Source organism: Dendrobates tinctorius, unplaced genomic scaffold (assembly GCF_039654945.1).
Source record: "Dendrobates tinctorius isolate UK_male_01 unplaced genomic scaffold, ASM3965494v1 ptg000049l, whole genome shotgun sequence".
Classification (NCBI taxonomy): Eukaryota; Metazoa; Chordata; class Amphibia; order Anura; family Dendrobatidae; genus Dendrobates; species Dendrobates tinctorius.
Window position 1 is genome coordinate 4565195 of NW_027361717.1, and position 72089 is coordinate 4637283.

Below are 72089 nucleotides of genomic sequence, written 5' to 3' on the forward strand. Positions count from 1 at the left end.
GGCAGCGGCTGGTTACTGCACATTCGCCACCTATTGATTTGAATAGGAGGCAGATGTACACGGCCACGGCCAATATCAGCAGATGAAGCAGCTCCGCAAATAAGCATTTCCATCTGGCGGCCATCGCCACCGACACCTAGAACTGTTGATCGACGGAGGTGCCGGCTGTCAGACCCCAACTGATCAGACATTAATGACCTATCCTGAAGAGAGGTCATCATCATCAATGATAAAGTAGTGGACAACCTCTTTAAGTCTCTATCTTTGAAAATACAAGTATGAAATTGTGAAAGTCTTATTCTTAACATCTCAAGTCCCTCATGCCTATGATGCTTTTGCTTTTGACAATAGTTTTACACGACTGCATTGTAGTATGGAAAGAGTTAGTAAAAAGGCTATTACTTGTGAACAATAACCGTATAAGCCAAAAAATTCCTATACTATAAAACTTGACAAGTCCTAGAATTGACAAGTGAAATAGTTAAACGCAGTATTCATTGATGTCCATTAAGACCATGTAATATTAAGACATCTCAAATTTACCAGTCTTACATTTCATCTCATAGAGGGGCCTCCCTTCTAAGATGTCCATATGGCCTTCGCAAGATAACCATTTTTTGTAGATAGTAAAATGCAGAAATCAACTCTATCTCCCGGATTGATTAAGACTGGCAACGTTTTGTACGATTAGATGCGTCAAATTCGTTTTGAGATGTGCGCGTCTTTGTCTCTTCCTTCAGCTGCCATGCGCCACTGCTACAACATTTGGGCTGGCATACATGTTTGTCTTTTTTTACAACAAAAGTTGCAACATTTTTGAACAACTTCAATTTGCTCACAAACGTTGAGCGATTTCATTCCATTTTGGCCCGTCTTTTCAGCTGCCATGTGGCCACAAAAGTGGTGTAAATTATGATGGAAATGTACATCAGCCCCCCAGCGGTGGCGCTACATTCATTAAAGAGTTGCCCGACTCTTTATGAACTAGGTGCAGCAGTTCTTCCAAGAATATTATCCCATAAACCCTGCCTCACTAATTAGTGTTTCCTTCCCAGAAGTTTGCAGCTCTCGCCTGCTCTGTGTGTGGTCAGCATATCAGTCAATTAATGAGAATAATAATATTTATCCTCTACAGCAATGTGAAGCATAACAGCCGGGATACACTAATGGGAAGGGGCACCAGCTAAGTAAACAGCTATGTCTACAAAGATACTATGGAAATCATAAAAATCCTCTCCCCAGTATTACATCTTATGTAACTGTCTTTGCTTCTCATAGCAGTCAATTGTTCTTTCCGCACATTTTATAAGGGAATTAGATCACTGAAAGCGGCATGCAGTTACTGCATATATAATAATAATTGTGGTTTGAACTGGGCTATGGTATCTGTGAAGGTACTAAGACATGAAGTGGAGCTGTCTGGATTGCCTAATATTTGTACATGTGGTTAGGCCTATTAAAGTATAGCATCATCACTCCGCTACATGGTCGTGCTAAAGAAAACATTATGAAATTATGGTGGTTGCAAGCAGGTTTAAACAGGTTTTTAACAAATATAAAGAGAGTAGACTGCTGTTACGTGTGTTATGTGGCAAGTGTTCATCCAGGAGTAAGCAAGATCTCTGAAGGATTGATACTTGCAGACACAGATTTTGACACAAATCCACAGAGAATCAGCAGAAAAATCCACCAATGTTGCATACAGATTTTGGCCCAGATTGAGCATAAAGGATTTTTTTACAGCCTAAATCCTCTGTATGTGTTCAGTGAGCTGAAGAGAAGATTTATTTCTTCTCCTGTCGCAGCACTTCTCTGTCATGTCACCGAATAAGTGCTTACTAGTGATAAGCGAATGTGCTCGGATAAGGTGTTTTTCAAACGTGCTCGGGTGCTAACCAAGTGACTTCAACGTGCTCGAATAATATGTTCGCATCTCTGCGCCTGCATATCTCGTGGCTGTTCGACAGCCTCAATACATGCAGGAATTGCCTAGCAAACGAGCCCTGACAAATTCCGTAATAAAGTTAGTTCCTCACCACCTCTGTTTTAATAAATGGGGTTAGACATTTTAGCCAGTTCACTCGTAACTCTATTGACCCCTCTCCTTGTCCCGGCCTGCTGCCTGCCAAATGTCTTAGGGTCCCGTTACACATAGCAACGCTCCAGCGATCCTGACAACGATACGACCTGGTAAGGATCGCTGGTACGTCGCTACATGGTCGCTATAGTAAGCTGTCAAACAGGCAGATCTATTCAATGACGTAGCAACGATCCGGCAATCTGTATAACAACCTCGGCGGTCGTTGGGTCCTTGTCACACAGCAGCTATTCTGGCGACTCAGACCTCGATAGCATGAGTTCTGAGTCGCCAACAAGATCGCTCGTTGGTGTTATGGCGTCAAACACAGCGATGCATGCTGGCCAGCGGGACACCAACGATCAAAAGTGGCCTAGGACATTCGAGGATGATCAGCGACATCGCAGCGGGGGGCCAGTCGCCGCTATGTGTCACACGTGACGAGGTTGCTGTTGTGTCACAAAACCTGTGATGTTTCAGTGATCTCGCTAACGATCTCGCTATGTGTGAAGCACCTCTTAGTGGACTGTAATTGAATCCTAATAAATGAAGATTTGTTTTAACCCTCCGTCAGGCGCAATATAGATTCTCCTCAGTTCATGCGCAATGTGCCTGACAAGCACAGGTCAGAAAACCACCTATAGTAGCTACATATTTCAATTTCAGGACTATAGAAGTAGTCAGTGACCTTCATAGGAATGTATTAAAAGAGATTACACCAAATCAGATGCAAAAAAAAACATTTATTAACCATAAACTTATTAAAACTAAAAGTACCACTTTTCGGTAGTACCGCCAAATAGGCTCCAGTTATCTTTACTTAACTATTGCTTAAATATAAAATTATGGAAAAAAACTTAAAGGATATTGCACTTAGATGTTACTTAATTATTTTCTACTCATTTTCAGTGGTTTCAATTGCAGCAGAAGCAGCACAGGTACACTTAGAAAAGCAAGGCTGGCAGACGAAAGTTGCATGGGAAAGGCAGATTGATTCTTTACATATTTTGCAGTCATATTTAGAAAGCCTTCTGAAACCAGATACAAATGAGCAGGTAGTACAACTGCGTCTTTTAGAAGGTGGTAGTCGGTGTTTGTTCTGGAACGTCCTTGGGACGTCCATTGTATTTTTATCTTTGCCCAAATAATAAGCTAGATCTGTGTCTGTTTCCTCTGTATCAGTGTCATCACCATCCTGCTCTGTTCCAGAATCAGTGTTACATTCTGCTACCTCATCTTCAGATGAAATGTCACTAGATTCCTCTAAATCCTCAGTTACTGCTGGTTCTTCCTCATCATCTTCTAACAAAAAAATCTTCATTTCTTCTAAATGAAGGGGTTTAGATGAATCATACTGTTTTCTGGCCATTGCAGCAGAAAATCTGAAGCAAGAGAGAAAGAGTATGTGTTAGGCCTCTTTCACACATCAGGTTTTCGCCGTCAGGCGCGATCCGGCGCTTTTGACAGAAACCGGATCCGGCGAAATGCAATGCCGGATCCGGTTTCCCCCCCATTGACCTGCATTTGCGCCGGATCGCGCCGGATGGCCATGCGTTTCATCCGGTTTTCGCCGGATCCGGCAATGTGTCGCGATCCGGCGTCTGGAAAAAACGGCTACTGTAACGTTTTTTGTCTCCGGCGAAAAAGCCGGACACGCCGGATCCGGCGCGTCCGGCTTTTTCACACAATGAAAGCCTATGAGCGCCGCAATGCGCCGGATCCGTTTTTTTGGTCTGAGCATGCTCAGTAGCTCTGCCCACAAGACATATATAAAAGCAAGCCAGTGGGACCCACAGCCACACCCAACATGCCACCCAAGAAAGCAACCAAGCGAAGCCGGAGAAGGCAGGAGACCACTGCAGCACCATCAGCACCACAACCACCCCAAATGGAGCAGCAAATGCAACATGCTGAGGAGGGGAGGCCAGCAGCAGATGAGAGACGGTAATTATCAAATCCCCCATTCCTCCAAACTAGGGCTATTGAATATCAAGATATTCATTGGCCCTTTGTTTCTCTTTATTCAACAGCCGCCCAATAGATGCAGCAGCAGCAGCAGCAATGGCAGCAGCTGGAACACCACCCACAGGCATGGAGTGTGGCCACCAGGAAGACAGCACATCATCTTCTGGGAGCCCTCCCTCGCATCGTCAGCATTTGACGGTAAGTTTTTATTTCCAAAATCCATCTTCTCTGTAATATACACTCACTGGCCACTTTATTAGGTACACCATGCTAGTAAGGGGTTGGACCCCCTTTTGCCTTCAGAACTGCCTCAATTCTTCGTGGCAGAGATTCAACAAGGTGCTGGAAGCATTCCTCAGAGATTTTGGACCATATTGACATGATGGCATCACACAGTTGGCGCAGATTTGTCGGCTGCACATCCCTGATGCGAATCTCCCGTTCCACCACATCCCAAAGATGCTCTATTGGATTGAGATCTGGTGACTGAGGAGGCCATTTGAGTACAGTAAACTCATTGTCATGTTCAAGAAACCAATCTGAGATGATTCGAGCTTTATGACATGGCGCATTATCCTGCTGAAAGTAGCCATCAGATGTTGGGTACATTGTGGTCATAAAGGGATGGACATGGTCAGCAACAATACTCAGGTAGGCTGTGGCGTTGCAACGATGCTCAATTGGTACCAAGGGGCCCAAAGAGTGCCCAGAAAAAATTCCCCACACCATGACACCACCACCACCAGCCTGAACCGTTGATACAAGGCAGGATGGATCCATGCTTTCATGTTGTTTACGCCAAATTCTGACCCTACCATCCGAATGTCGCAGCAGAAATCGAGACTCATCAGACCAGGCAACGTTTTTCCAATCTTCTACTGTCCAATTTCGATGAGCTTGTGCAAATTGTAGCCTCAGTTTCCTGTTCTTAGCTGAGAGGAGTGGTACCCAGTGTGGTCTTCTGCTGCTGTAGCCCATCTGCCTCAAAGTTCGACGCACTGTGCGTTCAGAGATGCTCTTCTGCCTACCTTGGTTGTAACGGGTGGCAATTTGAGTCACTGTTGCCTTTCTATCAGCTCGAACCAGTCTGCCCATTCTCCTCTGACCTCTGGCATCAACATGGCATTTCCGGCCACAGAACTGCCGCTCACTGGATTTTTTTTCTTTTTCGGACCATTCTCTGTAAACCCTAGAGATGGTTGTGCGTGAAAATCCCAGTAGATCAGCAGTTTCTGAAATTCTCAAACCAGCCCTTCTGGCACCAACAATCATGCCACGTTCAAAGGCACTCAAATCACCTTTCTTCCCCATACTGATGCTCGGTTTGAACTGCAGGAGATTGTCTTGACCATGTCTACATGCCTAAATGCACTGAGTTGCCGCCATGTGATTGGCTGATTAGAAATTAAGTCTTAACACACAGTTGGACAGGTGTACCTAATAAAGTGGCCAGTGAGTGTATGTCTATTCATTGCCTTTTATTTCAAAACAGGATTCACAAGATGAAGAGGAGCTCCCAGAAGAAGAAGGAAGGGGTGGACAGACACCTGGAGTGGGCTCACAATTGGTAAGTTTTTTGCATCAAACGCAGAAACACAACATCACACTACACACAACACATAGAAAACAATGTTCTGCAGACCACACACAGCAAACAAATGCCTACATCCAAAGACATAACATTTTTTGTTTTCTTCTCTAGTCTTCCCAATCTGGTGCTCGGCCAAGAGGTCCTCGCAGTGCCTCCCAGGGTCGTCGGCGACAGCAACGCGGCGGTCACCAGCGTGTAAGTATAAATATTTTTGCTTTGTTTTTTTGCACTTTTTATTTCATTTCTTATGTGGAGGCGTTATTTTTGTCTTTTTCTTTAACAGCCTTCACAGCGGGCTCCCGACTCTGACGGTGAGGATGGAGGACTCGATGTGGACCACCTCATCGATCTCGTCCGAGAAAGGGAGCCGCTCTGGAATATGGCTGACCGCCGCCACGCTGACCTTATCGTTACCCGACGACTCTGGGAGGAAATCTGTTCGCTCCTTGTGGGCCGCTGGGAGGACCTCGATGTTCGGGCCCAGATTACAGAGCGTAAGTATATACAGTACCGGTTGCTTGATGTAAGCCAGTGTTTCCCGAACTCCAGTCCTCGTGGTCCCCACGGATCATGTGTTCAGGATTTCTATTTACTATGGAAATCCTGAAAACATGACCCCTGGGGACCATGAGGACTGGAGTTTGGGAAACACTGATGTTGTATACTAACCACTCCTTTCTCGTTTCAGGGAACAGAATTGTGAATCGGTGGCGGTCTGTGAGGGATCGTTTCAAGAAGGAGTTCAATAAAGAGATGCGGGCCCCGAGTGGATCTGGAGGACGCAGGAGCAAGTACAAGTACGCAGAAGCCCTGTCGTTCCTCCGGGAAACAATGGTCACCAGAAGGTAAATATTACACACCACATGTGAAAACAAATGTTAGATGTAAAATTTTTTTTCAGCCAGGGCCATACCATGTCAGTATTTTCATTGTTTTTTTTTCTCTTTATTCCACAGCACGGTGAGCAGCACTCAGGAGCCTGCACGATTGGACCCTTCTGAGGCGATCCCTGAGGAGACCGGCACCGAGGGACACTTCGACCGCCCCGGTACATCTGCACCTTCCCAGCCTTCCCACACATTCGACCCATCTGTCCCATCCACCAGCACAGGAGCATCGTGGCCGCCTACATTACATGAAGCTGCTGGTGAGATCGCTTTCCCTTTACCCTAACCTTCTGCCCCTGCCACCTCTAGTACACCTGCGGGTACTGGGCGGCAGCGGCAGAGGGGTCAGGAAAAGACTTATGCGCCAGAGTTCTTGCATCTGAATGCATCTTTCCAGAACTGTCTAAAAGTCTTGTCAGAGCAAATCTCCGCAGGCTATCAGCAGATCAACTCCAGCATTCTGGAGGTGAAGACACTTCTGCAAACCATGCATTCAGAAGCAAGATCTTCGCCAAACCACACCTTTTTCAGGTCTGTTGTGGAGCGCATGGAAACGCTCTCTCCTGCCCAGCAGATGCATGTAATGCATTCATGCCACGCTGCTCTCCAGCAAGTTACCTCCCAACCTCCTCCTCCCACCACAGTAGTTCCTCCACCTGCACCCCCTCCAGCCACTTTCCATCCTCCCCCTCCTATTACATACCATCCACCTCCCCAGCACCATCCACCTCCCCAGCACCATCCACCTCCCCAGCACCATTCACCTCCCCAGCACCATCCACCTCCCCAGCACCAGCAACCTCCCCAGTACCAGCAACCTCCCCAGTACCAGCAACCTCCCCAGTACCAGCAACCTCCCCAGTACCAGCAAACTCCCCAGTACCAGACATCTCCCCACTTCCAGCAACCTGCCCCGTACCAGACATCTCCCCACTTCCAGCAACCTGCCCCGTACCAGACATCTCCCCACTTCCAGCAACCTGCCCCGTACCAGACATCTCCCCACTTCCAGCAACCTGCCCCGTACCAAACTCCTTCCCCATACAACTTGCCATCAACATCATCTGCTCCTACAGTCCCTGCCCAACCCTCCACTCCACCACCCACCACCTCTTCTGCTTCCCACATGTCCACCCATTCTGTAGTTTTTTCCACACCTTCACCTCTAACTGTTCCTTCCCCACCACGATCCCAGTCCTCTCTCCACACTCCCAGTGTCGAAGTGTCCCGCAGCCCCTACAGCAGTATTTCCACCACACACTACACAGATTTATAATGTGTGTATTTAAATAAAAATGACCAGTTTTATGGTTTCAGTTTTATAGTTTCAAAGTTTTATTAAACAAGTTTATTAAAATTTTAAAAAAGTTTACTAAAAAAAACATTTTTCAATAAAAGTGAAATTATTTTACACTGGTTGTCTGTCATTTCTTTCTGCGGCGAAAAAGGTTAAATACAGGGTATTTAAAAGGTGAAATGGTATTCAAAACTAGGTATATAACTGTGGGTAAATTTTAGCTTTTTGCCACAGTTGTGTTCCTGGTTGTGTTTGAAGCAAAGTATTTCACCTAAAAAGTTGTGTTTATTGTTGGTGATTTCCTAACAATGTACACAACTTTTGTTAAAAGGTGAAATACTTTGCATAAAACACAACCAGGTACACACCTGTGGCCTAAAGCTAAAAATAGAGACCATGACAAGATAGCCAACTTTGGTTGGCAAAGGTATATACTGTTGGTACAGAAGGTACACAAGTTTGGTTGGGCACAAATCTTTCACACTCTGTCATCCTGCCAGTGTACTCTGCCTTGAGGTGACATAAAGTATAGTGCAAAATTGTCCCTCATTACTGAAACCGTCACAGAACTTCTAGTGGTAATGTCACGGTAATCTTGCAAGGTGGTTTCTTCAGAGGTGTCCTCAATGGAAATGGGTTCCTTGCAGATAACAAAATTGTGGAGTACCACGCACGCTTTGATCACCTCGTCCACAGTTTCTGTCTTGAGGTTGATCGCAGTCAATAGGACCCGCCATTTGGCTGTCAGAATACCAAAGGTACATTCAACCATTCTTCTTGCTCTTGTGAGGCGGTAATTAAAAATGCGTTTTGGTCTTGTCAATCCTCTGCTAGAGTACGGTTTCAAAAGGTGTTCTGACAGCTGGAAGGCTTCATCCCCTACACAGACAAATGGCATAGGTGGACCAGATGTTTGCGGCAGCGGTCTAGGTGGTGGGAACTGGAAGGTGTTTCCATACAGTTTACGCCCCATGGCAGACAGTTTGAAAACTTCAGAGTCATTGGAGCGGCCATAGGCCCCAATATCATCCGCAATAAATTTGTATTCCGCGTCAGCGATGGCCATGAGGACAATTGAAAAATATTTCTTGTAATTGAAATATTCCGATCCCGATCCAGCTGGCTTTACAATGCGGATATGTTTCCCATCCACAGCGCCCAAGCAGTTTGGAAACTGACATATCTGTTGAAACTTGTCAGCAATTTCAATCCACCTCTCTGTTGTGGGCTCTGGTAAAAACTCTTCAGCTAAGGAGTCCCACAGTGCACGGCATGTGTACTTCACAATTCCAGATATGGTGGAAATCCCGAGTCTGTACTGGAAATGCAGTGACGAAAGGGATTCTCCAGTTGCAAGAAATCTGTGGGGAATTAAAAAACAATAAATTAGTTTTAAATCACAGCATTACATACCAAAACTGAGCTATAACACTTGGAGATACAAACTACCACCAACAAGATTGCAGTGAAAGTGTGCTCTGATGCGAGCATATCCAATAAATGTGGCTTACCTTAAAGTCACCATCAGACGCTCTGCGGGTGAAACAGAGAAGCGGCAATAGGTGTCCGCTTTTCTTATGAGGTGTGCAATGCGCTCCACCAAGTAATCAAAATTCTCCATTTTCATCCTAACATATCCAAAAATTTATCCGGGTTTCGTCGAAGGTCCATGCAGAGTGTAGAATAGACCCCACGCGTCATTCTCTTGGCTGTGATGGGGTGGATCCACAAACGTCGTCTACGATGCCTGATGCGCTGCTGTCTTGCTCTCTCCTTCTCCAGAACAATCACCCTCAAACGATTTGCCTCCGCTGTAAAATCCGCCAAATTCTTCAAAATATTTCCAATGACAACATCCATCTTCGCCAGTAACTTGCTCTTCTCTCCAACCTGCACTTTCTCCTCTACAACCTGTCAAAGAAGATCTGTAGGAACACGCTATATATAGTTTTCCAGTAGCCAATCCCGTTCGGAAGGCCACAAGGGTCAATTTTAAAAACCGGATCCGGCGTAATCCGTCGAAAAACGGATAGAAAAACGGATGAACCGGATGAGACGGATCCGGTTTTGTCTGTCAAGAAAAAGACGGATCCGGCAGAAAACCGGATCCGTCACATCCGGTTTTACGAAACAGTTGCCGGATCCGGCGTTCCGGCACGACGCCGGATCGCGCCTGACGCCGAAAACCTGATGTGTGAAAGTAGCCTTAGGGCGCAATGTGCCTTAGAAGCCACCCTCCTTTTGTCTAAGAAAACAGTACTTATGTACACTAACTTAGCATTAATCCTTCATAAAACAAGCTAAATACACAATCGTGATGAATAAAAAAAGAAAATACTAACCTTTCAATTTGTGTTGAAATCAGGCGCAATGTGCCTGAGAAGCCAAAGTGTTGATATCTGCTCACTAGAAGGTCTGCTGAGTCACTGTGATATCAGGTTTCACAGAGCCTGTAGAGTCAGGAGATAACTAGGAGGGGTGGGGTTTTCTGATAAGTGGGCAAGGAGAGAGAAGTGAAACTAATTACTGTGTGCCTGTCAGATCTATTGCGCCTGACGGAGGGTTGCAGATCTCTGTCCCTAGCGCTCCTGTTGACCGGGTACATCTAGTACTTCACTTCAATTGTTCCTCATCTGAGGCACCCGGCTGGAGCAGCAGTGGTATTCCACCCTCCTACCATTATCTACGTACAGCTGACGCTCCTATTGACCATCCCTTTGACGATTAATTTCTATCACTGACAGATGCAGAAATTTGTTGGCTTCGTATCAGTAGCAAACTTTTTTTTACCACACAAAAACAACAAACAGATAAATCAAATAGAACCATACGAAGCCGGGTAACTCTACTAGTACCCTATATACTGTATGTACCAGTACTATATACACACTCGTCACTAGGTGGCTCATCATTCTTTTGTACGAATACACAAGTGAGATCTTTCTAGGAAATACAGTGAGTGCGATATCCGTCTCGAGAATTGGAACGATGCCATCAAAAACACTTATAATTCCAACATATCGATGGGTCTTCACGAGTTATTTTAAATTGTTAAATAGGTGGTACTTTACCCCGACAAGGTTATCACATTTTAACACAGAACTATCTTCCTTGTGCTGGAGAGATTGTGGACACCAAGGGAACCTCTGCCATATTTTTTGGGGTTGTTCAAAAATTAAAAACCTCGGGTCTCAGGTCACACAGCACATTAACCTCATCGCTAAGGACTTCACAATTACACTCGAAAGAGCACTTCTTTCATTAGACATGGAACAATTTGATGATTCGGTAAGATACATTATCATACACATCTTCTTAGTGACTAAGACGATGTTAGCACAATGGTGGAAGAAAGCAGAGGTTCCCAAGTTTTCGAGTTTGTATGTTCTCCCCGTGTTTGCGTGGGTTTCCTCCGGGCACTCCGGTTTCCTCCCACATTCCAAAGACATACTGATAGGGAATTTAGATTGTGAGCCCCATCGGGGACAGTGATGATGATGTGTGCAAACTGTAAAGCGCTGCGGAATATGTTAGCGCTATATAAAAATAAAGATTATTATTATTATTATTCAGACATACTTGACAAGATAGGCCAACGTAGTGATTTAGAACGCAGATTTGCGATTAACAACAATCACATCCACAAATATACAAAAAAATGGAAGACCTGGAACAACAAATTTCATATCAAATAGACTTATCAGAGTCATTATATTTTGAGGCCTAAACATGGGCGTTGTAGTACCGGGATGCTGTATCTCCTTCCAAGAATGTTACCCCATAATAAGGATTGTCGATTTTCTTTTCCTTTCATGTTGTTATTCGATATATGCTATATTAATGCCTATTTGTGGGTTCTCTAGTTTTTAAATTTTTTTCCATACCTGTACAAGGTTGTTTACTCCCCACTCCCTTCCCTCCCTTCCTACCTTTCTTTCGCTACCCTGTTTATTACTAAAAACCAATAAAATTATTTGAAAAGGAAATACAGTGAGTGCAGTAAAATGAAGCAATGAACATTAGCTAACATGGGATGGAGTGAACAGTATGTAATAATGCACAGATCCAGTACTTGATATGAAAACAGCTTATCAGCTGAGAACAGATGAGCCGGTCGCACCAAGGTTTTTTCTTTATGATGAGATCATGAATTCAAAACAACTTATAATCTAAGTAAAATATAGACTTAAAAAAGTTATTCTCAAAATATTGGTCCAAACACTCTAAACAGTGACTAATAAATGTCCAAAACTGACTAACTCACTGATTACTTTCCAAACACTGACTGACCACTGTCCAACTACTGGGACCTCCATCCTTCTCCAACTCAAGATCTGGACTCAACAACATGAGAACTCTGTCTTGAATGTAACACGGGTTTTTTTGTTCAACCTCCGCTCATTGTCTATTGGATTCATTGTCTATTGAGTTGCTTGATGAAGTGTAGAAATTAGTAGGGATCTGACTCTCAGCATCCATAAAGATCACAGGTGGGTATTTAATTTTCCCGACTGGCCACATGAGAAGCTGTGACTGTTGTGGAGGGCCGAACCAATAGGCTGAAATTAATTCTGATTAATATAAGCATACTAATTATAATTATTTTTTAATAATGCTAATTGTATAAATTAATATAGTGTAGAATTAAGTATGCTGATATCCCCTTGTATGCTGTATGAGCACACACACAACTACCTATATACTGCAAGAGCCCCCACATAGCCTCTCTATATACAGTATGTGCCTCCACACAGCCTCCTATATACAGTATGATCCCACATAGCCTCTCTATATAGAGTAAGAGCCCCATGTAGGTTCTATATACAGCATGAGCCCCACATAACCTCCTATATATAGTATGAGCCCCCATATAGCCTCATATACAGGGTGGGCCATTTATATCGATACACCTGGGTGGGCTGACTTCAAAATGGCTGCCATGACCACCACCCTTCTTGGAAAGTTTTCGCCCTCCCATATACTAATGTGCCACAAACAGGAAGTTGATATCACCAACCACTCCCATTTAATTTATGTGCATCCATATAAATGGCCCACCCAGGTCTAACCTTATAAATGGCCCACCCTGTGCAATACGAGCCCCACATAGCCTCCTATTTACATTATGAGCCCAACATAGCCTCTTTATGTATAGAGTGTGAGCCCACAGATAGCCTTCTATATTCGAGTCCCCATATAACCTTCCATATATGGTGTGAGCCTCCACATAGCCTCCTAAAGACATGCAAAAATCCCATACACATTTGAAAAAAACAACACTTTGCTCCTGTTCCCTCAGTGCATTGACTCTCACACAGTAGACCCAAAGAAGTGATGTTATCGCATCTGCCGGCTTAAACTCTGATTGGTGGACGTAGCTGGAGGCTCGGTCCTCCACCAATGTATTTACTGTTGTCTGCATCCTGAGGATCAGCGGTGGGTGAGGGCATGGTGCCGTCCATGGGGCCACTGTTTCAGCCCTTCAGCTGTCTCGGTCTGCTGACTAGAACAGCCAACAGACCTGATGTGTCCTGCGCAGTGTTACCAGCTCTGACAGAGATGCTGTTTCGAGGGGCAGAAGCACAGGGTAGGGCCCCCTTCACTGTGTACCAGACACAGCTCTGTACTTTCCCTAGAGACACTATTTGATATTTCAGCTACATTCTATTCAAGTGAATGGGACTGAGTGGCAATACTAAGCACAGCCACCACTAAAATTACAAATTAGGAAAGGAGCACCAAGGCCTATTATATTACAAAACCAGAGATCAATCTGAAGGTTCAATGACACTGATACAACAGAGCCTTGAATTTGGATCAGAAGACAGCGGCCAAACTATCAAAAGTATAGAAAAATGCCAGTGCAAAATCTCTAAGTGGGACTCAAGCTATCACAGGCTATTTATGGATCCAACGACTTTGAGCTCCTGTCGGCACTTGCATGACTGATACCTCTGCACCCCCCTAAAGCTTCAACACCACTCCTCAGCCTCTGTTACGGAAATACAGTGCAAAAGTCTGGGGTACCCTTAGATGAAAATGGGCTAAAGAATGAATGGGTCTACAATTGTTTGTTGACAGCCCAAAATACATCTCAGACGGCATAAGCCGATATTGGATTTTTTCGGTCGATGAGGCAGATGATGCTTGTCATTGGGTGAAAGAATACAACTTGCCCTAGTAGGGTTTAGAACTATTATTAATGTTCTCCTGTTTTCATCAGTCAATAAGAACGATCACTCATTTCAGCAAAATAGCTGATAATCGTTCGTTATGGTTGAAATCAGACATTTTGATCAACTCTTATCTAATGTGTACTGATTTATAAACAATAGCAGCTGATGTCTTTTCTTTCTCAAACTGGTAAATGCCAATAAATGAAAAGGAACGCTAACCTCCAACTTTACTTTGTAAATGCTAAACTTTGTATAAACATACAAGGGAAATATTTCAACATATGTCCATGCATTTACAGTGCCGTGTCTGGATAAGCTTTATTTACTAATGTTACCGCTTGGACCACTGAGTATTGACCCAACTTGTCTAAATTACACAATATTGACCCCGACAGGTTTATAAACATCGAGTCATTATCCTGGACTGACCTTTGCTCAGTCCTATGACCTTGACTCTTCATCCAGCCCTAGCTTTCAGCTACCTACTCAATTCCACTGCAAGTTGCCATCTAGGCAGGATAACCTAAAAGTTAAAGTCCTGATGTTTAAGACTATACGTATTTTTTCTGAAAATGAAAGGTTTTCAACATCTATCTCTTGAAGATACAGAACCACCGGATTCACCATCTTTTTACAAACATGTTATCCAATATATCCTAATGAGTGTGGACACTTATGAATGTCATGTTCTTCTACCCAACCCTTGTTTCTGGTGGCTTTCAATGTCTACGTTTTGACCAAATAAATGGAGTAATATACACTGATATAAATACACCTGATGACATTTTAATGATGTGTCATCATGAGTGGACCATCATGAGTAGTCTTCCCTCCCGTGAAGTCACACACCCTTCTATTGTACAGGGACCAGACTACTGTCATTCTTTCAGCGCTTTCCTCCTGTTCAGTCTGTTACCTATTGTTAGATGGTCTGGGTGAGACAATGTGCAGGCGTGTGAGGTATGGACTAGGGAGGAACAATAATCAGCCCAGACAAGGTCTATAGGCTACGAGGAAATGCCATTAGTGCAACTCAAAACACTGCTATGTTTCTTTTCAGAAATGTCTATTAATGTTGAAGCCTAATTTGTTGCTTATTTATCAGACCATAATGTCTGTGATCCCCCCAAATTATCTCCATCTTGGTTATGTTAGTAATAATAACTTATTTATTGAATTTTGCAACATTATACAATGATGGGGAACATTTGCAAACCTCGCTATATTTACATGCTTGTGTAGGTAGGTGTGCCGACTGGGGGGTGGTCCTCTTACCGCCGTGAACAGACTGAGACAGAGACTTAAGTGCCTCCAACAGGTCCTCTTTATGGGCTGCCCTCTCGACGACCGCAGCACCACAAAGCTGCTGCACAACGAGCTCCGCACACAGGCCCGGGTACCTTTCCCTTTCTTCTGTCTTCCTGAATGATGTCCCTCGCGGCTCATTCACTGTGGCTGTCCTAGGCCTACCACCACAGCGCTTCACCCGTCCGAGTCCATCCGTCTCTGGTACCTTCCGGGCTCTCTCTGTCCTGCGGCTCTCCTGTCAGGGCCACCCCCCTGACTGTCTCTCTCACCAGTCCTTCCTGTAGCTTCTTCTTGTCCTGCCTCTCCCTCCAGTCTTCTTCACTCCTGAGCTCCTCTCCCTGGACTGACTGTTCTGGAACTCTCTATCTCCTCTTATATCACCTCTCTCTCTGGTAATTCCCCTCTAGAGTTCCTGTAACCCCGCCCCCCATGACTGTGCGGTTTCGTAGCCCTAAGCTGGTGTTCAGTCCTTTTCTCACAGCTCTCTACTCCCATCTTGTAGCCAAACTGCAGTACTACACCTTCCTCCATTTCTGCTGTCCTTAGTCTACCCCTGTTGGCATCGCTGCAGCATCTTGAAACGGCGGAAGAGTCTCTGGGGCAGAGAAGGCCTCAGCCGCCCCTGCGCATGGACTGGCACCTTCTCCGCAGGGCCCAGTGAGTAGGCCACAACTGGGGCCTGGAGCAGAATAGAGGCGGCCGCAGGCATCAGTGAGCAGGCCACAACCGGAGCCAAGGACTGGGCAGAGGCGGCCGCAGGTATCAATGAGTAGGCCACGGAGCCCGACCAGTAGGCCACAGCTGGCGTTGAGAATGGAACAGAGGCGGCCGCGGAGTAGGCCGCAGTCGGGACTAAGGCGGCCGCAGGTACCAGCAAGTAGGCCACAGCCGAGGATGGAGCAGCGGCATCCGTGGATGCCGGAGAGTAGGCCGTGGAGGCAGGTGGCTCGACCGCCGCGGTGATCTGGAGTGGGGCAGAAGTGGCGGCAGGCCTCGATAGATAGGCCGCCGCCAGGAGGTGGGGTGCAACAGGGACGGCCGCAGGTCGGTTCCGCGCCGGCGACGTGGGATGCGGCGCCGCCGGGCAGGGCGGCTCGGGTCGTTGGTGGGGACGGCAGTCGGCCCTGCGGGGGGCCGCGGAGTCATCAGGAGCCAGGGTTGCTGGAGAGCGATGAGGCCGAGCGATGAGGCCGAGGCCCAGTGTCGGGGCCCTGGGGCCTGTCTCATGCAAGGGGCGTGGGAGCGGGACCCGCCTGCGGTGCCGCTGGCTGGACCGGGGGAACTCTCACCTTCCCCGGCGCCGCGACTTCCGTCAGGCCATCCGGCATCTCCTCCAGCAGTTGATGTTCTTCACCCCGCCGTCCGGCAGGGCCAGCCTCCAGGTCCAATGGTTCCGCGGGGCGAGTCGGCAACAGTTCCTCCGGCAGCTGCTCCGACACAGCCTGGGCCGCGGGCGAGCGCTCCTTCGTTTTCTCCTCCCGCTCCGAGGGTCCTGCTATCGGGGACTGCATCTGCTGCAGATCTCCAGGACGGGTGAGTACTTGCTGCGTTGTCATCTGCTCCCAGCTCTCGCTGTAGTATTTTAACGTGGGAGGGTACCCAGCTTTCCCACAAAGTCCCTTTCCATTCCGGATCCAGTCCAATTTTTGTTATCCACAGGGGAAATCTTCAACCCGTTCTGCTCGGGTTCTTTGGATCTTCGGTTCAGGCTTACCGCTGACGTAAGTCGGCAGGATCATCACCACCAATACACCAACAGGGCAGAGAAAGTACGCCTGCGCCGGAGCCGCGGCAGAAGCAAGAAGGAGGACGGCATCGTATGAAGATAGGAGGTGCCGGATCGGACCGCGACACCCACCGCACCCGCCCCCGCCCCCTGGTGAGTATAATATAACTTGTTTTTCTTCTCTTTAATGTTACATAGGGGTTTATCTACAGCAATACAGAATGCTGTAGATAAGCCCCTGATGGCGGTGCCGGCAGCTGATAGGGCTAAAATGGGGTGACAGATTCCCTTTAACCACTCACCGCACTTAGTGTGCTGGAGGAAAAACTCTGGGTTTTATATCACTTATGCCATTAAACGTAGTGAAACATATCTCCCCTCCAGCACCTTACCAGTGACTTTGTCACATGATGTTGATGGTTAACTCTATACATGTAACTGGAATGACATCTATGTCTGTTATTGCTTCTGCTTTCTTATATACACACTGTTAGGGCTCATTATACTTATCTTATGGGGAGACTGCACTTTTGTCTTCTTCCATCTATTCTTCTTCATGAGATTTGTCACATCAAAATGTATTTACTTCACGATATTCTCTTTATATAATAATATGTTACAGCTGTGGGCAGGTCTTTATTTCTTACAAAACGAGCACAGAATGGCGCAATATCACAACAGAAGATGAAACATTACACCCAGAACATAAATTATAATTAATAGATGGTTTTCATAAAATGTCCCACAAATTTACTCTGTCTTGCCCAAATAGAACAGAAAATTACATAATGGTTCTAGGGCAGGGGTACACAACCTGGCACCCATGATGCCATTCCATGAGGCCATAGCCTATATGGTCACAGACATGGATAAGTAGATGGGAGCCAGGTTGGGCAAGTGCTAATAATGTGGCCATTTTTAAGACCCACATTAATTGGTAGAATGGGGATGGAGTGCAGAGATAATGTGGAGAGTAGTTAAATAGTTAATCCTCTAACCAAAAAAAAGGTTATAAAATGATGTTGAAGTAAAGTAGACATATGGTGATTTATTAACTATTTTGTGTGGTATAATTATCTGTCTTAAAGACAAAAAACATTCAACGTTCGAAAATTGGTAGTTTTTCTAAATTTTTGACAAATTTCAGACATTTTCATAAATAAATACATATTCACCTACATTTACCACTAACTAACAGACAGATAGTTGCAAAGTACCTACCTGTTCTACCCGGCGCAGGCTCGGAAAGGTCTCATGCCGGAGATTCTGCTGCTTCACGTCAACAGAGCAGTTCTTCCTCTCCTGGGCTACTCTGTCGACAGGGCCTGACTGCTGGTGCCATGCTGATTGACAGTAGGCTTCTGACAGTTATGCAGCGAGGACTTTGGCAGTCACATTCTGTCAACAGAGTAAAGCGGAAGAGAAGCCACTGCTCTGCCGAAGTGACTTCAGCAGAAGCAGCATAAACGCCAGCAGGAGCGGGGCATGACCGGTCTAAGCCAGTAAAGCTTGGTGGCCGGCAGAACAGACAGGTAGATAGCAACTACCTGCCTATTAGGTCCATATTAAAAAAATAAAATAGTCCTGGATAACTCATTTAATAAACTCCACTTATTTAACTGAAACTAATTACTTTTCTCATAGTCCCGTGAACCATTATAACAATTTGGGGCCAACCTTACCCAGGCAGTATTCTGAGACGTAAAGTATCTCAGATCTTGCTTCATTGTGGAAGCACAGGTCAGGGACATCTCCAATGCTTAGTCATATTGCAGCTTCCACCATCCATTTACAAAATGTTGAAATCCACTAATCTCTTTACTGGATACATGATTATGCTGCAGATTTCATCACTGACTGTCTACAGGAACCTTCACTTATTTCCTTCACTGTGTTGAAATGCTGTTTTTGGCAGCGTGGTGCTATTAGGATGAGCACTGATATGTTGAAACTGTGGAAACATTCACAATGAGGACACAGAGGATGGCCTTACAAACCTTCACTTTAGACTACACTGGTGTATAATAGAAGTCAACTTTTCCTAATTTTTTTATTGCTTTTCTACAATTAGGTACTGAGGCTCTGTGCCTGCACAGATTTGTAAAGCCCAAACCATGACCCTTCTGACTGCTTTTTTTAATTATGGTATACCTGCAAAATCAGGCTTCATGGGCCTGCTCTTATCCCTGCCACCTGTGGACTTTTACATATTTAGATATACAAATTGGTGGAGTTAGGCTATGTGCACACGTTCCGGAATTGCAGCGGAAATTTCCGTGGGAATTCAATTCCGCAGGAAATATGCGAGAAAACCGCATTTTGATTCCCGCAAATTTCCCACGGAAAAACTAGCGATTTGCAAGCATAATTAGCTTGCAGAATGCTAGCATTTTCCAAGTGATCTGTAGCATCGCTTGGAAAACTGATTGACAGATTGGTCACACTCGTCATACACAGTGTTTGACGAGTGTGATCAACTTTTTACTATTGAGGCTGCCTATGCAGCATCAGTAGTAAAAAGATCTAATGTTAAAAATAATTAAAAAAATAAAAAATCATGATCTTCTCACCTACCGACGTCCCATGCAGCGTTCTCGATCATCGCGATGCTCCTGGCTGGTCCCGTTCCCAGCGATGCCTTGCGATAATGACCTTTGATGATGTCGTGGTCTCGCGAGACTGCTACGGTGTCGCGAGACCGCGACGTTATCAAAGGTCATTGTTGCAATACATCACTGGGAATGGGACCTGCCGGTAGCATCGCTGAAACCTGGGGACGCTGCGAGGGACATCGGAAGGTGAGAATATGGCGATTTTTTTATTTTAATTCTATTTTTTACAGGGATATGGTACCCAGAGCCTGGAGGACAGTCTCCTCTCCTCCAGACCGTGGCTACCATCCACAAATGTTCTGCTTACTTTTCGCATGGTGGTCACAGCCACATGCGGGAAGTAAGCAGAACAATGCATTCCTATGTGTGCTCGAAAAAATGTTTACTTTATCATTGCATTTTATGGGTGGAATAATTACTGCAACAAAAAAAGAATGAAGTAAGGAGATAGACCAGAGCGCGGGTACCTGCATGCCTGGTCCGGAACAGAAAGGGCTGCATCCTCTGTTTCTGGGGGTAAGCCTAAGAGAGGCGGACCTTCCCCTGCTGCATGAGGGAAGCATGAGTGAGATGGAGCTTTCTGCTGACAAAGGAGGGCAGAAAGTGAGTGAGGAAAAGTGCGTGCAGCAGCAGAGGTATAAGAGCAGAAAGCATGCGCTGCAGGACAGTTTGGCACGAGCGCAGAGCAGTGCAGATAGCGGCGCACTCTGCCTCCCCTTCTCTCAGAGTACCGGTGCTGCGACAGGCCGCATAGAGAGAGAGCCCGTCGCCTGCAGAGAAAGCTGTGTAGAGCAGAGCTGTGCAGAGCCGTGCACGCAGAGCCAAGTCGGGTGCTGCAGCATTGAGTGAGAGGAGTGCTCCACCCAGGGAGCACCTACGCCGTACAGATCCGCTACCGCCATTGCCCACCGCCAATAGCGGGGACAAGAGAAAAGGAGACGTACAGTGAGTGCCCGGTTACCCCATAAAGGCTGGTGCCAGATGCTCCAGGAAAGTGAGTGCCGCACGCATGTGTGCTGCTTGAAAGGGATCGGTAGTCGTGGCCGTCAGTTACACTCTGACTGTGGTAGTTAATAGCGGCCCGGATACGTGTGACCTGACTTCTCCAGGGGTTATAGTTTGAGAGCTTCTGGGCCTCACTACTGTACCAATGACTTGCGCACAGCGCGGAGTGAAGTCTCATTCCGGTGGTTCCCAACACTGGCACCTATAAGCACGGGAAATCTACCCGCCTCCCAGAGACTTTGTTGAGATGTTACACGTCACTGTTGTCAGTGCCTCCGCTGGATTCCAGCCTGCTACAGACTTCGCTGCTGTCGGTGCCACCGTTGGAAAACTGAGACGCTGCCCACATGAAGACTACAGTCTGATAAGTTTCACCTCTTAATTCTGAAGTATCATTCGTCCCTCACCTACCCTGCCACTCTCCCCGTTCTGCCCCATTTCCTACCATCACTCTGCAACCCACTACTCCCTGTGTGCATTTATTGTTAAATAAACCTGTAAACTCTTGACTGCCTCCAGTCTGTGACGACATCCCGCGTTCCAGCGATTTCTGCAAAGTTACAAAGCTTCTACTATACTTGGGAATGTTAAACACATACAACACACGGATGGCACATGGATGACATGTTTACATGTTTTTTAGACCTGTATTGCCCCTTGTTATCCATGTTGCTGGAAAAAAACGGGCATGTCCCCATGTGGTTGACACGGATACAAGGTTGGTGTGAAAATACGGACATGCTAAGATCACTATAGATAAATAATAGATATGTTAGGTATACGTGAAAACAACAGATGCCACAAATACCAGAAACACGGATATGTGAAGGAGGCATTATACATTGCATGCCCCTGTGACTGTGATAGATGCATATTGCAAATGCTTCCAAATATGGCGCTTGTTGTAACAACACTTACAGGTGGCTCTTCAGAATAATTTCTCGTGTGTGTATTCGAGGGATATCACTATTTCTGGCCATTATACGAATGTGTCCTGAATTTTTTTGTAGATTTTCCTGTACAGTAGAAGCTGCACCATTTTCTTTTGGATTGCTTTGTTTCTTCATCTCACCAGCTTATTCCCATTCACTCTATATAGATTTTATAGCAGGCGTAATATGATCCTTCACGGAAGACAGATTTGTAGACAGATTTGAGAATTGGCTGAGAATGAATGATCAGTGCCGGGGAGAGGAAGAGACTGATAAGTGGGGAAAGAAGCTAATTTCTTTGACAAGACATATAACAATGTTTCTTATCTTTACTTCTACTAATGATTTATGAAAAAAGTACAATGGCTTTTTAAAGAAGCCCTCCCATGAAGATATTTTTATTAATAAATCTGTGTATGTGTGTATGTAGTGTAGTGTGTATGTGTTATTATACTTACCTGCGTGACCTTATACTCCGTGACCGGAAAGTGGCTTTTACAATGTAAGTCTTTGTAGAACGAGACTCCATAGGTTACGTTGTAAAAGAGAGTTTGAAGAGCGATGACATCATTGAGAAGAGGAGCAGAACGGTGTTGGATCCTGGAGAAAGTGGCAATAAGTGAGTGTATTAACACATGCACATTACAATACATGCACATATACACAGACTTATAAAAAAAACTCTTTATGAGAGTTAATGATCTTGTCATCTTGCCCCTTAAGGACTGTTGGCCCTAGCAATTGTCCAACGTTGTGCACACTGTATTTCTGTAAGTCATCTTGTTGCACTATTTTTTCAGGTAATAAAGATACCTGATTATGATGGTCATAGCTTCATTAACAATAAAAGGTCTGTTGCTAAATGAGCCTCCAGCCTCTGGATAATTTAAACCCATGGACATTAATGAGGACCAAGGCTGGAATATAGGGAGAACAGTTGGCCAAGGAGAAGGGGCTTCACCATCTTGGGGCCTTGACCTACTAGTTCATTTCAGTGTTTTCCAGACTCTCCCAGCAGAAATACTTAGAAGAAAATAACCTTTTCTTTTTATTTGGAGGTCAGATTCCCTATCAGTCTGCCAACACTGATAAGTAGAAGAAGCCTAGTTGCCAAAATTTCATATATACTGCCATATGAAGATTAAAAAAGTGGCTAATAGGCACTTTATACAAAATACAATATGTCCGACCCTTGGGTTTCCTAAGAGCCAACAACGAGAGCAAGTTTTGCTCCTCTCACCCACAACAGAATGCAGCCAAACACGGCAAAGCCCCCATATACACATTTGACTAATGTTGGCTGGCTCCTACAAATATTGATGAGATCAGCCAACAATTTAATGTACATGGAGGCACCGGGGAACTGATTGTCAGGAGAGATGTCGATCAGACATGTCCGATTTACGACTGCTGAACGCTTATTCTCTGAGATATGCTGTCATCAGAGAACAAAGAAGTGCTCAACAGAACAAGCACTTCTGGGTATGGGAGAAATGACCCAAGCATTGATTGACCAGCACCCCTCTAATGTGTAATGGACCCAAGGCTTATGGGGGGATTTACCTGCAATTATCTAAGTCGTATGTCCACATTGTAGTAAGCTGTTATTGGGAAACTGTATGTTTTCATCTTTTTCTGCCCCTCTGTGCATCCATGCTTCAAATAGCTGAATGCACGGTCCTATTCTTATGTGCTAAATCAACATTTCCCAATAACAATTGCTTCTCTTCAGTGCTACAGAGACGCTCCTCTGCTCTCTGTACAACCCCACCGCTTTTCATAATCATCAAGCTAATCTAAGTGTAGAATTCACCTAATATGTCTGTGTACTGTTGGCTCCTGTCTCACCAATTTTATCTTCTGCCACCTACATCGGTTTAATGCCTCTGTGGTTTTATATCCATCATTGTTAGCTGGTTTTAGCAGAGATTAACTCTCCTGCAATCTTTTACAAGGGCAGTGCAAAGTTGTGTCTCTTGCCTGCTGCTGTCAGATCAGTTTAGTGAAACTACAAATGACGCTAAATTAATCCACATGGCATAAGAGTATCCTCTGTCATATGCATCAACAGAGCAGTATTTGCAGTTTCTCATCAGTGGTCTATCAGGAGCAGGCATTTAACATAGCTCCACTAATATCTTCCTTTCAATCATTCTATATAGAGACCCATCCTGCAATACATTATTTTTCTTAGTTACCAGTAATCAGGCACAACATTGCTTTTGGTATGAGCTGTCTGTATTGAAATAAAGGAGGCTCTGATGTTTTATTCCCAAGAAATCTACATTGTTATTAATATGTAAATAAGCTGTTAACATCTATTTTTCTGAGAATCTACCTTCAAAGATTATGCTAAATTAAAGGGGCGTTACCAGTGTGAGACATGTAATGATTGACAGTCTGCTCTTTTAATCTCCATGTCTCACACTGGTAATGCCCCCTTTCATTTAAAATAAGCTCTGCAGGTAGATTGTCTGGGAGATCTATGTCTGGCCCATCAATCTTAACAGCTAATTTACATATTTTTTTTAAAAAAAAACGTGTATTTCTCTGTAATAAAACACTGGATCACAGATATCAAGGTATCATTTTATTCAACTTTCCAAGACCTAAACATCCATATAAACGACTTAAGCATGTTGATTCTACTGACAGATTTCCTTTAAGAACCCTGAATATGCAAATTGCGGCAGATGTACAAAGTCTTTGAAGAAGTTGACTATGATTAGAAAAACAAGTTTGCCTTCTCTAAAACAGTGCTACACTTGTCCACAGTTGAGCCTGGTATTGCAGTTTTGCCTAATTCTCTTTGTAGAGCTGAGATACAATATCAGACACCACCCGTGGACAGACGTGGCGCTGTTTTTGAAAGTCATATTTACCTAATCTTACACAAACCCTTTGATTTCAGCGGTTCTTAGCAGAGGGACACCACGTTGAAGAGTCAACTTGCATACGGGACAATGATCTACGGAAAAGTATACTGGAGAATAACACCACACCTGACATTTCCATTCAGGAAGTTTTGTCGGTGGGGACGCAAACTTTTAGTCAAAACTTAGTTTGCAGTTTTTGGCAGAAGATGAACTTACAGTAGACCCATTGTTTAAGTTTTCTGGCTATTTAAAGACAAAGGAAACCCTCCCGCAGGGACAGTTTCGGTAATCAGGGAATATTTGTGATTATTTCAGCACAAGGATGTGGAACACAACCTCACTAGAAATAGCCCTCGGGGGCAATGAACCTGCATCTCTTTATGTTTACTTAGATTTGTTCATTTGTTGATCAGAGAAAGGGGGGATCAGGTGTATGAAAAAGATCCATGACATCATACGTGTGGGTTCTGTGATGAAAGTCATATTTCCCTGACACATTTACATTCCTGAGGTATAGTCACATGAAAAGCAATGGAGTATTTAACATTTCATGAAATAATAAAGAGATTATCGCTGTGCTGTATGTGGCATCTTTCAAAACAACCTGGAGAAATGAGGAAAGCATTTCTGGCATGTGCTGAACACCCTCATATAGATAAGACGGTAATTACGGTATATTACTGGGACATTTACGCTTCAAAATCTACAGGGAATTTCTTTTCTAGCATTTCAAACAGATTCAAAAGTCTAAAAAATCTGATAATTTGACAATACGGATCATCGGTCCATAGATTAGGGCATAGCTATAGGTGGTGTAGCACATCCTGGAGCTTGCTAAACCTTTACCGCATATGGGTACAACACTACTATAAATGCACATTATGTTTAGGGAGACCGATTTACCATTAGGTGTACCTAACATTTCAACATCTATCTCTAGTACTATTTTATACTAGATAGGACTATCTCAATTGGGTACACCTTGTTGTGGTGAGATGGCTTTCACGCTTTTTTGATCAATATTGTAAAAACTAGGTACCCTATGTTTTTTAAATGGACTAGTACTATTTAATTACTACTGGGTATATGCCCATTTTGTTATTTCTTGAACTTTGTCTGTGAAATGGCCACAGTGTGAACAATGTACATCACATTGCACATATACCAACTTATGCTCCGGCTTATTTCTTTGGTTTTGCTGAAGTTTCTTGTACTTTGCACAAACAGGGGCATGGCCCCATCATTGTGAGATAGGCATTTCATCTGCATAGCTTTCTCATGGACAGGTGTCTGAACAGTTGGGCCTGGTTCCTGCTCTACCATTTTCTATATTGAGGTCAACTGACACAAGATAAGGTTTTAATACTAGAGATGGCACCATCCTGATTGGGGCCACCTTGTCGTGGTGGGATGGCTATTATGCTTTTTTGATAAATAAACAGAAGTGTTAACTTAGTACCCCATGTTTTTACATGTACAATTACTATTTATTTACTACAGGATAAATCCTCATGTTTTTTCTTGGGTTTATTCTGTGAAATGGTTACAGTGTGAATGTGCTCCTACACGTTGCATGTATACCACCTTATGTTTCGGCTCATTCCTTTGGTTTTGTGAAAAGTCCTGACAGAGGCTTATTCTGCTAAATAACAAAACTTATCTTCTACGACATCAAGTCTGGAGGACCAATACACATTTAACTGTCTGTCGATACCATCAGATTTGGTCGACTTAAATCTAAAATGTACCAAGCTCTAAGGCCCAAGTGCAATTACAACCTCTTCGTCTTCTGTAGCTGCACTCCTGATTCGCAGGCTATAGAAGAAGTGAACTTGATAGACGGAGCAATTGTGAAAATAACAAAGGCTGGTTTTGCACATCCAACATTTACTGTCCAGGTGCACAATATGATGTCTGGAGCAGCCGCGAGTCTCCAGGCTTCAACTCAACAGCCTTATGGGCATATTGCAGTCTGTATTTGCCTGGTAATGTTGAATATGTGAGAGAACTAAATATTTGCCAACTTTTTTTGAACACCCAAGAGGAAAATGGACTCCCAGAATAGTTGGCAAATCACCCTGGTGCTGCAGGAGCCTCCAAGAAAGCAGTTCTCCCATAGCTATTTTCATAGTTGTGCTGCCAAATCTGGTGGCACATTTAGGGAACAGCGATGGGTGCTGAAGAGGCTTGGCCTGTCAGAACAGGTTTGGCTTTGTGCTTTCATTTTTTATCTCCTCTCTATCCAAGTGCTATAAGTTTTTTAATTTTCTGTCTACATAGACCTATGTTTTCCAAACTCCAGCCCCCAACAGATAATACTTTCAGGTTTTCGATTGCACTGCACGGGTGATAGAGTTAAAGGGAACCTGTCACCCCCCCAGGGCATTTTTCAGTTAAAGAGCCACCTTCAGCAGCACTAAGGCTGCATTCTGTGAAGGTGGTTCTTCTTTTTCTGACCCCCAGTCATGCCAAAATATTGACTTTTATAATTAGCTCCTCATGCCTGTAATGTGTCCCACAGGTATGTTGTGTCCCCCAGTATCAGCCGCCTACCATCTGTCAATCATACCTGTCCGAGGCCTCGGCGCCACCCATGATCTGTCCATCATGATGCCCCATGCGTCGCTGCCTCCTCTTGATTTGAATCCCGGTGCCTTTGCTGTAACAAGTGTCCTCGGGCATGTGCTATTGTGCCTACGTGTTGCGAAGGCCCCAGCCCCGCAGTGTGAATACATCATAATACACTGCAGGGAGGGATCTGGGGCCTCCACAATGTGCAGGCGCAATAGCCTGATGTCGGTTCTTGGGTAGCGCTCACTGCACATGTCCGAGAACTCTTGTCACAGCGCAGGCGCTGGGATTCAAATCAAGAGGAGGCAGCAACGCACGGGGCATCATGATGGACAGATTGTAGGCGGCGTGAGGCGTTGGACAGGCATGATGGACAGATGGTAGGGAGCTGATAATGGGGGATACACCATACCTGTGGGACACATTACAGGCATGAGAAGCTAATTATAAAAATCAATATTTTGGCATTACTGGGGGTCAGAAAAAGAAGAGCCACTTCACAGAATGCAGCTTTAGTGCTGCTGTAGGTGGCTCTTTAACTGAAAAACGCCCTGGGGGGGTGACAGGTTCCCTTTAATAGCAAGGTATCAGATATTACCATATGTCCTGTCCCCTGTGCAATACTAAGGAAATCCTGAAAACATGATATGTTAGGGGTCCGGAGATTGGGAAACACTGATATAGACAAATGCTTTTTGCGGGATGAGTTGTAGTTTTCATTGACAACATTTCTATGCACTGAAAAAAAGAAGAAAAACAAGTGTTTCGAAATGGTGAAAAAAACCCACAATTTCGACATTTTTGGGGGCTTAAATATTTACGGTAATATTTATTGTACTAGTTTGCAACATGAGTCTTCAGGTTAGTACAATAAAGGTGATACCAAATGTTATATATAGCTTTTTTATATTTTATTGATGAAAGAAAAACTTTGTAAAATAAAATGTAACAAAAAAAATGTGTTTTTTGTCACCATTTTCTGAGACAAATGATATTATTCTGTCTGTGAACCTGCATGAGGGCTTGCTTTTTGTGTGGCAAGCTTTTTGTTTTATTGATACCAATTTGGAGTGCACAGAATGTTTTGATTTTTTTTTTTACTGTGCTTTTTGAGGGAGGTAAAATGACTGAAAAAATGGCAATTTTGGCATTTTGATTTGTTTTAATGTTTTAACAACTATTTAACTTAGCAATCAATTAAATGACTCTGTCAGTGATTGATAGCAGCGATAGCAGCTATCCTAGCCAGATCCAGTTGCTGCTAGAGGATAGTGCCGACTGTATATCACAGCTAGCACCCTCCCTGTATGGGCTCAGCTCAACAACCGCACTCGCAATTCAGGGTTTTTGGAAACTGTGACATGATTCTCAATAGGCCGTGTGTGGCATTGCAGCTCATTTCCATAGCCATTTTATAATAACAGTGCCATTTAACTCTTCATCCTTCATTTTAATTGAGCTTCATACCAGAGCTTAGCTGTAAGATAAAATAGTTGCCAATTATTGCTTCCATTAGAGAGGAAAATTATGAGCATGGGTCAGACCTGCACCTTTCACCTTCTTGTGGCTTCTTTGTGGGAATCTCGCTAATCCCTCGTTGACCTTCATTACAGAGGAGCTGATAGCTTACAAGTTAAACATTACAAGAACAGGTTTCTTTGTAAACTTTTAAAGTCTATTATCAGAGCAATTTTCAGTCATGATTACTAGAGAAGAAAGTGTCGGAGCGTGCTGTACGTGGTACTTACATGAACTTAATAGGTCTAGTGAGGATCACAAATCTGTTCTTGTGTTGGTCGTCTAAATTAGAGACTGCTCAAACGAATCAACTTCAAAGCCAGAAAAGAGCACGGGAGTTATCCACAGCTGAAATTGTGGGAAAGCGTTTAGGAGACAAGGAGAGAGGGTTTTCAAAGAGAAATTCTTTAGCTGCAGAAATGAGGACATTACACCAGGGGCATGCCATTGATGTAACCTGTGCAGCTGAAGCGATGGCCGGGGGACCACCACAATGCAGGGAGACTACGGTACACAAGATGAGGTGCAAGGAACAAAGGGTTAATTTATTTACAGGCAAGGAATGCAGTGTTAAGAAAGTGTAAACAGGGGTATGCAATGACATAAAACAATTTACAAAAGTGATATTCTCTAGCTGGGCCATACAAATGGCACGGAGCACCATCTATTACAGATCAGTGTATTCTTTTAAAAGGCAAAACAATACAATAAAGTACAGTATGCTGCTACTCTAACTATAGCCTAACTAGCCGCTGCTACTCCGGCCGTACGGCTACCGTGCTCTGTCAAATGCAACCTATCCTAAGCCCTAAATATGTGCGCACACGGGGTTAGCACTCACGGTAAAGTTGGTGTCTCAGTTCCTTCCTTGGGGCCCCCTGGAGTTCTCTGTAAGATGATGCGATGTACTCCCTGGCAGGTCTGTGCAACATGGTCTTGTCCTTGTGTGACGATTCCGAACCTGTTCCTAGAAACGGTGAACTCCCTCTTCTGGATTGTATAGCTTTGTGGCTCCTCGCAGTAACACAGGAAAACCACCTTTGTTATCCCCAGAAGGGTATACACAATCCCTCAAGTTCAATCAGTTCTAAGCTGCACGTTTTTTTCCTCATGCCAGTCTCCCGCAGACTCCCAACTCCAAACACCCACTGGGTAAACAGCCCCTCCCCTCTCCATAGCTGGAAGAGCAAACCAAAGCAGTCTTTTGAAGGGTAGAATAGAATGTACCATCGCATCAGCTGTCTCTTAAAGGGGCAGTGTGTCTCTGCTGTCTATAGAAATGTCAGCCCCTTACACAGCCACAGAAGTAATGGGTCCACCATCACCTCCAAAGCAGCAATGAGCTTCTGTCACAGACACTTTATTGGTCTGCAAATGGTCATGCACTCTTCTCGCAAATGGGCCCTCTATCGGTGTCTGCACCTAGATTGCTTTGCGTATCATGTGATATTTCATATCTGTGGGCACAGTAGCATAAAAGAAGGCCAGTCCAGACATAGCAGTCCATAGTCAACCATATCACACCAAAGTGTTGGTAAGTATCAGACACAGCTATATCGCTAGCAATATCGCTATAACGTCACAAGTTATAGCGATATTGCTAGCGATATCGCTTAGTGTGACAGTACCTTTAGGCAGGAAAGAAAAGTGATTCTGTGCTTGTGCTGATAGCAATTCTGCTGTACAGTTAGTGTGCAGTGACAGGGGAGGATTTTCATGTGTGCAGCAGCGCTGGTTATTAGGCTGCCTGATAGATGCATTGCTGTGTGTACACTGCTGTGCAGACTGCTTTTTACACAGCACTAATACTTTTATTCTTTTTTTCTGCACAGTTACCGACTGTTCATTTTTTCCCACACCGTATAGAGCTGTACACTTCTCACACACTATCGTGTACCGGCTGGTATCATGGACAAACACATGCTGACTATCTGTGTGTGACTCCGGAAATAAATACGGAGATTTAAATTTTCCCCTACACCGTATACAGCTGTACGTTTCTGATACAGTACTGTATATCTGCTGTTTGTATTACAGTCAAATCCATACTGGGAGAGCGTCTGTGTGTGACTCCGGAAATAAATACGGAGATTTAAATTTTCCCCCACACCGTATACAGCTCTTCGTTTCTGATACAGTACCGTATATCTGCTGTTTGTATGACGGTCAAATCCATACTGGGAGAGCGTCTGTGTGTGACTAAGGAAAAAATTACGAAGATTTAAATTTTTCCCTACACCGTATACAGCTGTACGTTGCTGATACAGTCACGTATATCTGCTGTTTGTATCACGGTCAAATCCATACTGGGAGAGCGTCTGTGTGTGACTCCGGAAATAAATACGGAGATTTAAATTTTCCACTACACTGTATACAGCTGCACGTTTCTGATACAGTACCATATATCTGCTGTTTGTATTACAGTCAAATCCATACTGGGAGAGCATCTGTGTGTGACTAAGGAAATATATACAGAGATTTAAATTTTTCCCTACACCGTATACAGCTGTACGTTTCGGATACAGTACCGTATATCTGCTGTTTGTATTACGGTCAAATCCATAATGGGAGAGCGTCTGTGTGTGACTAAGGAAAAATATACAGAGATTTAAATTTTTCCCCTACACCTTACACAGCTGTACGCTCCTCATACAGTACCATATATCTGCTGGTATTTTTGGTACATTTTCCCGAACATGAGGAAGTGTGGTGGAAGAGGCCGCAGACGTGGGCAGGGGGGGGCAGCTGGTACTGATGGTGGTGGTGGTGCATCTGCTGGTTATGCCAAAAGCACAATAGCAGCTAAGGCAGGAGGTGTTGAGCCTGCATCATCGTCTGGCTCAAGAAGTCGTGGAAGGTTCCCTTTTCTGGGAGTAGGTTAACCGCTTTTAAAGCCGGAGCATCAGGAACTGGTTTTGGCTCTATTGCCTCCTCTTCTGGTTTCAAAAACTGCAAGCACTGAGTCGTCAGTGCAGGCTTCTGGTCAGGAACAACACCTTTCCTTGTGTCCTTCACCCCCACCAAAAGTGAAGGATGCGACAGGCCACACTTCAGATTACTCCATGGAGCTCTTTTCACATACCATGCCTGGGTTATCAAGTCAAATCCTGAATTCCCCAGTCCAAGATGAATCTGACATGGAGCGCACCGATGCACAGTCACTGCTAGATGATTCTGCTGGTACATTGACCCAGAGTACTACATTGCCCTCGCAGTCTACTGAGCCAGAATCTGACCCTGATGAAACTCAGGTACCCCTTCCCACATACTATACCACCTTAAACAGTGACACAGAGGAAGGTGCAGATGAAAATGAGGAGGTCGTGATGGATGACCCAGCTGTTGACCCAGATTGGCATCCATTGGGGAAGAGGGGGCCACTGGCAACAGCTCAGAAGAGAAGGATCCGCAGCAGGCATCGAGATCGCAGCAGCGGTTATCTGGCAGGCCTGTAGCTGTCCAAAAATGTGGTAAAAAACAAAAAGAGATGCAGGACAGCTTGGCCAGATGGTCAAATTAGCACAGCGTGCAATCCCTGAAAATTTATACCATAGTAGCAAGAGTGCAGTGTGGTACTTTTTTGACCAAAATCCTATTGATGAGGCAAAGGTTATCTGTAAAAAGTGCGGAAGGACCTTTAGTCGAGGGAAAAATCTCCGAAATTTGAATACTATGTTGCATGCTTAGACATTTAATCACCATGCACTTGCAAGCGTGGACGGACTACAAAACCTCAGGTAGCACATGTGCACCTGCTCCGACTGAAAGTAGCCAGCAATGCTCCATCGCTTCCCCCACTGTAAGGCCACGGCTAAGCACACCACCGTCAAGAAATGTTGAGGTGTCGTCGCAAGGCCAAAGCAGCCAGGGAATCACAATGTTTTTGCAAAGAAAGACTGAATCTAGGCCATCACCACCACCATCACCAACCCCCTCTCAGTCCATCAAGTCCACCGCTAGTTCCCCCATATGTAGCTCTCAAGTCCAGCTCACCCTACCAGACACTCTGAGTAGGACAAGAAAGTACTCATCCTCTCATCCGCGTACACTGGCTTTGAACGCCTATATTGCCAAACTGATCTCATTAGAGATGATGCCCTTCCGTTTGGTTGAAAGTGAAGCGCTCCGAGAGCTCACGGCCTATGCTGTCCCATGCTATGACCTACCCAGTCGGCACTTCTTTTCTAGAAAAGCCATCCCTGCCCTCCACCTGCATGTGAAAGACTGCATTGTCCATGCACTCAAACAATCAGTGAGTGGAAAGGTGCACAACAGATGCATTGGCCAGTAGGCATAGCCAGGACCGTTACGTGTCCATCACTGCGCACTGGGTTAATGTGGTGGATGCAGGCTCCACAGGGGACAGCGGCGGTGAAACAGTGCTGCCTAGCCCACGGTATAGGAAACAGTTGGCTGTAGGTGTTCGACCCTCCTCCTCCTCCAGAAGCGAAAGCTCATCGACAGAGCGCAGTCGCACGAGCACTCCATCCGCAGCTGCCAGTGTTGCACACGAGGTGTCCCACTATCAAACAGCTAGTGGTAAGCGTCAGCAGGCTGTTTTAAAGATGATGTCTTTGGCCAACAGACACCACGGAGGTACTAGCTGAGTAGTTGCAGCGAGAAATTGAGTCATGGCTGGGCAGTCTACATCTTGAGCCAGGCAAGGTAGTCAGTGATAACGGCCGTAATTTTGTGGCGGCCATAGCCCTTGCAAAACTCAGACACATACCTTGCCTGGCTCACACCTTGAACCTGGTGGTGCAGTGCTTCCTAAATAATTATCCGGAGTTAACAGCCCTTCTCCATGAGCTGCGAAGACTGTGCTCCCACATCCGTCGCTCGCCTGTCACTCGCCCGTAGACTCCAGTTGTATACAGAGGCTGCAGCGATCGCTCCATCTCCCCAAGCACCAGCTAATCATAGACGTTGCAACAAGGTGGAACTCTACCCTGCACATGGTTGAGAGGCTGTGCGAACAGAGGCAGGCTGTAATGCATTTGTGGGAGGATACACGGGCAGGCAGTTTGAGGGCAGACATGGTGTTGTCGGGTGTGCAGTGGTCAAAGCTGAAAGACCTCTGTAAAGTCCTTCAGTGTTTTGAGGAATGCACATGGCTGGTAAGCGCAGACGACACCATCATAAGCATGAGCATCCCACTTATGCGTCTGCTCATGCAAACTTTGATGCACATTAAGGATCAGGCGTCTGCAGGGGAGGAGGAGGAGGGAAGCCTTGATGACAGTCAGCCATTGTCTGCTCAGGGAACTGTCCTGGATGAGGTGGAGGAAGAAGAGGAAGAGGAGGAGGATGAGGCTGATGATTATTTTGGGGATGAGGATGCTTCTCAGGGGGCAAGAGAAAATGTTGGCTTGCCAAGGTCAGGTACAGGGTTTGTGCGTGACTGGAGCGATGTGGATTTGGCAGAAAGTGCTCCTCCACTCACCACTGTCAGTGCATCATTGACACCTGGAACATTGGCCCACATGTGTGATTATCTGCTGCGGATCCTAAAAAGGGACCCCCGCATTGTCAAAATTATGAAAGATGACGACTACTTGTTGGCCAGCATCCTTGATCCATGCTATAAAGGCAAATTACAGAACATCATGCCACAGGAGAACCTAGAGCTAGTATTGGCGAACAAACAAGCAACTCTGGTAAACAGTTTGTTAGAGGCATTCCCATCACACAGCAGCGGTGCAGGTTCTACCACGAGTCGTACTGGGCCAAATGGAAGAGGTGTTCGTGGTGTACAGAGCCGAACTGGCGTTGGAGACAGGGGTTTCATGACCATGTTGTGGACTGATTTCTCGAGGACTGCTCACATGACTGTTAATACTGAATCCATTGCAACAGACAGGAGACAGCAGTTGTCAACTATGGTTCAAAATTACCGCTCCTCCCCTATCGATGTTCTCCCTCACAGTTCATTCCCCTTTGAGTACTGGGCCTCTAAACTGGACACCTGGCCTGAATTGGCACAATATGCCTTACAGGAGCTCGCTTGCCTGCTGGTAGTGTGCTATCAGAAAGAGTCTTCAGTGCTGCTGGACTGGTCAGTGCCGACTGACAGAAAGAAGGACCCGGCTGTCGACCCAAAATGTTGGTGATTTCACCTTCATTAAAATGAACCATGCCTGGGTTTCAAAGGATTTTGTACAACTTTCCCCTGATGACACATAGGTTGCCAGTAAAATGTCTCGCTTTGTCCTCCTCTTCCTCCGACTTGTGCAATTCCTCCATTTGCAGCTGTTGAACGTCCAGCCTACACCTCAACATATGGCAGTTTTTCCACCTCCCTAACTGGGCTGTTCCACCCCAGGGCCGGCGTCAGCACCTGGCGCACACGGGCAAGTGCCTGGGCCCTGAGCAGGTGGGGGGGCCCTCTTGGGGGCGACGGCACTGGCATAGAGCCCCTCACCGTACGCCGGAGTCTCTGATGGTGGGGGGGCCAACTCACCCTCAGAGACACCGTCGTACTATGAGGAGCCCTGTGCCAGTGCTGTCGCCCACGAGGGGGCCCCCCCTGCTTGCTCAGGGCACCAGCACTTGCAATACTTACCTCTCCGTGCTATACTGCTGTGACCACTGCCACATTTCCTGACAGTGAAATTCAGGTCAGAGAGCATGATGACGTCAAGTCTGTATGCCCTCTGCCTGAATAGTCCAAGTGCAGAGAGCTGGAAGATGGCGACGCTGAGGAGTCTAGAGTAGAGCAGTGCCCAGCAAGGAGAGGTATTTCATTTTTTTAATGTTTGGAGCAATATATGGGGAGCATTATACACTGGAGAATTATATATGGGGCCCATCATACACTTGAGTGGAGCATCATATGGGGCCCATTATATATGGAGCATTATATGGGCCCATCACACACTGGAGCATCATCCATGGGGCCCATCATACACCTGCGCATTATAAATGGGGTCCATCATACACTGGAGCATTATAAATGGGGCCCATCATATACTGGAGCATCATATACTGGGCCCATTATATATTGAAGCATTAAAAATGCGGCCCATTATATATGGAGCATTATACACTGTTTGCATAACTATTATTAGGCAAGATGTATTTCAGAGGAGAATTCTTTTTATTTTTGAACAACAACTATGTTCTCAATCACCGAAAAGACTCATAAATATCAAAGCTTAATATTTTTGGAAGTTGGAGAGGGTTTTTTTAGATTTGGCTATCTTAGGAGGATATCTGTTTGTGCAGGTAACTATTACTGTGCAGAATTATTAGGCAACTTAATGAAACCCAAATATATACCCATCTTACTTGTTTATTTTCATCAGGCAAACCAATATAACAACACAAAATTTAGAAATAAACATTTCTGACATTCAAAACCAAAAAAAAGGGACCAACACAGCCACCTTTCTTTACGATGCCACTCAAAAGCCTTCCATCCATAGATTCTGTCAGTTGCTTGATCTGTTTACGATCAACATTGCATGCAGCAGCCACCACAGCCTCCCTGACACTGTTCCGAGAGGTGTAATGTTTTCACTCCCTGTAGATCTCACAATTTATGAGGGACCACAGGTTCTCTATGGGGTTCAGATCAGGTGAACAAGCGGGCCATGTCATTATTTTTTCTTCTTTTAGACCTTTACTGGGCAGCCACGCTGTGGAGTATTTGGATGCATGTGATGGAGCATTGTCCTGCATGAAAATCATGTTTTTCTTGAACGATACCGACTTCTTCCTGTACCACTGCTTGAAGAAGGTGTCTTCCAGAAACGGGCAGTAGGTCTGGGAGTTGAGCTTCACTCCATCCTCAACCGGAAAAGGTCCCACAAGTTCATCTTTGATGATACCAGCCCATACCAGTACCCCACCTCCACCTTGCTGGCATCTGAGTCAAAGTGGAGCTCTCTGGCCTTTACTGATCCAGCCTCGGGCCCATACATCTGGTCCATCAAGAGTCACTCTCATTTCATCAGTCCATAAAACCTTATAAAAATCTGTCTTAAGATATTTCTTGGCCCAGTCTTGACGTTTTATCTTATGTTTCTTGTTCAAAGGTGGTCGTTTTCCAGCCTTCCTTACCTTGGCCATGTCCCTGAGTATGGCACACCTTGTGCTTTTTGATACTCCAGTAACGTTGCAGCTCTGAAATATGGCAAAACTGGTGGCAAATGGCATCTTGGCAGCTTCACGCTTGATTTTCCTCAATTCATGGGGAGTTATATTGAGCCCTTTTTTTTATCAACACGCTTCTTGCGACCCTGTTGGCTATTTGCCATGAAACGCTTGATTGTTCAGTGATCACGCTTCAAAAGTTTGGCAATTTCAAGGCTGCTGCATCCCTCTGCAAGACATCTCACAATTTTTGACTATTCAGAGTCCGTCAAATATCTCTTCTGACCCATTTTACCAAAGGAAAGGAAGTTACCTAATAATTAAGCACACCTTATATAGGGTGTTGATGTCATTAGACCACACCCCTCCTCATTACAGAGCTGCAAATCACCTGATTTACATAATTGGCAGTTGGCTTTCAAGCCTATACAGCTTGGAGTAGGACAACATGTATAAAAAGGATGATGTGATCAAAATACTCCTTTGCCTTATAATTCTGCACAGTGTATAGGCCCATCATACACTGGAGCATCATCCATGGGGCCCATCATATACTAGAGCATCATATGGGGCCCATTATATATGGAGCATTATATAGCTCCATCATACAATGGAGCGTCATCCATGGGGCCCGTCATATACTGGAGCATTATATGGGGGACCATCAGATTCTAGAGCATCATATGGGGCCCATTATATATGGAGCATTATATAGGCCCATCATACAATGGGGCATCATCCATGGGGCCCATCATATACTGGAGCATCATATGGGATTCATTATTTATGGGGCATCATATAGGGTATGGAGCATTATATGGAGCACATATGGGGCCTTTTCTGTATGGAGCATTATATGGGGCCCATCATATACTGTATGGAGCTTGATATGCGACTCATTATACTGTATAGAGCAATATGTGGGGCTCATTCTACTCTATGGGGACCGTCCTATACTGTATGGCAGATTATATGGGGACCATCATATACTGTAGCATTATGTGGAGCTCATCATATACTGTATGGAACATTATATGGGACCAATTATTCTGTATGGAGCAATATAAGGGGCTCATTATTCTGTATGGCGCACTATGTGGTGGCCATAATACTGTATGGAGGAATATACTGTCCGGTTTTTGAGCTATTGTAGAATTTAAAATAGATATCAGTCATGTAATGTAGGAAGTGAAGTATTTGTCATTGCACTATACCAATATTTCTCTGCCGTATCGGAGCATCATGAATTGTGGTATGTGTTAAAGGGGCCCACTGACAATCTTTCGCCCAGGGCACACAAAAACCTGGAGCCAGCCCTACCCCCCCCACAACTTTAGCCAAAGAACCCCCAGTTTTCAATGCGTAACTATTATTATAAAGTAAATTAAGGTTGACAAGCTTAAGTAATAAGAATTGATGTCATTGGCATTGAAATGGGCACTGTAGGTGTGTTTACTGTCCTCCACTCCCTGCCGATTTTGCTTCCCCATTGACTTGCATTGGGTTTCGTGTTTCAGTCGGACCTCCGACTTTTCCCGATAGTCGGCCGATTTCGTTCGACTCGATTTTTGAGAAAGTCGGGTTTCATGAAACCCGACTCGACCCTAAAAAAGGCAAAGTCGCTCATCTCTAGTGGCAAGTACTTGGGACCATGCAATTATTGAACCCCCTTATAACAAATAATACCCAAAACATCCCCTTAAAAATAGTTACATAGTATAGTTGAAAAAAGACAAATATCCATCAAATTCAACCAGGCAATTAAAAAAGATAAATGATATGGGGGATAGATGCATTTATAATATGTGAGAGGAGCCACGGCCATAGTCGTGGCTGAGATACATTGCTCAAACGTGCCCTGATCTCTCTCCACATACATACAATGTCCCTTTTGCAGCAAACCTTTTGTTGCGGCTTCTGCACCATCAGAGTCCCACCTGGTCTGCTGATGTTCTGCTACTGGTGTTGTTACACAAAAAGAGACAGAGTCCAGTTCCAACTCAACATAAAAGAATTAATTGCATTCATATGCACTATGTCCATTTCAGTTACAGCCTCATCATGAGGTTCCACACAGTATGCATCCTTCGCTTTTCCTGTGTGCTCCCTCATTCCTCCCAGGGTGTCCCTGGGATGTACCAACCCGTCTGGTTCCGCAACACCTCTCTTATCTAGCTTCACTAACTTTAAGAGTTAGGCTGGAGTCACACTAACCAGCGCAAAATACGGTCCGTAGTTTACATGCGTAATACGGATGAATGACCCCTAAATAGTGCTCCGTTAGGTCATCCGTAAGCAAGGTGAGGTCGCGTATTTTGCGCATGTCTGTATCCGTATGTAATCCGTGTGGCATCCGTATGCAATCCATATGGCGAGATTTTCTCGCAGCCTTGCAAAATGGACATTTAACGGTTTTGAGGCCTGCAAACAATTTAAATCATTAGCCTGCACCCTATTTAGACACTCAGAAACAGGTGGCTGCCTACATTCTGTACATTTGTCACCTTGCTTTCACGAGGTGTGTTGGTGTTCTTTGTGCAGCATGGCAGAGGGTCTGCGATTCAATACAACTGAGCAGGTTCTCTTTACCTGGCTTTTGTCACGGCGCTTTGGGCAACCATATCCTGTGATAGTGGATCCGCGGAGGAGACGCATGTGGGTACATCCACTTTTGAGGCAACGACTCACAAGAGGTCATTTTCACCGCCTCTATTCTTCTCTGCGGGAGCATCCGGAGAAATTTTACCAGTACTGTCGTATGAGCATTTCCACATTTGATCGCCTCTTGGAGACAGTGCGCTCTGGGATCACCTTTCAGGACACAAGGATGCGCAAAGCCATATCTGCAGAGGAGCGACTTCTACTCACAATACGGTATGTACTACACAACCACATTCTCTATGGTCATAATGTGTGTGTTAATTTATGTTTTTTGGCCTTCTTGGACAAAGTTTAATACCCTCATCTTACTCAAAATATGTTTCACCTGACAGACCAGAATGTTACATCTAATATGTCCTGCATATCACTTAGTCATTGTGCCACCAAATATGTGTGTGTTGTTCTCTCTCATTTCCTACCAAGTTTGGTCGGCATGTAACTGATTTTTTTTTACTTAAGCCATTCTAAACTGTACTATTTCTGTTGTTCTACAGCTTCCTGTCCACTGGCCTGTCTTATGCTGCCCTCCACCATGAGTTTCTCATTGGAAAGTCCACCATTTCAGGCATAGTGAGGTCTACATGTGCACAAATCTGGACAAGACTCCATCAAGTGGTCATGCCCGAGCCCAGGATGGAAGACTGGTTAAGGATTGCAAGGGACTTTGAGGAGGACTGCCAGTTTCCAAATTGTATTGGGGCCCTGGATGGCAAACATATCAGGGTGCATAAGCCGCCGAACTCAGGCTCCCAATTCTTCAATTATAAACAATACTTTTCTGTTGTATTGTTGGCTCTGGTAGACCCTCAATACAAGTTTATAATTGTTGACATTGGGGCATATGGAAGGACGGGAGACTCTAGAGTCTTCAATACTTCCATAATGGCTCGGCGGCTACGCACCAACCAGTTGGATCTACCACCACGCCAGCTACCAGGCTCCCCCGAAAAATCAGTCCCTTATGTCCTTGTGGCAGATGAGGCCTTCCTGTTATCGCGCAATGTCATTAGGCCATATCCCCGGCGCAACCTTGACCACAGGCGCAGAATTTTTAACTTGCGCCTATCACGTGCTAGGCGACTGGTGGAGTGTTCCTTTGGGATTCTTTGTGCCAAATGGCGGGTACTCCAGTCTGCCATTCAGTTGAGTGAGCAAAATGTGAATGAAGTTGTGAAAGCCTGTGTTGTTCTGCATAACTTCACCAGGATACATGATTGTTCCTCCTCTGATGGTGTTGTGCGTAGGCCGGACAATGTGCGCAGGGTGAGACCACCTATCAACCCTCAACGAGCGTGATATTTTCACTAATTACTTTATCTCACCTGAGGGGGCTACTTCTTGGCAAGAGAATGCTGTGTCTATGTTATAATTTGTTTCTTTAAGTGTGTCTAAATATATATTACTCAAGCCTTAATGATTCTATGAGTGTTTCATTGCATTGGTTGGTGTCTGTTAGTATGTTGTGAGGGATTGTGAAAAATCACACAGGGACGTTAACTAGAGTAGACAAATTTTTAGTTTTGCCTTTTTTTTTTGGTTTTGCTTAAAGGCAAACATAATATTGCCATAACACAAATTTGGCAATGGCCAAAATGACCCTTTGTGCCTTCTTTAACTTGGTGTTAAATTAACATAACAGAACAAAACAGCAACAAACATTAGGCAATAACAACATTGCTGCATGCCTAGATTAACCTTGATTAGGCAACAAAGGGTGAGCTCCATCACCAAAATAAAGGCAAAAAGATAACACTCACATTTCCTCATAATGTTATCCAATCATAGAAAGATTCCACCATGACAGGCAAGGCTACCTCACATCTTTCACACAGATATTACCTGTCTGTAGAACAGACAATATTTAAGCATGCTATACTGGAAAGGATGAAAATACAAAACTCACTTGTTAAGACATAGAGAGAGCGTGATATTCTGAATGCTGGTCGCCTCAAATTTTTTTACTAGAGATTGCTAACAAAAAAGGTGATTACTTAACTAAGGCGAGCACGCCTTTCCTAGGCGTTAGCAAGTGAGTAGTGTATTTTCATCCTTTCATTTTACAGTATAGCGCATTTAAATATTCGCTTTTATACACACATGTAATATCTGTGTGAAAGGCGTGAGGTAGCGTTGCCTGTCATGATGGATTGTTTCATATGTTTGGAAAACATTGTTTAAAAATGTGAGTGTTAAATTATGTTCTAAATGTTGGTGAAGGAGAACACCTGTTTTTTGCTTTATATTAGGAGCACCAGTTACATCTCACTGGACATCTCCAACCATTAGAATCATAAATCTTCATATGTAGGGGAAGGGGAACGTGGATGACCAGCCTGTGGGTGCTGCTGGACATTGTGGCTAACATCGCCCTGTGTGGGGCCATACTGTTGCCCATGATGCTGTAATTGTCCAGCCTCCTGGGCCTGTTGGGGATACTGGCCAGAGTAATGATGATGGTGAGGGGCTTCTTGTTGGCTCTGGTAGGCCCGTGGCTCATACCCACCAAGATAGCCAGATCATCCCCAACCAGGTTGGGACCAGCCTCCAACACTGGGTGGGTACAAGTGGCCATATTGGTGGGGTTGGCTTGAGGAAGACATTTGGGGCTGCGGAATAGAAGGATGGGTAGGGGGAGGAAGGGCTTGAGGTGTTGGCCCACGTATTAGGGGCTGTTCAGACCCTGCTTGAGCAAGCATCTGTGTGGATGGTCTCATGCGCATTAAATTTCGTGGTGAGAGCTGCCACCTCTCCAGAAATTCAAAAACCTCATATGGGGTATTGGGGGGGGGGGGTGCTTGCATCAAGCAGGATCTGAATACATCCCCTAATACGGAGCCTGACCTCACGGGTAAGGGCATGGAGATAAAGGGTGAGGCTACGTGCATAGGCCTCCTCACCATCATCTGTAGTGACTCTGGACAAATAATTCAGCACCCCTGTGTCCACATTGGTCCTGCTCTCTTGAATGGTGACCTGGCGCCTTCTTCTTGTTCACCGTGATGCTAGAGCAGCCTGTGGGGAGGACCTGATCTGGGCAGTTGGGCTGCTGCTCAAGTTGCCCGGCTCTTCCAGGATGGGTGAGGTGGCAGCAGCAGACCGTCCTGGTGGGGTGGTGTGTAGGCCAGCCATTGTGTGGTCTTGTGATGCCTCCTCTTCAGCCATCCTTCTTGTAGGGGGAGAAGATGGGCCAGCCACCTCATCCCCTACAGGATCTATAATGGGCTCTGCCTCTGAGGCCGTTCCTCGATCCGTAAGGTTGGATTGAGTTCTGTTATGAAATTGAACAGAGGCAAAAATACATCAATATTTTTGTCCCTGTAAAGTATTTGTGTAATGTTTTTGTGTCATGTGGTGTGAGGTATGTACTTACGGTCTCAGATCCAGAATTGGGGCGAGGAAGTTCAGCCGGTCATAGTAGATATATTTGCCTTTGACATGTCCAGCATCCCCACTCCTGGACCGCTGCTGGCGGTCCCGGCGGTACTGGTCCCTGATGCTTCTCCACCGTTTCATCACATCTTCCACTGCAAAGTGACAGGAAAGATTGTCAAAATCACATATTTGAGAGGTCACATTTTCGAACAGTAATCTAGGCATGGGGCCTTCTGGGGTGTGCGTTCTACCCATGGTGGCATATGTAATTGGGCCGATACACAGGGTCTCATTAGCTCAACTTAAACTAATTTTAGTGGCTAGGAGGATGAGGAGCTTGTGGCCTAACCCCAAATTATGGCTGTGTGAAGCCATGTGTCACATCCAAATGTAACGGGCTCATGAGGCTAATAAAAGTACATGCACAGGAAGGGGGGGTGCTGATTGTAGATTAATTTTATAGCGCGCGCTAAGGTTAATGATGTTTTTATGGTTGCACTTACGAATTTTATGCTGCTCATCACGTGGTCTGTCACCAAAGTCATGGTACATCTGGCGACAGATGCGCCTCCATGACGCCTCCTTTCTTGTGCGGTTAGCATAGTTTGCATCGCGTGGGTCCCATATTTCTGGATGCTCCTGCACCAGCACAATGAGCATCTCTACATTAATATATGTGGACGCCATGCTGCTGCTGTACTCCGTGGAGGCTGACTTCCTGGATGTCTGGAGCGGTTTTTGAGCTCATTTGCATGTCTAGGCTTCCTGATGATGGATTGGCCCATTTCCTGTTCACCAGCCAAAAGACCTGCGTATTGCTCGCAGGTCACATGTGTGTTCCGTGTGTAATCTGTATTTTTTGCGCACCCATAGACTTGCATTGGCGTACCTACGGGCGTAGTACGCTGACAATCGCAGCATGCTGCGAGTGGCACGGAGCGTAGGATACGGAGGAGAAATATACGCCTGGTGCGAGTGACCCCATAGAAAATCATTTGTCCGTGTCTAATGCGTGCTTTTTGCGCCTCTCAATCTCCCGTATTCCACGCCAGTGTGACTCCAGCCTTAACCTGTCCATTTTGACCCAGACATAAGGGTATCTGCCCACGTAGTAAACTGCCTCATTGTGGTGCTGCCCTGTATCACTTTCTTGTTGTAAGCTTCGGCCACTAATAGGCCCTGGACAAATTGGGCTACACTCTTGAGTAATGTTGCGTTGCCAGCTGCCCTTACCGGGCTCCAAGGCCCTACTCAATCAAATGAGGAAAACCTCCTAGCTTACCCGCAGCTGGCCCTTCCTACATTAACTATTTACTAGGCCTACACTATGTGCTCCTAATGCGCCCCCTCTAGAGGCCCCAACCATTTACTACACTTTCCCTATTCACAATATACACACAGAAATAGGTAAAAAACATTATGTACATAGCAGCATTAGATATTAAAATATACGCAATTATCAACATTGGACCAAGAAAAGGGTGGGGGATCTTTACAGTCTTTGCAACCCCTTACATATGATCCAGTGTGCCCCAAAGAGCAAGTTTTTCCAACTTGAACCCAAGTGTCAATTGATAGGATCAGCAGTTGGGTCGCCCTCCCAGGGCTGTGTGGTACTCGGTACCGGGCCGGTGTCAGGGGAATGTGTCACAGCAGCGGTGACCCGGTCCGTGTCCCTGGGCGCCCAAGTAATGGGGGAATATAGTTAATGGAATAGTTCGTGACGCCACCTGTGGTGCTCGTCAAGGGAGATGTTAAGCCGACGCTGCAGACAGATCCGCTGGGACTGATGGTAGGGTGCAGCAAAGAAGTAATAGCTCCCCACAGGTGAAGCTATAGTCCCAGGGCAGTGTAGATGTGGTTGGCATGGGGATGTAGCAGTGCCGGAAAGGTAGGAAGCAGACAAGACACAGCGTGGTGCAATTTCTGTACCTTTACTTGATAACTGCAGTCCAGGGTCCTGATTACAGATGGTAGCGGAGCAGGCTAGCCTGGAAGCAACTCAGGAATTCTCTCTCAGCAGACAGGCTGTGCAGTCTCTTTCCTAATGCTTGTTTGAATGAAGCACTCCAGGACTAAGTTACTCTGAAGTTCCTCCTGTCAGATGTTCCCAAGAACCGTACTTGCACGGCAGACAGCTGAAGCCTCTCTCGGGGACTCCTCTGTTTCTGAGTCCTGGCTCTCTATACAAGCTGCTGTTGTGCCTCAAGTCTTAGATGGTTGTAGGCAAAACACAAGCCGCGGAGACACCATCACATGTTTCTCAACGCAAGCAATGACTAGCCATGTCTTTCCCCGGGAAGGAACAACCACGGGAAGGGCAGTCTCCAATGAAGGAAACCACCTATGCCAAAACATGGTATCCATCCACAGACAGCTGTTTCGGGGTATTGCCCCTCATCAGTGTGGAGTAGGAAACTGGCTAGTAGGAGCAATGCCTAGTAAAAGACTGTGAAAAATGAGGATGAATGACCTCATGTAGATTAACATCCAACACTGCGGAGACACCATCACATGTTTCTCAACGCAGTGATTCTAGAGCAATGCCCCCATCCCTTATGGGAAATATGCAGAAACATGCAAAACACAAGCCGCGGAGACACCATCACATGTTTCTCAACGCAAGCAATGACTAGCCAGGTCTTTCCCCGGGAAGGAACAACCACAGGAAGGGCAGTCTCCAATGAAGGAAACCACCTATGCCAAAACATGGTATCCATCCACAGACAGCTGTTTCGGGGTATTGCCCCTCATCAGTGTGGAGTAGGAAACTGGCCAGTAGGAGCAATGCCTAGTAAAAGACTGTGAAAAATGAGGATGAATGACCTCATGGAGATCAACATTCAACACTGTGGAGACACCAGTGTTGGATGTTGATCTCCGAAACAGCTGTCTGTGGATGGATACCATGTTTTGGCATAGGTGGTTTCCTTTATTGGAGACTGCCCTTCCCGTGGTTGTTCCTTCCCGGGGAATGACCTGGCTAGTCATTGCTTGTGTTGAGAAACATGTGATGGTGTCTCCACGGCTTGTGTTTTGCATGTTTCTGCATATTTCCCATAAGGGATGGGGGCATTGCTCTAGAATCACTGCGTTGAGAAACATGTGATGGTGTCTCCGCAGTGTTGGATGTTGATCTCCATGAGGTCATTCATCCTCATTTTTCACAGTATTTTACTAGGCATTGCTCCTACTAGCCAGTTTCCTACTCCACACTGATGAGGGGCAATACCCCGAAACAGCTGTCTGTGGATGGATACCATGTTTTGGCATAGGTGGTTTCCTTCATTGGAGACTGCCCTTCCCATGGTTGTTCCTTCCCGGGGAAAGACCTGGCTAGTCATTGCTTGCGTTGAGAAACATGTGATGGTGTCTCCGCGGCTTGTGTTTTGCATGTTTCTGCATATTTCCCATAAGGGATGGGGGCATTGCTCTAGAATCACTGCGTTGAGAAACATGTGATGGTGTCTCGGCAGTGTTGGATGTTGATCTCCATGAGGTCATTCATCCTCATTTTTCTTAGATGGGAGTAGGGCATTTACAGCCTCCTACTCCTCTGGTATCTGCTGTAGGACCATTAGTATCTGTACAGGCGTGGAGACCAGGCTCCAGTTCGTGCGCTCTCAAGCTGAGGGAGCTCTCCTTCCTAGCTCAACCTCCAGCTTCTCTCTACACGTCTGCACACTTCACCCTCCACAGACTAACTGACCACTCCTTCCTCTTGGCCCTCAGAGAGCAATCCTCCCCTTAATCCTGGTTCAGAGTTCCCCCTGCTGGCCTTGAGTGGAACTTTGTTGCATGTATGGATTGACTGAGAGAGAGACCCATCATTGCCTCCAAGCCTGGCATTACCCTCCCCTGGAGGAAGGCAAAGCCACTGTGGCGACCATACTCCTGGGGGCGCCACACAGTCAGAACAAGAATTTTGCTCATATACAAAATACAAGCATTTTCTTATTTTCTGTTTCTGCTGAGACCAACTCCTGAACACTATGCTGTCTTTTTCACACCTATAGTACTCGAGTGTACAAAGTAACTCGTCTTGTAGGATACTCACATATAACTCAACCTTGAGACCACCCCATATCATCAGGGTTCCTTCATCGAACATGATAGTTCCTTAAATTTCTCAATCCATTAGCCCTTTTTCCCTTGTTTCTTCCAGACCCATTTGCACCCATCAGAGCCTAGTCTATTAACTTCCGCCTCATCACTCCAAATTACCCCTTTCCGATCTTCTACTCTCCACTTTTCGCACTATTTTGCAAACTCGAGCCAATGCTTCTTATGACGATATTGATGTCGAGGCTTCTTCACCTTTTTTTGAGCCAACATTCCAGTCTTGTGTAATGTGCGTCGCATGGCGCTTGCATGGACGCCGGTGATCTCACTATTGCAATGTTTACGAGCCACCTCCACTGCCATGTTTGTCAAGCCAGAAATTATATACCTTGAGATGAGTCGACTGGACATCCACCTCTTGGCTTTTGAAAGGACTACCATTTACCAGTCTTTATTTCATATTTTTCAAACTGCTGTGGCACTCACATGATGCAGCTTAGCAATTTTCTTGGGTGAGAGACCACTATCGATGAGCTGGATGAAGCTGCTTCTCTTTTCTTGGGAAATCTTCTTAATGACGGCTCCTCTATTCAAACCAGTGACCGTTCACTTAGGAATCAATCTAACAACACACTGAGCTATTATGGGAAGTGAGAACAGGTTGTATTTTGTAGTATACAGGTAGAAAAATATTTTTCCACCACCAGGAGATAACAGTAACAATACAATGACATGACAAGAATCTGCATAACCAATCATATATTAAATAGTTGTAAGTCAAATTTGTGTATGAGATAGCCTGGATTATTGCCTATAAAATGATGGTAGTCTCAATGGCATGTGGCTAGGGTCCCAAGAATTAAGAGATCTCCAACTTTCAGGATATCTTCTCCCTTGAAAGTCCTAGGTGGGGGATATTAATGACATACTTCCTATTATGAGTTTAGCTTTCCATAGATAGGAAACATGGCATATATAATGTTAACCATTTGTCACATTTTAATTTGGGACTTACGCAGCAAGCACCCAGTGATGTAAATTAATGTGTTTCGTTCACCACTTCGCCACATGATGAAAAAAATATGTTTAACATATTTGTAGGATCTATGCTGTTCATAAAAAACCCTTATTCATATATTGGAATGGTAACAAAGCAGTCTGTTTTCAGTTCTGCGCAAATAGGGCTAAGGCCATAGGGCATCTCCATAGAACATAAATCTGTCGCCTTCCACATTCTTCTGTAAACTGTGCCTGGAATTCGTGTCAGTGATCCATCAGATAACCAACTTTAAATACCTGCTTGCAGCAAAGGGGGCCCCAGCCAAATAATGATCATGTGAAAGTTAATATAGTGCTAGATCTTGTTCCCTTCAATTCACAACAAAGCCAAGCTTTGATATTCACTATGAGAGCTATGAGATGGCTTTATAGATTTTTCAATTACGTCTATAACAAGGTGAATAAACAAACAATGCCCTTAGAGTACCCCATTCAGAAAGTTTAAATGTCCCCTTAGTACCTATTTAAAAAGTAATGAAGCTGTCTGAGTACCCTGTCCAAAAGTAATAACGCCAACCTTGTGCAAAACACTAGCAAAGATATGATTTATAATCACCTAATCCAAGCAATCTATTCTGAGCTTGCACTTGGACGCTTATGTTTTGTGGACAGGCTTCAGCATCTACAACAGTCTGTATCTTGCAGGACAAAAAGTGAGGTAGGGAGCCCCACTGTATTGGCATCATGTTGACATTAATACAATTAAGGCCGGGATCACACTACCATGTGTGATGCGAAAAACTCGCTCAAGTCTCTCACATCAACACCCAGCGCTGCCACCGGTACTCAGGACTGGAGCTGCGGCTGCATGTATTTCTATGCAGCCACAGCTCCGGTCTTGAGTGCCGGCGGCAGCACCGGGTGTTGATGTGAGAGACTCATGCGAGTTTCTAGCATCACACACGGTAGTGTGATCCTGGCCTAAAATTGACGCTCACCCAGACATCTGTGACACCTTGACAACAGTCTGGGGTATGTGCACTACTCCTGCTCTTTGTCAATGAGGAAGCCAATGCTACTTTCTTTACATTGTCTTTTGAATTTTTGGACTCCTAACAATTTTGCTGCCCAGGGCAAACCCTCTCTGTGCCACCGTCACCCAAACCAGCGAGTGGGCTTCTCTGACTAGAGGGGGCAGCCTCACGCCATACAATTGTATGGAGAATGAGGCCTAACCCACTGGCCAGTGGAATGTATAACTCATACATACCCTTTAGTACCTGGTCTGAAATCGGGACTCAAAAAAAGTCTCAAATTTTGGTTCAAATGTACTACAGTCCTCTACCAGTACGTCAGGTGTTTTAGAGCAAGATTTGCACCATTTAGCAAATTTGCAATTTTGTGACTTAAGCGTTGCACAATCAGTTAAAGAACCTTTTTTATTTTGCACATAATTCACAAACCGAATGTGAGATTTTGAAAAATTTGGTGAAAAAAAAGGGTAAACAAGACAAAAAAAGTGACTTAAAAAACAGCAAATGATGAATCGGCCCAAAGCATTGAACTAGAACATGTCATTAGTATTACTCCATGAATGTCTGCTTTAGTAAATACCTGGCTTTCACAAAATATAACAATTATAGAGAATTTTTAAAAGTTTTCTTAAAACAAAATGTATGAATTAATGTACAACTGGCTGTTACTATTCTCCTTGTCACAAGGGACATGTACTTGCACAGGCTGACATTGGCATCACTGATCGGACAATATTAGAATGTACGTACACAGCCCCACACCTGATAACACCCAATAGTCAATTTACTCATAAATTTCTAGGAGGAATAACAAATGACCACATGTAAGTAATGTTTAAAATTGTAGTTTCTTGGAGAATGCAAATTGCCTCTTCAGAGGGGAAGTAGCAATCCTTAAAGTTAACAACAAGCCTTTAACGTGCCTTGCCACATGACTTGGGATAAAAGCCTCTCTGAAGAGAAAATTTGCATATCAGATTTCACAGAGGAGCATTGCATGATGCATAAGTCTCCTTACTATTACAGCAGCGCCAGCGTCCCTGCACATGTCCTCTTCCTCCTTCCTACAGGGACGCCGGTATGTGCACTCACCTGTCAATGCTACCTCGGTGTCTACTCCCTCTCAGGACCTGTGCACGACACGCAGGTCTCCTGGGGGTTGTGCTTAGTGCGCACATGTATCCCGTGTCCATGTACCAGTCCTGCTTGTGCCTGATCCAACACCAGTCTTTAAGTCTTACCATCCTGCTAACCAGTTTGTGGCCAGTCCTGCTTCCCTGTCCGTGTTGGGGGTCAGCTGTCGCGGCTCCATGGGTCCGTACTGGAGTAGCACCTGGCATTCACCTGAAACCAAGCCTAACCCCACAATCAGGGAATCTAGCGAAGAGTCAGGTGTTAGCTTAGTTACATCCCTACAGGCTCTACCCAGACCATGGCACGGTTGTTCCACAATCATGTGCATAATACTTACACTGACATGCCAGGCAAGAAGAAATGTTACCCCATGGAGATTGCGAGTATATTATAAAATTAATATCTAAGGATTAGATCTTCTTCAAGAAAATTTCAGAGTTTTCCGTTATGGTTGAACATATAGTATATGAACATATAGGTGTGTCCTTCTCTATGTGCAATAGCTGTGGATACTGGGTTGGAAGGAAGCTTGCAATGTATAAATTGCACACGTATGACAAATTAATATTTATGATTATCAATTACCGTAATACTACATCTCTAGTTGGTATCCTCTACCTTCTGGAAGATGATCACTGCTATGGCTCCAGTAAAGAAAGGGACTGCTGCTTTTGGACAGTCCTTTAAGCTCTTCTAACATAAAATTGGAATAGTCCTTTAAGCAACATAATGTATGAATGGAATTTCATAGTCTCATTCACTGCCCTGGGCAGATTTATTACTCGGGGCGGGAGAACAACATGTTCTCTCACCCCTCATTTTCTATGGTGCCCTTGACTAGTCGTCAAACACCATGATAAATAAATTGTGAAAACCACAAATGAATACTTATTTGACCTTAAAAAAAAACGCACTTGTGGAATACAAAAGGAGAGTGTACAGGTCCTTTATTTAGGTGGTTACCATGTTTTATGGGAGCTATGAGCCACTATATATTCCCCTCAGGAGTCCCATTTTATATACAGCTTTTAGCCAATGACATAATAAGTAGACTTGGGTTATTTGGTACTTGGATAACATTTGTGAGTTAATCTGTTCCTGTGACGAACTTCGTTATGTCCTTGATATTCTATTTTTGCAATACAGGCTGCACATTCCTATATTTCACACTTCTGTAAAACTATGCAGATGCCAAAGTATTATGTTATAGAGACTGAGAAGGAAAAGTCAGCAGATTTACATTTATAGAAATGACTTTTTACACCAAGAATTATTTTTAAATTGTTGAAGCCTCACATTTATATATTCTGAAATAAAGGTAACCTTCAGTGTGATGGAGGTAGGATGAAGTACAATGATTAAGATCAATGGCAATGACCTCTGTAAGACTCTAATAGCAAGGGAAAAACTGAGTGGCCATAGGTTATTTAATAGTATTAGTACAACCCCAATTTCAAAAATTGGGGAGGCTGTGTAAAATGTAAAGAAAATAAGAATGGAATAATTTGGAAATTTCTCATACAAAAAACATAGAATACAGATCAGAAGGTGAAAGACATTTCAATTTAGTTTGAAAAAAATAATTCAATAAAAATTTATGGCAGAAACACATCTCAGAAAAGCTGGTACACGGGATAAGGCTATGTTTACTTGTGACACTGAGTCACTTCACACAGACAAGTCGTAAGTGTTAGGCGTCAGGTTCCAGTCACTGCACAGCAGGAATCCCGAGCCTTGCATTTGGCAGTCTCCCATTGCTCTCCAGCCGCACAGGAGGCTGCTCAGCAGACTCGTCGATCCAGGCGCTCTGCTTAGACCAGCTCTGTAGGTTTAGTTGCTGCTGCCACCTCTGGTCCAACTATAGCAACGCAGGCTGGTCAGCAGCGAGCTACTCCAGGGACTAAGTCCTCCTTTCGGTCCACTGAGCATGCCCGTGGGACGATCTCTCATTGGAGATCGGAGGTCAGATGCTCAGGTCCTTCTCCAGCTCGGATTGGACCATCAGGAAGGTCAGGAAGGTCCTGGAAGGACGCTGCTATAAAAGGGTCGCATTGCCGCTCGGGCATGCACTAGTATAGACTCAAATAGTTTGGAGTTTATGATGATGGATGCATGTATCTGGTGACTGACTCATTATGAAACCCCTTCCCTTTTGATACGTATGTTGGTAGGGTTTAGCGTCCGAGTCAGCGCCTGTCAGTGGCTAGTCTATAGGTCACAGTGCATACCAGCCATCTGCACACTAGCGTCGCCCACTGCAGGGCACTATCGAACTGCGGCAAGTGACAGCCATGCCAGTGCAACGAATTGCGCAACCTGTGCGCTTATCTGGCCCAACCCAGGGCAATTAGTGGCGTCCACCTGAGCGGCACTGTGCACACTTGCATGTGTAATTTATTTAACCCTTGCTGGCATCGCAGTCACGGTGCTGAGCGCTAGCAGTCTAGAGGGACTTCAGTCCTGCTGTCTAAGGGCTGATTTCTGTGACTATACGCTAGCACTCACACTGCCAAGCTCTGTGAGCAATAACAGGCTACGAGCCTACGGCATTTATTATTTGGCGGTTGTGCGACTCTGCGAGATAACTGAGTCCACCTCTGTACACATTGGATGAGGTTAACCCCGTGTGTTCCGTTATTATACCGCCATATAACGTCCACCATTACCGAGCAGCAGTTAATACCTCTGCACAGTGGACCCCGGGCTGCGAACGCACCTAAATACCATCTTAATTATTTGGTGTGTTCCGCCAGCCCGTAACAGTAAGTCAGGGTAGTCAAGGAGTCTAAGGTCAAGAGCCAGGAGGGTGCATTATCAACAAAGGGAAGAGACAAAGGAGTAGTCAGGTAACCGTCTGAGGTCAAAATACCAGGAAGATAGTGGATCAGAACAAAAGGGGTAATACAAATTGGTAGTCAAAAGGAAAGTCCAGGGTCTGGCAACAAGGTATCAGAAAGTCAGAATATTGTGAACAAGGCACAGAGCAACAAGGCAAACAGATTTGAAAGCTATGACTGGCAGCTATCTGGGCCGGACAGCTCAGTTAATTAGCTAAGTAATCACTGGAACATGGAACACCTGAAGGGAGTTTAGCACCTACCAGGCTCAGACTGAAAGGCCAAGCTGTCACTCAAAATACCGACAGCTCAGCATGCCCCTATACCAGATTGAATGACTGAGCAATCAGTGCATCCAAGATACACTGAGCTGTGGAATTGTGACACTACCCTTGTGTAGCATCTTGCGTCTTTATACAACAGTCTGTAAATGTCTGGGAAATGAAGAGACCAATTGCTGGCGTTTTGGTGATATTATCTACTGTATATGTTGGGGTGTTCAATGTCTTTGCAATTTTTCATTGAGGAACATTTTTCTGAAATCGTTCAACAATTTTTAGAAGCAGTTGTTCACAGATTGGTGAACTTCTAACCATCTCTGATGCTGAGAGACTCTGCCTCTCTAACATGCTCTTTTCATATAATCACGTGACTTGAAAATTGACACCTCAGCTGTTTTTCACTAGTAAAGCTTACTTTTCCAGCTTCTTGTTAACCCTATCCCAACTTTTTTGAGATGTGCTGCTGCCACCAATTTCTAAATGAGTAAATTTCTTTGAAATAATTGGAAAAAATGTTACTCTTTGTTCTTTTAAAATGTGGGTGGGAAAGTAGACATGGTTAGCTATGCAAAAATGGTCTAAGTCAGATTTATGAAATGCATTTTTTTTAAATGTCACAATTGCCCCTTCAGAGGGAAGGTGGCATAAAAAGGCAGTTAACATCTCTATTTAAAATCTCACAAAACATTTTTTGAGACAGGCTTTCAAGTTATAGACAATGGATGTCCATTCGCCTCACAATGGCATCAAAATTGGGACATTGGCCTTTAACAGTCTGGGAAAATTTGCCTCATTCCTGCATTCCCCTTTCATTTAAAATAATCTCTGGAGGCAGATTCTTGGGGAGATCAGGGTCCGTAACATAGATCTTAACAGCTCATTTACAGAATAAGATAAATGTGAATCACTCTGGAATAAGACATCGGATCACAGATATCAAGGTATCATTTTATTCAACTTCCTATAGACAGCTTAGGAGGGTTGGTCCTACTGACAGGTTCCTTTTAAAATTGTTTTGACAACTTTGGTTTTGAAGGTCTACAAAGAGACCTGACTAGGAGTACAATAAGCACCTCTCAGGCCCCCATACAAATAAAAAAAAGTCAGTCAAACCAGACGATATCGGGGGGCCTCCCCACTCTCCCCAACAGAAGATGACGGTGGAGAAAAGGATTCGGACATGAGAATTATGGTGGCCGAATCTTTTGTTTTCCTGTGAGATAAGCTGAGGTCAAAGGACTCTGGCAGTGGCTTTCTCATAGAGAAAACAGGAGAGCTCGCTGAGCATTCCAGTGTGTGGAGGAGTCGGGGGAGATAGGAGTTGGTCAAAGGATCACTGATCCAACACCTAATTAATGTGTATGGGCTTTTATTCTGACTTGGAGCCCATGATTTACCTTACCATGTAATATTAACGCAAACTATATAAGAAAGTCCTCAAATACTCACAGGTGCATCCAACATACAGATGTAGCAGCCACCAACATAATGACGTGCTACCAAAACAAGTCGTGATTTTCCTCTTTGTAATTTTTGAAATGTAAAATATTACAATATATATTTTTTTTTTTTCCTAAAATACTAATGAAATGTGTCAACTTTAAATTTAGCCCTTTTAGAGATTATTTCATCTTCAACTTGCATAACTGTTCACAATAACAGTAATTTTGACCAAGGGTGCACAAACTTTTACATGCCACTGTGGTGTGTCGAGGCAATCTATGCTATTCACGTAGGATGGTGCTTGTTTAAAGGGAAGGTAAATAGCATAAATCTTTATAGTGGGCTACGCGGTTAGGGCAGCATGCTGGCTGTTATGTTGGGAGCTGCTACGCCTGTACAATTAGTACTATTAACCAATAGACAAGGATTCAGGTGCAATTTTTCAAGACAGATCCTCATTGGGACTCTTTTAAGGATGTGGCACAGTAGGAAATTGTTTAATGCTCCTGCTTACTAGGAGATCTTAAGAACAAGGCAGCACGGTGACTCAGTGGTTAGCATTGCAGCGCTGGGGTCCTGGGTTCAAATCCCACCAACGACAACATCTGCGAGGAGTTTGTATGTTCTCCCTGTGTTTGTGTGGGTTTCCTCCGGTTTCCTCCCACATTCCAAAGACATACTGATAGGGAATCTAGATGGTGAGCCCCAATGGGAACAGTGTCAATAATGTTTGTAAAGCGCTGTGGAATTAATGGTGCCATATAAGTGAGATAAATAAAACAAGGATTTTACAAGCAAAGTAAAACCTCCCAGTACAATCTAACAGTGTATAATGGCTGTAATATTTTATTTTGCTCTATTAATTGACCCTGTATCCCGCCATTATGCTTGTCATATATGGCATTATTAACTATTTATTTTGCAGTAATATGTGACCTGAAATTACAAGAAAATCTATCTTAAAATAGCAAGGGTGTCAAAGTTGACACATCTTATCAGTGGCATGCGCCTCCTTGCGTCTCGCCAGAAATGCTACTTTAATGAAGGACTAGAGTAATATTTCTAATGTAAAAAAAACACTACCAGTATTGATGGATTTGAACAGCGGTTACCACGCCCCATCCTGCCCCCTCCCCGGCTCTGCCCATTTTGACAGAGCTGCCTAAAACTTACGTGAAAAAGCCAAAAATCTCTACATTTTTTGCACAATTCTGCATTCCACAAAAATTTTGCAACTTTTCAGAGTGTTTTATGCCAGAAAAGTGTCCTAAACTCTTTGAAGAATTGGGGTCACAGTGTTTGCACATTAATAGAGGTTGTGGATCCATCATCCGCTGAACGTCCCGGCTCATCGCTACACAACAGAATGACCCGGAGTATAATGATGGCTGTTCTGCAGTTCGAGCGTCACACTTACAGTTATATATACTTGGGTTGTTCTTTGAAAGAGATCACAAAGTAGAAAGATGAAAGGGCACCGGCTCCTTCCGGCAGGATTTCTTCCTTTCCCACGACCACCATTTGCAGAATACCAAAAAACCAGAAGGTGCGAGCGGGGAAGTCACGTGGCCTGATTAGCCTGTGGACAACATCCACACATCATACATGTTTCCGCACGTTACACAAGTCTGCAGCCTCGGGGGAACTTATGTTCATATTAGGAAAACACATTTTTGTTATAATCCAGGTAAAGCCTATATACAGATCAAAAGCTGGAAAAGTGAAAAATGGCATTCGCATAAATGTAAGAAATATTTGTTTGTTTTCTACAGCCATTGTTAACCCTTTCTGCGATTCTCTACTACCTATGAACAGTCTATACCTATGTGTGCCCCTGCATAGTAAAGTCATGAACAGATGTTGGGTGACTTTTGTCCTACTCCTATTGTGTATTTTAGCTTATGAACTAGGAAGATCAGGATGAGCAGGGGGATTGTGATAATCGTATCCTCAGGCTAGGGTCACACAACTGTTTCTCGCTCTCCTGAGACAATTGATCCGATTGTGCCAATCACATTCTGATCAAAGTCTGATAAAAGTGGGAACTGATTTTCTCGGATGTGAGGAAGAAAAAAAATCTTCACCTTCTCCATTCTGTCGATTTTTTTTCCCCATTTTTCATGTGCAAAGTCTCGAAGAATAACATGGGGACGAGTGTTGTCCATTGGTAATTGTGCACAAGTAATCAGTCGTATCCTAATAGGGGCCGAGAGGCTGTACTCGACCTTCTTGCTAACACTCCCAGAAAAATGGGGAGTCCTCCCAGACTTTTGGAAGATCACACAAATCTTCTGTGCGCCACAGCGGCTTAACAAAAAAAAACAGTGATTCCAGAAGTTTTCTTGTGTCAGTAGCATGTTTGTGAGGTCAGGGAAGGAGGTATAAAAGGGATGGATAAAAGTTTAGAATCAGTGCAGCCTTCAAAAATGGGCATGGTTACAGCTCAACCCCTTAAGGACGCAGCCAAATTTCATTTTTGCTTCTTCATTTTTCGCCCCCTTCTTCCAAGAGCCATAGCTTGTTTACATTCCTGTCGACATAGCGGCATAACAGCGCTCTCTTTGTTGGGCCAAATGTAGTTCAAATTGGAACCATTCACTTTTCGATGTTGTGTACTGAAAAAAATCCAAATATATGCAACTCCACCGCTGTTTTTTGAGTTTCGTTTTTACGGCGTTCATTGTGCAGTAAAAGAAATCAAATAACATGATTCTTCAGGTCACTATGATGATGGCCTTAACAATTTTGGACAGTTTTTTTTTTACTCTTTTAGCTATTTAAAAAATTCTGAGCGTTGTAAAAAAAAATTGGGTTTGTGTCGCCATTTTTCAAGTCTCATAAAATTTTTTATTTTTCGGGAGTTATAAGAGGGCTTGTGTTAAAAGGAACCTGACATTTGATACAGGCTGCCCGATCCACAGGCAGCATGATGTATCAGAGATTGGCTGCGTGGACTCAGCCAGGTATGTTTGACTCTAGATTGCTGCAGCATTTTAGAGAAGAACGTAGTTTCCTTATGAGGAAAGGTTGCAGGATTTGGGAATGTTTAGCTTGCAAAAGAGAAGACTGAGAGGAGACTTAATAGCTGTCTACAAATATCTAAAGGGCTGTCACATTGTAGAAGGATCAACTTTATTCTCATTTGCACAAGGACAGACTAGAAGCAATGGGATGAAACTGAATGGGAGGAGACACAGATTAGATATTAGAAAATTTTTTTTTGACAGTTAGAGTGATCAATGAGTGGAACAAGCTGCCACGAGAAGTGGTGAGTTCTCCTTCAATGGAAGTCTTCAAACAGAGGCTGGACAGACATCTGACTGGGATGATTTAGCGAATCCTGCTTTGAGCAGGGGGTTGGACCAGATGGCCCAGGAGGTCCCTTCCAACTCTACGATTCTATGATTCTACGATTCTATGATTCTATAAGTCTACAAGGACCAAGCCGAATGTGAGACTGGTCAGACAGCTGGCTTCCTCGAGGTTTCTCCATGCAAGTAACTCACAGGTCTCTCCCTATAGACTGGAGCGAATGACGAGAAGCCACCAGGGATTCACCTGTCCGACTAGTCTCCTGTGCAGCTCGGTCCCGAGCCAACTTTTAAACAATTTTTTCTCTGAAGTTCCGCTGCATTTCAGAGTAAAACATACACGACTGAAGTCGTGCATCACGTGTATGGTAAATGCTGTCTAAGTTTTGTCTAAACTGCATTGACACAATGTGGCCGCGGTGCATTTTTTGCTGCATCGCTTTTGCTACGATTTTTCAAAACAGTTTGGCAATGCTGCAAAAAACGCACCATGGCTGCAATGTGCCGACACAGCCTAAACAGATTGCCAATTGGTAAATAAGCAAATTTTTATTCATAAGATATGATTAAAGCTTAAAAATCATAATCCTTGGAAGCACCTTGTCCTGCGAAAAAAGAGAATTGCTGGCAATTCCACGATGTTCTATGAGCACAGAATGATCATATTAATGATTGCTCTGTATACATGGAGGTGTTATCAGTCTATCTAAACAGGCTACTAAACAATTGACATGAATGTAGCTAGCGTAAATGAAGCATAAGAGAAGAGTCAGATGGCCGTATAACTTGGTTAAGGTTCACAGCACAATGCTTGGACTGGCCATTGGCTATCCTGACTCAAGTGTGACAGCAAGTGCAATGTGAGAAATTCGCGCAAGTCTCTCGCATCAATACCGGGCACTGCCGCTGGCGGTTCGGACCGGAGCATTCAGCTGCAGAGAAAGACATGCAGTCGCACACTACAGTCCCAAGTGCTGGCGGCAGTGCCGGGTATTGATGCGAGAGACTCGCGTGAGTTTCTCGCATTGCACTCGCAAGTGTGACCCCGGCCTTACATAGAAATACCTGCTGCCATGCTTGGGTCCGGAGAGCCAACAGCCAGTCCGAGCATTGCTTTGCGATCCTTGTCCAATTTATATGGCCATGTGACTGCTCCCTAAATGTAACTCTCAAAGGTAATGTAAACAGGGCCGTAGAGGAAGCCGATATCAGATATCCCCTCCGCCATCTGTGCAGGTGACCCTCATCCTGAGTATGGATACCCTCAGGAATGGAAATCACAAAATAACTTCATTATGTGCATGGCTGAGGTATACATTCATTCAGCAAAGAAAATCATTCCACCAGCATGTCGTACTGCAGAAGAAAAGATGGTGACAGGTAGGTGACATCGGCACAATAGAAGAAATAGCCTGCAGTGAGAACCTTTCATTAGGTAATTATGTGCCATCCCCCATAAAGAAATCCATGAGAAGAACAACCATGTAGCGCTGGAACTGTAGACATCGCCCCTTCTAGGTCCTTGTTTAATAGACCTATCAGGAACATCAAGGCGTGAAAAGACGAAGCAGTGTGATGAAACGTATGGTGGACATTGAAATAACACTGCATTAATGGCCACGTGGTATGTTACAACTTCCTAATATAATGAAATTTTTTATTTCAAGAGTAACCATCGTTTTATTGGTTATTTTATAAATCAACAGTATACATTAAATAAAACAGCTTTGTAATATGTCTCATCAGAGAAATCCTCTTCTTTCTCCTCCTGGATTCATCTTTTACTCTCAATTTACAGGTAAAAAAAATCTGAACACAGTGAACACAATTTTTTAAATGACTGAAATTGGTGATCACAGTTGGTGCTTATAATTTTCTATGTATAGGATGAAGAAGAGGAGGAGGAGCTAGAGGCAGACACAACCATTGTCCTGCATGTTCTCCTGGAGTGACAGCTACAATTTAAGGCTATATTCACATGTTAAATTAAAAAATTTCTGCAAAAGGATTCGGAGGCATATTTATTTTAGCACTGTATGGTAGTATTATGCAAATATATCAATGAAAACTACAGCTGGGTATGCAAAAAAAAACCCAAGCCATTAATGGAAAAATAAATAAAAAAAAAGTTTTGGATATTGCGAGACCAACCAAGTTTTGTGTTTTTACAAAGTTGAGAATTTTTCTAAGACACTATAATAAACCGTACAAGGTTGGTATTGTTTTAATCGTACTGAGCTGACGAATAATAATAATAATTTTATTTATATAGCGGCAACATATTCCACATCACTTTACAATTAAGAATCAAATTGACAAGTCATTTTTACAGCACAATTAACACCCTAAAAACAAAACCTAAAAAAATGATCTCAGAATTGCATTTTTCACTATACTCTGACTCCCCTCCCCCTATTTTCAGTACATTATATGGTAAAGTGCATGGTGCCATAACTACAACTAGTTGCCTAAATATGACAGTATTAAGTTGGTTCTATATGGAAGTTCATTGTAGCATGAAAAGACAAGAAAATCTTTTTTGCTTCATAACGAAAATATTCGTCAAGGAGCTGGAGCATGCATATGGTGCGGGCCCAAGGACTGAGCCTGCTGCTCACAGGAATTATGCCAGCTGTGTTTTACAGCTAGCACATGTCTCTAGCAGCAGAGACCAGAGCTAGCTCAATTGCTGCTGTTTAACCACTAAAGTGCCACCATCAATCTCTCACAGCAGCAGTAAAGTAACATGATCCTGGTGTGGCGTCCATTTGTGCACCCTTCATCTTTCCTTGTCATCTGATGATGAGGTGCTGTGTTGCCATTGCAGCAAGGAGCCTGCTGAAGGTCCGTTTCACTGCCATCTTGGTGCTCAAGCCTATGATTTTTATCTAAGGCTGGGGTCACACTTGCGAATGCAATACGAGAAACTCGGGCGAGTATCTTGCCTCAATACCCAGCACTGCCGCCGGCACTCGGGACCGGTATGTGTGGCTGCATGTATTTCTATGCAGCTAAACGCTCCAGTCTGAACTGCCGGCGGCAGTGTCGGGTATTGAGGCGCGAGTTTCTCACAGTGCACTCGCAAGTGTGACCCCAGTCCAATACTGCATTACTGACCATCGCAGTTTCAAGTTGTCTATGGGCACTATAGAATGAATTGAAAAAAAACACTTCAATCTATCATAATATAAAATAATTTAATGCAAATGACTTAAAGAAAACAAATTGAAAAAGACACATTTGAATTTTTTGTGCACCACATCTACCCCCAAAATGGATTAAAAAGTAATAAAAGTGTCATATGTACTGCAAAATGATACCAATGAAAAACTACAGCTAAGTATGCAAAAAAACAGCCCTCGATGGAAACAATGTTTCAGAAATGGCGAGACAAAACCAGATTTTTTTATTTACAAAATTTAGAATTTTTCTTAGATAATAGTACATAATAAAAGAAACTATACAAGGTAGGTAATCGTACCGACCTGAAGAATCAAGTTGTCAGGCCATTTTTACCAAATAATTAATGCCCTAAAATGAAACCTCAAAAAATGATGGGAGAATTGCATTTTTGTTTTCACTACACTTGGACTTTTCTATTTTTCAGTACATTATGTGGTAAAGTGAATGCTGTAACGCATCGTACAAATATCAAGCCCTTAAATGGCTTTGGAAATGATAAAGTAAAAAAATATACGGTAGGTCTTGGAAGAAGGGGAGGAAAAATCCCAATTTACAAATCTGTATTTCTGCCTTCCTGCAATTCAGTACATGGGAACATACTGTATGGCTACGTTCACACGTTGCGTTGTTGCAGCATTTTTTTTTCTGCAGGCAAAAAATTGCTCTCTTGGCAGTAAAGAGACTGCTTACATATAAAGCAGGTTTTGCTGCATTTTTACATCTTTTCTTTGCTGCATTTTTGCAGCTTTTTTTTTGGGTGCGGATTATATGTATCATTTGTCCACAATATATAGTCTATCTAATAAATGTAGTTTTTTTCACTGAAAGTGCAGCAAAAACACATGGTTGTGTTATTTGCAGCATTTTTGCACTTCCTCAATGCTTTCTAAGGGTGGTTTCACACGTCCTGATATTTTCCGGTACCGGAAAAAATGGTACTGGAGATATCAGTGTCCGTTTTTGTAGTATGTGCGGCACACGTGTGGCATCCGTGTGTGCCACATCAGGACCAAACGGACGGCCGTTGGGGAAGAGCATTACAGTAAGCGCTGTTCCCCGGGTGCTGAATCCGGCTTTCATTCATTGTCCCCTGCTTTGCCGCGTGTGCACTGTCCTCCGTGTAAAAAGGAGCATGACCTTTGAATTAATAAAAAATGCTGCAAAAGTGCATCATGTGAACATAACCTAAGACTCTGTTCTAGAGTTGAGCGATACCAGCCGATACTTGAAAATATCGGATCGGAATGGATCGGCCGATCTTAAAAAAAAGTATCGGTATCTCCGATTCCGATACCGGGAACCAATGCAAGTCAATGGGGCCAAAATATCGGAATTAAAAAAAACCCTTTCTTTCCTTGTAGGTTAATTCTACATGAAGAAAAACAACTAAGAATAATATAGAATGTATTGTGGGAGGTGGAGGATACATTAAAGCCATAGAGGTTTAGCCCAATCAAATGGAATAGCAGGAATTAAACTTTTTTTTTAAAGACGTTAGGAGTTACAAAGATATTGACTATGTTAGCCTCATTTATATTTTGCCAGACATGTATGTCTTCTTCTTCTTTCTTCTTTCTTCTCCTTTCTTATTCTTCTTCCTTTTTTTACCTTCTTCTTCTTCTTCTTATTCCTTTTTTTACCTTCTTCTTCTTCTTCTTATTCCTTTTTTTACCTTCTTCTTCTTCTTCTTCTTCTTCTTATTCCTTTTTTTACATTCTTCTTCTTCTTTTTTTACATTCATCTTCTTCTTCCTTTTTTTAAATTCTTCTTCTTCCTTTTTTTAAATTCTTCTACTTCCTTTTTTTACATTCTTCTTCTTCTTCCTTTTCTTACATTCTTCTTCTTCTTCCTTTTCTTACATTCTTCATATTCTTCTTATTCAACAATTATTATTCTACATATTCAACTTCTTCATCTTCTTCCTATTCTTCTTCATCATATTCTTATTTGTGTCAGGCATTCCTGTAGTTGTTATCTAGAAAAGTTAGAAGTTTACACCTTCCGTTCTGCCTGTCACAAAAGATTTACAACAGGATTTGTCCGCGTTCAGTTTGGCCTGCAGCCGCAGGCCTTTTCCAGGGGCACCACGAGGAGGAACGGACTCACCCCCATACACTGCTTAGTCTTCTTCTGCTTATAAATAAGATAATATCATTTGCTCAGAGTATTAGTCTTATGCTTAATGTTCTTCTGCTTTGTTTTTTTATGCTTCTTTGTCTTCTCTCTCTTGTTGTTCTGCATCTTGGTGGTTGTCTTCCTGTTCTTTGTCCTCTTGAACCAGCTGACGGTACTGGCACCCGGAGGGGCAGCAGAAGGAACAAGAGCCAATGGCACTACCGAGGACCAGCTGACGGTGCTGGAACCCGGTTACTAAGCAGGAGGTACCTGTGCTACAAAGCACTACCAAGGACCAGCAGACGTTGCCGGAACTCGGATACCGAGATGGAGGCACCTAGGCCAAAGGCTCTGCCGAGAACCAGCTGACGGTGCTGGAACCCGGAGGGGCAGCTGAAGTTACCCCTGAAAAGCAAAGTTGGCATGCCGCAAGCTGGCCGCAGTTACCGAATCACACAGTCCTACAGGGGGTGCTTGTCCTACTGGCACTACGGAACAAGCCTTTCTTACCAGAACCCGCAGTCCACATAGGAAGCACCTAAACTGCTGGCACCCTAGCCTCAGCTAACCCAACCGCAACAAGACATGGCAACTTGGGGTGGCAAACTGACATTGACACTTCCCGGAAACAGCTGGCAGGGCTGGAACCAAGCTGGGTAGGAGGGAGTACCCGTGCCAAAGTCAGTTATGAGCAGCAACTGGCGATTTTGGAGCCCAGGGACAAGCACTTAGCAGGCTGAGGCGTGATGTGCTGTCAATTGGGAGGCAGCAGGACAGATTGCCATCAAAACAGCAGGGGAACAGCTGACGTTACTGAACCCCACAAACACAGGAGCTAGTGTTTTACTCTGTGAAGACGGCACTTCCGAGCAACAACTGGCTGTGTTGAAGCCCAGGGACAAGCACGGAGCAGGCTGAGGCTGCATTGAAGAAATTTTAAGATCGGTTGTAGACTTCTACTAATTTTAACCAAGCTCCACTTAGGCCTGTGGCTTCACTGATTTTCGTATTTCCCCTGTCCTCCAACCCCGCCAGTTACAGCTACGAAGTGGCGTCTGCACAATCCACACTTGTTCCTGTGTTACAGGTGTTCAGTCCGGTCAGTTAATCCCCTGATGTGTGTCCGGCAATGTCGCCTGCTCTGTCCACATTCCCATAACTAGTTGGAAAATGTGTTATGGGAATGTGGACAGAGCAGGCGACATTGCCGGACACACATCAGGGGATTAACTGACCGGACTGAACACCTGTAACACAGGAACAAGTGTGGATTGTGCAGACGCCACTTCGGAGCTGTAACTGGCAGGGTTGGAGGACAGGGGAAATACGAGAGACAGTGGAGCCACAGGCCTAATTGGAGCACGGTTAAAAATCAGTAGTAGTAGGACTGTGTAGGCAGCAGGAGACTTTGCTATCCACACAGCAGGGGATCAGCTGACGTTACTGAACCCCACTGAGACACGGGAGCAAGTGTCTCTTTCCGTGTGGACGGCACTTCCGAGCTACAACTGGCTGTGTTGAAGCCCAGGAAATAGGAGGGTGTAGGCAGAGGCCTACTGTCTTTGGAATGCAGAGACAGCAGGAGAGACTGCCATCCACACAGCAGGGGAACAGCTGACGTTACTGAACCCCACTGAGACACGGGAGCAAGTGTCTCTTTCCGTGTGGACGGCACTTCCGAGCTACAACTGGCTGTGTTGAAGCCCAGGAAATAGGAGGGTGTAGGCAGAGGCCTACTGTCTTTGGAATGTAGAGACAGCAGGAGAGACTGCCATCCACACAGCAGGGGAACAGCTGGCGTTACTGAACCCCACTGAGACACGGGAGCAAGTGTCTCTTTCCGTGTGGACGGCACTTCCGAGCTACAACTGGCTGTGTTGAAGCCCAGGAAATAGGAGGGTGTAGGCAGAGGCCTACTGTCTTTGGAATGCAGAGACAGCAGGAGAGACTGCCATCCACACAGCAGGGGAACAGCTGGCGTTACTGAACCCCACTGAGACACGGGAGCAAGTGTCTCTTTCCGTGTGGACGGCACTTCCGAGCTACAACTGGCTGTGTTGAAGCCCAGGAAATAGGAGGGTGTAGGCAGAGGCCTACTGTCTTTGGAATGTGGAGACAGCAGGAGAGACTGCCATCCACACAGCAGGGGAACAGCTGGCGTTACTGAACCCCACTGAGACACGGGAGCAAGTGTCTCTTTCCGTGTGGACGGCACTTCCGAGCTACAACTGGCTGTGTTGAAGCCCAGGAAATAGGAGGGTGTAGGCAGAGGCCTACTGTCTTTGGAATGCGGAGACAGCAGGAGAGACTGCCATCCACACAGCATGGGAACAGCTGGCGTTACTGAACCCCACTGAGACACGGGAGCAAGTGTCTCTTTCCGTGTGGACGGCACTTCCGAGCTACAACTGGCTGTGTTGAAGCCCAGGAAATAGGAGGGTGTAGGCAGAGGCCTACTGTCTTTGGAATGCGGAGACAGCAGGAGAGACTGCCACCCACACAACAGGGGAACAGCTGGCGTTACTGAACCCCACTGAGACACGGGAGCAAGTGTCTCTTTCCGTGTGGACGGCACTTCCGAGCTACAACTGGCTGTGTTGAAGCCCAGGAAATAGGAGGGTGTAGGCAGAGGCCTACTGTCTTTGGAATGCAGAGACAGCAGGAGAGACTGCCATCCACACAGCAGGGGAACAACTGGCGTTACTGAACCCCACTGAGACACGGGAGCAAGTGTCTCTTTCCGTGTGGACGGCACTTCCGAGCTACAACTGGCTGTGTTGAAGCCCAGGAAATAGGAGGGTGTAGGCAGAGGCCTACTGTCTTTGGAATGCAGAGACAGCAGGAGAGACTGCCATCCACACAGCAGGGGAACAGCTGGTGTTACTGAACCCCACTGAGACACGGGAGCGAGTGTCTCTTTCCGTGTGGACGGCACTTCCGAGCTACAACTGGCTGTGTTGAAGCCCAGGAAATAGGAGGGTGTAGGCAGAGGCCTACTGTCTTTGGAATGCAGAGACAGCAGGAGAGACTGCCATCCACACAGCAGGGGAACAGCTGACGTTACTGAACCCCACTGAGACACGGGAGCAAGTGTCTCTTTCCGTGTGGACGGCACTTCCGAGCTACAACTGGCTGTGTTGAAGCCCAGGAAATAGGAGGGTGTAGGCAGAGGCCTACTGTCTTTGGAATGCAGAGACAGCAGGAGAGACTGCCATCCACACAGCAGGGGAACAGCTGACGTTACTGAACCCCACTGAGACACGGGAGCAAGTGTCGCTTTCCGTGTGGACGGCACTTCCGAGCTACAACTGGCTGTGTTGAAGCCCAGGCAAAATCTGGGTGTAGGCTGAGGCCTACTATCTTTGGAATGCAGAGACAGCAGGAGAGACTGCCATCCACACAGCAGGGGAACAGCTGACGTTACTGAACCCCACTGAGACACGGGAGCAAGTGTCTCTTTCCGTGTGGACGGCACTTCCGAGCTACAACTGGCTGTGTTGAAGCCCAGGAAATAGGAGGGTGTAGGCAGAGGCCTACTGTCTTTGGAATGCGGAGACAGCAGGAGAGACTGCCATCCACACAGCAGGGGAGCAGCTGGCGTTACTGAACCCCACTGAGACATGGGAGCAAGTGTCTCTTTCCGTGTGGACGGCACTTACGAGCTACAATTGGCTGTGTTGAAGCCCAGGAAATAGGAGGGTGTAGGCAGAGGCCTACTGTCTTTGGAATGCAGAGACAGCAGGAGAGACTGCCATCCACACAGCAGGGGAACAGCTGGCGTTACTGAACCCCACTGAGACACGGGAGCAAGTGTCTCTTTCCGTGTGGACGGCACTTCCGAGCTACAACTGGCTGTGTTGAAGCCCAGGAAATAGGAGGGTGTAGGCAGAGGCCTACTGTCTTTGGAATGCAGAGACAGCAGGAGAGACTGCCATCCACACAGCAGGGGAACAGCTGACGTTACTGAACCCCACTGAGACACGGGAGCAAGTGTCGCTTTCCGTGTGGACGGCACTTCCGAGCTACAACTGGCTGTGTTGAAGCCCAGGCAAAATCTGGGTGTAGGCTGAGGCCTACTATCTTTGGAATGCAGAGACAGCAGGAGAGACAGCCATCCACACAGCAGGGGAACAGCTGACGTTACTGAACCCCACTGAGACACGGGAGCAAGTGTCTCTTTCCGTGTGGACGGCACTTCCGAGCTACAACTGGCTGTGTTGAAGCCCAGGAAATAGGAGGGTGTAGGCAGAGGCCTACTGTCTTTGGAATGCGGAGACAGCAGGAGAGACTGCCATCCACACAGCAGGGGAGCAGCTGGCGTTACTGAACCCCACTGAGACACGGGAGCAAGTGTCTCTTTCCGTGTGGACGGCACTTACGAGCTACAACTGGCTGTGTTGAAGCCCAGGAAATAGGAGGGTGTAGGCAGAGGCCTACTGTCTTTGGAATGCAGAGACAGCAGGAGAGACTGCCATCCACACAGCAGGGGAACAGCTGGCGTTACTGAACCCCACTGAGACACGGGAGCAAGTGTCTCTTTCCGTGTGGACGGCACTTCCGAGCTACAACTGGCTGTGTTGAAGCCCAGGAAATAGGAGGGTGTAGGCAGAGGCCTACTGTCTTTGGAATGCAGAGACAGCAGGAGAGACTGCCATCCACACAGCAGGGGAACAGCTGACGTTACTGAACCCCACTGAGACACGGGAGCAAGTGTCTCTTTCCGTGTGGACGGCACTTCCGAGCTACAACTGGCTGTGTTGAAGCCCAGGAAATAGGAGGGTGTAGGCAGAGGCCTACTGTCTTTGGAATGCAGAGACAGCAGGAGAGACTGCCATCCACACAGCAGGGGAACAGCTGACGTTACTGAACCCCACTGAGACACGGGAGCAAGTGTCTCTTTCCGTGTGGACGGCACTTCCGAGCTACAACTGGCTGTGTTGAAGCCCAGGCAAAATCGAAGGGTGTAGGCAGAGGCCTACTGTCTTTGGAATGCGGAGACAGCAGGAGAGACTGCCATCTCCACAGCAGGGGAACAGCTGGCAGTGCTGAACCCCACTAACACTTGAACGAATGTGTTTGGCTCTGTGGAGACGACACTTCTGAACACCAACTGACGCTGTTGGAGCCAGGATTAGGCGAGGAGCAGGCTGGGGCCTACTGGATTTTGGCAGGTGAAGGCAGCAGGAGACTTGCCATCTCCACAGCATGGGAACAGCTGGCAGTGCTGAACCCCACAAACACTTGAACGAATGTGTTTGGCTCTGTGGAGACGACACTTCTGAACACCAACTGACGCTGTTGGAGCCCAGGATTACGCATGCCGCATGCAGAGGCCAATGGGCAGCGGTTTTTATGGAGGTTGTTGACTACTACTGATTCTAACCATGCTCCACTTAGGCCTCTGGCTCCACTGTCTCTACTATTTACCCTGCCCTCCAACCCCGCCAGCTACATCTCTGAAGTGGCGTCAGCACAATCTACACTTGTTCCTGTGTTACTGGTGCTCAGTCCCGTCAGTTGATCCCCTGATGTTTGTCCGGCAAGTTCGCCAGCTCTGTCCTCATTCCCACTACTGGTTATGGGAATGTGGACAGAGCAGGAGACCTTGCCTGACACACATCAGGGGATAAACTGATGGGACTGAGCCACAGGAACACAGGAACAAGTGTAGATTGTGCTGACGCCACTTCAGAGATGTAGATGGCGGGGTTGGAGGCCAGGGGAAATAGTAGAGACAGTGGAGCCAGAGACCTAAGTTGGGCACGGTTAAAAATCAGTAGTGGTTTGAATGTTGATGGAGCTGGTGACTTTGCCGTCCACACAGCAGGGGATCAGCTGGCGTTACTGAACCCCACTAACACAGGAGCTAGTGTGTTTCTCTGTGCAGACGACACATCTGAGCGACAACTGGCTGTGTTGAAGCACAGGGATTATAGTTCAGGTGGTAGAAAAATGAACACACCAGCAGACCTGGATACAGTTGCCAACCACTAATTTAGTCTGTAAGAGGAATGGCAAAGTCTTTTGAGATCCAGGCCTTGTTCATTTTCAGAAAAGTCAGCCGGTCAACATTATCGGAAGATAGTCGCGTGCGACGGTCTGTTAGTACACCACCTGCGGCACTAAAGACGCGTTCCGATAATACACTGGCAGCAGGGCAAGCCAGCACCTCCAATGCATACTGGCTAAGCTCTGGCCATGTATCCAGCTTAGAGACCCAAAACTTGAAGGGGGAAGAGCCATCTGGGAGTACAGTGACAGGGCATTACATGTAGTCTGACACCATCTGACGGAAGCGTTGCCTCCTGCTGACTCGAGGCGTCGCTGATGGTGTAGACAATTGTGGTGGACACACAAAACTTTGCCACATTTGGGCCATAGTGGTCTTGCCTTGTGCTGCGGCGCTGCCTCTGCTCCCTCTTTGTGCAGAGTTTCCTCCACTGCCTCGACGCACAGAGCTGCTTTGTAAAGCACTAGCAACAATGCTGTCGGGTGGAATGGAAAACATTATGGACTGCACCAGTGACTCTTTGTACTCCCGCAGTTTACGCTCCCGGTTCAACGTTGGTATGAGCCTTTGTACGCTGTCCCGGTAGCGAGGATCTAGGAGGGTGTACACCCAATAATCAGCCGAGACGAGAATGTGGGCGATGCGGCGGTCGTTTCTCAGGCACTGCAGCATGAAATCAACCATGTGCTGCAGACTCCCAACTGCCAAAGAACCGCTGTCCCCTGTTTGAGGCGTGACCTCAGCCTGCTCTGCATCACCCCACCCTCGCTGTACATACTGAGTAGAGGTTTGTGTACCTCCCTCCTCTGGAGAGATGTCTTCCTCCTCCATCGACTCCTCCTCATCCTCCTCACAAAGTGTCCCCTGCCTAGGCCTTTGTGAGGAAACACGTAGCGCAGACTGTCCAGAAGCAGATGGCATTTGGGACTCCTCATCCTCCACCTCTTCCGAAACCTCATCCCTTAGTGCTTGCAGTGTTTGTTGAAGCAGGCAGATAAGGGGGACAGTCATGCTGACTAGTGCATCATCTACACTCGCCATCCGCGTGGATTCATCGAAGGCACGCAAAACGAGGCAGATGTCCTTCATAGAGGCCCACTCAATGGTGCTGAAGTGTGAACGGCGCACAGTGCGACTTGTTTGCACCTGATGCAGCTGGTACTCCATGACTGCTGCCTGCTGCTCACACAACCGCTCCAACATATGTAACGTTGAATTCCACCGGGTGGGTAGGTCACATATGATGCGATGTTCCGGAAGGCCAAATCGTCGCTGCAGAGCAGCGAGGCGCGATCTTGCCGTGCTGGAACGCCACAAGTGAGCGCACTCTATGCAGACCTTGTGCAACAGTGCATCAAGATCCGGATAGTCCCTCAGAAAGCTCTGCATGACCAAGTTAAGCACATGTGCCAGACATGGGATGTGTGTGAGGTTGCCTAGGCCAAGAGCTGCCACCAGATTTCGGCCATTATCACACACTACCAAGCCCGGCTGGAGATTTGCTGGCCCAAACCACACATCGCTCTCGTGCTTGATAGCATTTCAGAGCTCCTGCGCTGTGTGGCTTCGATTCCCCAAAGAAATTAATTTGAGTACAGCCTGTTGACGTTTGGCCACGGCTGTGCTCATATCGGTCGTAACAGGCTCCTGCTCTGCTGTTTCTGAGGAACTTGAGTAGGAGGAGTCTATGTGTACAGACTGGAGTCCTGCAATCCGTGGCGTTGGAAGAACACGTACAGCGCCACTCTCCAGATCTGTATCCGGCTCCACAACATTGACCCAGTGGGCAGTGAGGGAAAGGTATCGTCCCTGTCCATGGTTACTGGTCCACGCATCGGTGGTCAGGTGGACCTTGCTACTAACGGCGTTTAGTAGCGCATGTTTTATTTTGCCCTCAACATGTTTCTGCAGGGCAGGGACGGCTCGCCTGCTGAAATAAAAGCGGCTGGGCACGTTGTATTGGGGGACTGCCAATGCCATGAAGTCCCGGAAGGTGTCAGTGTCCACCAGCCTGAATGACAGCATTTCAACTGCCAGAAGTTTGGCAATGCCAGCATTCAGAGACTGTGCTCGGGGATGGTTTGCCGAGTAAGGGCGCCTTTTATCCCATGCCTGTGCTACCGATGGCTGTGATGGATGGGAACGTGCTGCTATGGGTGGAATCTGACAGGGTCTCCGGACAACAGTGGCAGAGATTCTTCCTTGGCGATCCTGTGAGGAAGCCGAACCAGCAGTGTGTGAGCTGGAGGAAGAGGCCCCAACACGAACTGAAGAGGTGGTAGGTGGTGCTGTACGTTGGCCTACGTCTTCAGGGTGTCTCTGCAACTCCAACTCGTGCTTGGTGCGCACATGTTTCCACATATTTGTGGTATTGAGGTTGCTGACATTTCTCCCTCTTTTGACTTTCTGACGACACAGCTTGCATTTGACAAAGCAAATGTCATCTGCAACTGTGTCAAAAAAGGACCACGCACTGCAAGTCTTGGGAGCGCCCGTTTTGCCTTTGGAATGAGGAATGCTCCTAACGGGTGCCGAAGTGGAGGGTACAGGCAACCAAGTCTTCCCCCTCCCTCTGCCTCCTGTTTTGGCCGGTAGGGGAATCTCTTCCTCCGAGCTGCTCCCACCACCTTCCTGTTCCTCACGCCATGATGTGTCAAGGACCTCATCATCTTCCCTCCCCTCTTCAAACAGCTGCTTCTCCGGGGTTGTCTCCCCAGCACCGTACGCACCAGAAAGTGGCAACTGAGTCTCGTCATCATCTGATGCGTACTGAGGTGTGCTGACCATAGGCACTGGCCCACTCGCCTCTTCAGATTCAGAGGGACAAAGAAGTTGCGCATCACTGCATACTCCCTCTTCTTCACATTCAGGAATGCTGCTTGGCTGGCCCCCTCTTTCCAAGCCAACAGATTCCGAGAACAGAAGTAGAGACTGTGATGGCTCCTGTCCATGTCTCTCTGACTGCCTGGGCACTTTGGCAGGTGGTGAAGAGACAGATGGTTGCTCTTCGGT